This window comes from Gymnodraco acuticeps, unplaced genomic scaffold (assembly GCF_902827175.1).
Source record: "Gymnodraco acuticeps unplaced genomic scaffold, fGymAcu1.1, whole genome shotgun sequence".
Taxonomy (NCBI): domain Eukaryota; kingdom Metazoa; phylum Chordata; class Actinopteri; order Perciformes; family Bathydraconidae; genus Gymnodraco; species Gymnodraco acuticeps.
The window spans coordinates 4619-76707 of record NW_022989911.1 but is presented as its reverse complement, the minus strand read 5'-3'; the positions used below and the strand labels follow the sequence as shown (position 1 = coordinate 76707).

Here is a 72089-nt window from a genome sequence, read left to right as displayed (position 1 = left end):
ACATGAGAGCAGTTTCCCAGCGGAGTGAAGAAAACACATGAACCTCACGGGACTCACTCCTCAGTTTATACCGTGTTTTGTTTCAATTTATGTTTCATTTAGTTACAAATATGTGATATATCTGAACAACAAAGTGGGCAACAATCATTTTCTTCATTTATTGGAAACATTTTCATGATGCTTTTTTCGTTTATACATTTTAAGAATGGCGTTTATCTTTTTTGAGGATGAGTTCTTATTTTATTTATTGGGGTCTACAACAGATGATGCAAATGTTTGTCAGTAAATGTGTGCTAACAGAGGAGGGGGTGTTTGTGGAAATAACGGGGACAGAGCTGCTGTCAGACGATCAGCTGTGCAGCGTCACGTGACGCTCTGGAGGAAAGGACGTCCCATTGCTCTTGAAACTAATTTCCCTGCTTCTCGTGGTTCCTTGAAACGACGCAAGTGAGGGACGCAAGGATTCCATTTAATCGACCTGAGATGCAGCCTAGATATGGAGATGACAACCTGAAGTGCTCCTCCATCAGAGCAACATGAATATATATCTGACATAGAACAGATAAAACAGATGTTTGAGATGAGCAAGTTAGTGCAAATAAAATAGAGATAGTGCAAGAAGAGTCTATAGACACGTACATGGATTGATTAGATAAATGATTGATGCAACCAGATGAATGTTCTGGATGTTCTTCAGAGTTCAGGAGTTTAACAGTCTCATGGCCTGTGGGGTGAAAATGAATTATATTAAAACAGGTCCACTATAATTGCTTTATATTTCTCATTTTCTTTACATTTATATTCATTATTTACATGTAATTATAATTATTTTCCAAAGTCAGGAAGTGATTACGTCAAATAATCCTTTTCTTTTTACATTTTTAATTATTTTAATGTGCAGCAGAGTCTAACATCTGATGGTTTAACTTCTTCTTCTCTCACATGCAATCTGTTATTATTATTGTTTACTTGGTTTATTTGAACTTTATTAAAACAGGTGCCCTCTAACATAACTTTAATGTTTGTATTAAATTAAATTGTTTTTATTATATTTAGATATTATTTTCTTTGTATTTATATTAATTATTTACACATGATTTCTTTATGTGATTAAAAAACAACTATTATCATTATTTATTTGTTTTAATGATGTTTTCCAAAGTCAAGAGGTGATCACACAACACATGTTATTTAAATATATATATATATTAATAGTATTGTCTTAGTTTCAGAGGAGGCGGTTCGTGTGGAGGCCGGAGGAGGCGAAGCCCCCAAGGAAGAGGAGCAGACCGGTACACATATACATATATTTTTAAAAACATTATTATTCAATGGTTTTTAACCCTTTAATTTAGTTTATATATAAATCCTTGTATGCATTTATTTATTCTTAATATAACATCACATTTTAGTGATTCAACTTTAAATATTGATATTTTGGAAAATGTTTCCTAAAAATTAATGAATTGTCATAAAAATAAATAATCACATCACATTTCTGTTCATCATACAAAATCTACTAATATGCATATATACATTCAAGTCATTTCAATTAGCCCCCACTCACCCCCAGTTTCCACCGGGACTGTCTGCGCCGCGCTACGGCTGCGCCGCGGCGGTCGTAAGGATCGCGGCCACTCTAGTCAATGGGTGCTATTCCACCACACGCGCCGCGTTACGGCTCAGAAGTGTTACGGCTCAGACGTGTTACGGCTCAGAAGCGTCCCAGAAGCGGCTCGGCGCAGCGCTTCTCTAAAATTAGGATGAATCCTATTTTTGCCGCGGCGCAGCCATAACGTAAGGTCGGGCAGGCTGCCCCCCCTCGCAGGAAGTGGAAAGGTGAGCATCCGGGCCAGGCCCATCCCCCACATATACTCATTTAGCAGACCCCCCTCCTTCATCACAACACCTCCACTACGATACGCACAATGGACGACGAGGTTTTCATCATGGAAGTGGAAAAACACACTTTGATATGATGTAACCGATGCTTACAACAAGGACAACATCAACACCGTAGTCTTTCAAGTAGGAGAATAACTGCCAGCGTTCTCCTCCGGTTTACAGGCACTGTAAATTATATATATATAGAATAATTATGATGATGAATGCATTTGTTTACCACTAAAATACAGCAACACATTTGATTCATGTAGTTTATAACGGGACTATTACAATTATTATTAACTGTGTCTGTAGTCTACAACACAACAAAATAGGACATTTATAACAATAAACACAATTTAAACAGACACAGAAATAAAACATTTAACTACGTATAGCCTACTTTCTTGTAGAAGTACAAATGTCCAGGATGCCCGAATCAAGAACAAAACTGCGAGCCTGCACGCACGACGCTACGCTTCTGAAACGCTTCTGGGACGCGTCCGGTGGGTTATGGCGCGAGAGGAGGTCGGACCAAAACCGCGGCGAAGACGGACCCGGTGGAAACTGGGGGTTCGTTCCCCCCAGAGTTCATGCTGCATCAGTGTCTCTCGTGGTATCACCACTCACTGTCCCTGAGGCAGGAGGCAGGAGAGTATCAGTGCAGTTTGAAATAGAGGTTTGTGTATGGAAAGATGTGAGAAAGATAGTGTGTGTGTGTGAGCAGGGGATAAGGGGTAGGGCATTGGCTCTTTGAGCTCAGTTGGCTTCCAGGAGTAGACAGAGCTTGGGCCTTTGCAGGATGTTAGTCTTACGCAGCGTCCACACGGCGGCGTGCGTTGAAGCATGCCGGTAGGCGTGTCTGAAACTCGACCAACAACCAATCACGTGAATCTCCCGCCCCGGACACACAAGCACGCGGTTTGATTGGCTAGAGCTTGTACTGGCAGATGATTTCATTGGCTGACGCTTCCACCAAAGCTTCAAAAGTTGAACATTGCTCAACTTTTGAAGCGAGCAAAGCGAAGCAACGCTCCCACAATGCAGTTCGGCAAAGCGTGACGTCACCCCATTCAAAGTGAATGAGCAGAAGAGTTGAAGCTTCAACGCACGCCGCCGTGTGGACGGGCCGTTAGTCACACTTCTGACCAGACCTTTGGGTCCAGGCGGGGTTTTAACCCCACGCCCGAGGGGCCGTGAGTTCCTTGGTGCCGTTTCATCGACGATGACCACAATGTCATTGGGTTGAAGATTCCTTCTAGTGTTGACCCACTTTTGCCTTTGCTGCACGAGTGGCAGATGTCACCATGTAGAGGTCATCTTTGCAGAGCATCCACTCGCTCCTTTGAAATACGCTTTAGTTTTGTACCTGAATGTGAATAACTAAATTATATTAATTTATAATATATACAAAAACAATGTTAAATCACATTTTAATTAAAAAGTGTTCAGGTAGAAAATGTATTGGAGATAGTTTTTATTATTTATTTATTTATTTGCATGTAAAATAATGTTGAATTTTCTGTTGTTTTTAGACGTGGAGGACTCGGATCCCTTTGAGGAAGACGAGGATAAACAAGATGAAGAGGAGCCAGTCCTGGATCAGGGGAATCCTCAGACACCAGAACACAGGTTAACATATGATTTCATTTATAACACTTTAAAAGTCTTGAAAGGGAAAAACTTGCATCTGAAGGATTCTTAATTTTGCATTTTTACAGCGACTCAGTGAGGAAGAGGAGGAAGGCGGGGAGGAAGAGGAGTGATTTTGTGAAGCTGCGAGTGTGTCTCCTGCACAACGCCGACACCGACACGATCAGGAAAGGCTGTGAGTCACACCTTAAATATGCAAAATAAAGCATTTTCTAAAAAACTCCATTACTTTTAACTTAAAGGTCCCACGGCCATTTCTCCTGATCATAGCTCCATCGCTGAGGTCGACTAGAATAGATTCACTTTGTTCAATGTTCCAAACTCACATTGGTTTCTCACAGCATCTCTGTGTAGTCTGTGTATTCACTCTCTGTCCTACACGGCTTGTTGGAGCTCCTGCCCCCCCCTCCCTGTGAGCCCACTGTGCTCTGATTGGTCAAGCTGCTGCAGGAGCAGACAGGGCTTCCGTGTCGGCGGTACAGCAAGAACAAGCGAAACTCATCCTGAGCACACAAACACTCACAGCCGAAGTGAAAACAATAAGTGTGGCTTGATATTGAGAAAGAAAAAGGTTTCTAACGCTGTGGGTCTGCGGAGAGCATTCCTCCACCATCCCAACTTAGCAGTCCGAAACACGTTTACCCATTCAAACAGTCGTGGTAGATACCTTGTTTGTTTTAAACATAAATACACAAACAACAATGAATACTTGCAGGTTGTGTACCCGAATCTCCCGCTGGTCCAAACAAAGTAGGAACAGCATCGTTCTTCAGTGCCCTACGCTGAGCATATCCGGCATGAATGCTGAAAGGTTTGGGAAGCTTTTTATTGAAAGGCTGGCAGAGGGTGTGGCCTCTGGGTTAGGGTTAGCGATACCCAGGAAGTAAATGAGAAATCTCCAAGGAGGCGTTCTGGGGCAGCACAGACAGGTCTTTTCTGCGTTAGAGTTTTACTCCCTACAGGGTGCACTTTGAGGGTTTGTGACTCTGCAGACCGTTCACATGCAGAGAAACCTTCAGAACACAAGGGGACGGGTAAGAACCAGAAAAGCATGACATGGGACCTTTAAGAATTCAAATCCATTTAACTTTCAATTAATGTTAATTGCATTTTTTACATATAACTCCATTTAATGTCCTGATCCTTTAAACTGTGGGTTTTCTCCGGAAGTTTTTCCTTGTACGATGTGAGGGTCTAAGGACAGAGGGTCAAAGGACAGAGGGTCTAAGGATAGAGGGTCTAAGGACAGAGGGTCTAAGGACAGAGGGTGTTGTATTGTCATACTGATATTCTGTACACACTGTGAAGTCCACTGAGACAAATGTAACATTAGTGATATTGGGCTATAAATAAACATTGATTGATGAATTCAGTGTTTAAAAAATCAACTATCTTTTGCCAAAAACCTCCACAGGTTTTAAAATGAATCAATTCTAAAAATTAAAATAAATGATTTCAAGTTATTTAATTTTGTGTTATTTAATTAATTTAAAAGTAATTAAAGACAATTGATTAAAATAAATCTAAACAATAGAAATGTTAAAAAAACGTTATATACACAGGGGTGCACATAACTGGTACGCATGCGCGTCACATCTGAATTGCGTAACGTCCCTTGTGTCACTACGCGCCTTTGCGTTCCTCAAAACATCAAAAGAAAACATATATTTCGTCTACACGTGTTTCTTGTCAACACTCAATGGAGTAAACTACGAGACATGTCAAAAAAAACAAAGACATTAAGCAGCTACGTTGCCGTTTCGCTCCCTGCAAAAACTCTTCTGACTTTCTGTGACTGACTGAACTGGAGCCGGCCGAGCCGCGCAGGACATAACCAACGGACCTGTGAATCTTACAGGAGGCAGAGGCTTAGATCACCGGACGACAGAGTTGGTGCCGTGTGCACAGACAGGGTTAACGTCGGTAGGAACAACAGAATTGTGCCAAAACTCCGCTAACTGGCTGCAGAGGGAGACTCCCCTGAGCACACTCTGTGCCCCGCGCAGCACACTCTGTGCCCCGTGCACACTCTGTGCCCCGCGCACACTCTGTGCCCCGCGCACACTCTGTGCCCCGCGCACACTCTGTGCCCCGCGCACACTCTGTGCCCCGCGCACACACTGTGCCCCGCGCACACACTGTGCCCCGCGCACACTCTGTGCCCCGCGCACACTCTGTGCCCCGCGCACACTCTGTGCCCCGCGCACCCTCTGTGCCCCGCGCACACTCTGTGCCCCGCGCACACTCTGTGCCCCGCGCGCACACTCTGTGCCCCGCGCGCACACTCTGTGCCCCGCGCGCACACTCTGTGCCCCGCGCGCACACTCTGTGCCCCGCGCGCACACTCTGTGCCCCGCGCGCACACTCTGTGCCCCGCGCACACACTCTGTGCCCCGCGCACACACTCTGTGCCCCGCGCACACACTCTGTGCCCCGCGCACACACTCTGTGCCCCGCGCACACTGTGTGCCCCGCGCACACTCTGTGCCCCGCGCACACTCTGTGCCCCGCGCACACTCTGTGCCCCGCGCACACACTGGAGCACTGCGCAACATCAGCTGATCACAACGTTCACGCTCTGTGGTCAAGCTGCTGCAGTTTGATTTACAACAAAGTTCCTCAGGGTGTTATGGAAGAGTTTGAAATGAGACAGAGGTGGAAGAAGTACTCAGATCTTGTGTAGGAATACTGTGTTACAGTAAAAGTCCTGCATTCAAAATGTTACCCAAGTAAAATTAGAAAAGTATTATCAAAATATAGTTAAAGTACCAAAAGTAAAAGTTGTGCAGATTGGTCCATTTCAGAATAATATAAATGATATGTTTTATCATACATATTATTTATATTTATCAAGTCTGATTTAAGACTTGATTATATTTCACATCATTAATCCACATCTGTAAAGCAACTAAAGGTATTAAATACATGTAGTGGAGTAAAAGTACACCATTTACCTCTGAACTGTAGAGTAGAAGTAGCATCAAAGTAAAGTACAAATATCTCAAAATTGTACTTTAGAGTACTTGAAGAAGTGTACTTAGTAACTTCCCACATCTGAAATCAGATATGACTTCAAGTCATGTGATCATTTCTTAGTATTTGATCCTTCAACTTGGCCTCAGGAAATGTAAGGACTTCACAGTTTTGCCAACAAGTTTTGGAGAAAGCAAATCGGAGGCTTAAAAAGAGACAGGGAGGTTTATCTTCATCATCTTCATCATCTAGCATGCAAGAAGTGTGAATAGAGGACAGTGAAGGAGACACTGAGGAGGACCACGCTTCCAAACGCTGTCTCCTGGTACTCATCTGAGTAACTCACTAAAAAAGTTATGTGCACCCCTGAATATTACAATCTAGAACATTTACATTTCGTGAATTTTTTGAACTGAATTCAGTAACAAAATAAAATTCTGAGAAAAAAGGAAAAAAATCTGATAATAAATAAAATTCTGTGAAAAAGTACTTTCTGATTTAAAAACAGAAATCATAATTCTGAAAACAATTAAATTCTGAACAAAATCAGAATTCAGAAAAAGTATTAAATAATAAATGTCAGTGTGAATCTAAATTCATGGATTTTATTTGTTTTTAATTTCCCACCGCCTCAGTGTTGAAGTCAGGGGTGCGGGAGTTGCGTTGCCCCCCCGGTCTGTCGGAGGATGACTTCCTGCTTCTTCTCCGTTCCTCGTTTCCACGGTTACGCCTCCCGGTGGACGCCATGACGGCTGACCAGTCTCGATGTCTGCAGACACTGGAGCTGAAGAGTCTGACGCCCGAAGAAATCCAGAGGAGCGTCGGGGCGGTGGGAAGGGGGAGGTCAGCGCTCTACCTGAGAGAGAGGAGGGTAACAATATTTATTTTTATGTTTTATTTTGTATTATGTTTTTTATTTATATAATTAAGCAATAGCTCACGACAGGCTGTGGTATATGCTCAGTATATCACAGCTAGGGGGTTGAACCCCCTAGCTGTGATATAATGAGCATATACCACGGCCTGTCGTGATATATTGCTTTTATCAAACGGTTACCAAGTGTGGCAATATGAAAGAAAAATACACACTCCAATGTAAATAGTTTTTATTAGTAAATAATGATGTTCAAAATAAAATAGTCCCTCCGTTGCCTTCTGCACAAAACATAGTGCGAGGTGGTTGCTATGCAACAACACTAACATTTTTATAGAGCGCTTTTCTTGAAATTAAAAGACACTTATATTTATTTTGTATTTACTTTATTTCATTTATTTGATTATATTTTTTTTTTTTTTGACACACTGCATTTATTTTCATTTTTAGATATGTTTTTATTTAAATGTCTTCCTTATTTGAATACTTTATTATTATATTTCATTTTTACATTTTATTCAGAGAAAGTCTGAGGATATTCTCCATGTTTTAATTTCATTTTATGAGCAGCTTTGTCTCTTATAATTAAACATTAACAATAAACAATTCTCATATTAAAGAAACTGCCAAATTCGGCAAATAAATGTTTTAATTAATTGATTCTCCACTTGTAAAATGCATATATCAGGTTTTCAAGCACAAATCATGATTTCAAAGTGATTGTTTTTGTTTCCAGTCTGCAGATAACTCTCAGGACTTGGAGCAACTTCCTGTTCCGGGGAGGAAAGACGACGTAACACATGAAACAGGAAGTGATGAAAACAGGCCGAATACAAGGTAATTATTTAATTCAACCTTCTGTTGTATCTTCTAATCGTTAATATCATATATCATTCAAACATGGGTGTAAATTCAACTTTGCATTTTAGTATAAGACTACTTAACCTGTTAAGTCCAGCTTTTTTTCAACGAAACTGTCTCAGCGCTTCTTAACATTTAACTAACTATGAATGTGTCATACCCACTTAACGGGAAGAAACTCAGCTAACTGACGATACGAAAAAATGTTACCAAAACAAAACAGAAGTGTAACGCCGAGACTCTGAATTAGCACTTAGCGAAAAAATGCTAACGCACTTAGCACAGAACTTACGTTAGCGATCTTTTATACTTCATCGGATCTGCACAAACAAGATATCAGATTTAAGCTGAGATTCCACAGATTCTAGAGGTATAAGTACAGTGGCGATTCGTCAGGGCCCTCTAGGCTAAGATATTCTACAAAATAATATGTAAAAACATTAAAAAAAAAAATATATTTAATATCTTGTTTAAATATTTTTTTCATTAGTTTGACCAAAATAACTTGATTTAATTGTATTTAAAATAACATTTCCAAAGAAATAAATCCTTCGAATCTGCCTATTCAGTTTCTGTTGGAATGTGAAGGGTCTCTGTGAGGTGAAGACAGGAGCTGTTGGACGTCCAGCTGTGAATTCACAGAGGGCCAGCTATAGTAACTGAACGAGAGAGTAACGTCAAATGACAGTACAATTGACCAATCATATCTTCCCTCTAAATAGGTGGGTGTTATTATCGTGGACTTTATGACAAGTTCCGCCCGCTGTGAAACTTTTCTTGTTTCCATAGCAACAACAACTTCCTGTCAACAGCGTTAACTCGCCTTCAAAATAAAAGCATGCCAAATTACACTTAAGACATGCAACTGCAACGAAAGTAACAAACACAATGCAATATCCTTTTCAATTTCAAAGAACACAAATAGGGTTATTTACAGGTGTTGTTTTGTGTGGTAGAGGGTCGCTTTCCTTGATGCGTTTTGCACCCAGGGCCGTTGTTTTGATATTCCGCTGAAGTATACGCTGTGACGTAATAACTCAAGGGTGGGGGTCAGAGGGCCTAGGTATAAAAGTCACGGCTCGCCACTGTATAAGTATCATCACCGTGCGATCAAAACTCGCGGCAGTTCAAGCAAACCCAGACAACACACAGCGTAGCTTTACGGAGCCAAAACGGCAAATACGTCTTAGCTTTGCTGTTTTTCTGATGAAAAGTTATGTTTAATGGCATTAAAGAGATAAAAACGCTGCTGAAGGTTAATCCAATGTTTCTGTGTCAATTTGAAATGATTACTGATAATCCATCATCATATTTATGGCAATAAGCCTAATTTTCAGTTTTCAGAGCGTAACATAGCTTTCGGTTTGAGCAAGCTGCATGTGCATCACTCTCACTTCTCAATGGGAAAGTGTAGGTGGATTTAGGAACTTCTATTGGCTCTAACGGTTCAAAAGAGGTCAATCACCCAAATCGACCAATGGGTTCCAGAGATATGGCAAATCCACCCAAATGACCCCAGAAGTGTTTTTTTTCACTTGTTTTGCATCAATCTTGATACAGGGTACTTATTATATGTTGTAGTTTGGATTCCTAAAGCTTTTAGTCTACCTTACCATCATTCAAGGTTAGTTTTCACAATACGGTTTTTTTTTTTTTGGACGGAAACTATAATTTACATTTATTTACTATGTTCAATCTGAATTTACTTTAAAATAAAAACATCTATATTGATTCTGACTTTTCTACATCCAACTCACAGGTTTATCATTGCTTTGAGAAAAAAGATTATTAGTTTAACCCTTTTAGCAGGGAAGATATGGTCATTTGTTCTGGGAATGTCTTGACCTGAAAAACAGGCTCCAGGCTTAACAGGTTAATAAGTAATTTAAGACAACATTTAAGTTAACCATAAACTTAGCCACTTAGAGTGCATCCGGAAAGTATTCATACCCCTTCACTTTTTTCACATTTTGTTATGTTACAGCCTTATTTAAAAATGGATCACATTCATTTTGTTTCTCAATATTCCACACACCCCATAATGACAAAGTGAAAACGTTTTTAAAAATTGTTTTGCAAACATGTTAAACAATAATCAAATGAAATATCACATGTACATAAGTATTCACACCCTTTGCTATGACACTGAAAATTGAGCTCAAGTGCATCCCGTTTCCACTGATCATCCTTGAAATGTTTCTATAACTTGACTGGAGTCCACCTGTGGTCAATTAAATAGATTTGACATGACTTGGAAAGGAACACACCTGTCTATTACCTCATTCACACCAACGGTGTTTCGGGGCCGGTTCGGAGCTGGAGCTTGAAAAGCACCGGGTTTTCCTGTTCACACCGCAGCGGAGCAGCCTCTTAGCTCCGGAATCCGGTTCGTTTCGAGCACCAAAAAATTGTCCGGCCAGAGCAAAAGCACCCCATACGTCACGCTTACGTCGAGGCGGGGGCAGGGGCGGGATCAACTCCTGAACAACAACAAAAAGCCGGCGTTGTATCCAGTTTGTACACAACGATGGAGAAACTTAACAAGCAGCAGTGGTCCACTGAAGAGACCAGCTACCTACTGGGAATCTGGTCTTCCGAAGAGGTACAGAGGAAGCTGGAGCACAATCGGCCATTGTTGTTGTTGTCGGTGTGAGCTGTGAGGGGTTTCCGCGCGGTTTGGCTTTATGAAGCAGGCACGCAAACGGTTACGTCATGACGCAAACGATGACGCAATGACGCAGCACCAGATGGACTCTGGGAGGTGTGAAAAGAGCCGGAGCTGAACCGGTTCTGAACCTGAAAAGCTCTAGCACGGAGCTTGAACCGGAGTTGCGTTGGTGTGAATGAGGTATGAATAAGGTCCCACAGTTGACAGTGCACATTAGAGCACAAACCAAGTCATGAGGTCCAAGGAATTGTCTGTAGACCTCAGAGACAGGATTGTATCAAGGCACAGATCTGGGGAAGGGTACAGAAAAATGAATGCTAAGCATCATGTCTGGAGGAAACCAGGCACCGCTCATCACCTGGGGCCGCATGTATAACGCCGTGCGTAGGATTCACGTGGGAAGGTTGCTTATGTAGTAGAAATCCAAATAATAGGTCCATACATTTTCTGATTCACCGAACATTGCGTACCGGCAAGGAAAGTGCGTACAGCACTTCCTACGCCGGTTTCCCTTTATAATCACAATCGACTCGAAATGCGGTGCAGCTTTTGCGGGCTTCACGTAACACCCATATTTGCCTATAAATAGTCAAAGAAACGCCCATTCATTCATTCTGACTGACTGCATGAAGAAGATCGCAGGAAATGACGACAGAACAGCTAAAAAAGACGTCTCACACCGTGTCAGATTCTGGTTATTTTGGGGAGGTGGAGATAAATCATATTGTTTGGTGGATGCAGTTTGAACCAGAGTAGCAGCATGGAGGTCGGATCGTCACCAAAATAAATAAATAAGTGGTCCGAAAAAGGTTAATGACAAAAACAATACACATCCTTCCTCAGGCAGTGTGTTTGTACCGGGGACAGGAGACCCCCCCTTGATGAGAGACTGTAAGAAGTGAACGGGGAATCCCTCCGGAGTGGAGTCATGACGACTGGATCTGAATTATGTTTTTGTATTTGGTGGTTTGTGTTCCAGCTGTCGATCAGCTGTGCGCAGCGTCTCCACTGCAGCCTGTGCGTCTCAACCCCCCCCGCAGCAACCCTATGTCCACCAGTTAAAGGAAATACAACTAATGTGTTGTGTTATATCAGCTGTACAATTTACCACATATGGTGTTCTTAGCTTCCATACCTCCTGTGTTTTACGAGCCACTTATCAAGTCTTAGCAAATGGCATAAAACACGATTAAACCTGATAGTATATAAAACCATGCTCGTATCTACAACCTATAGACATGCAACACGGCGTCAGTTTAGACGTAATTCTGTCCTCCTGCTTACCGCATCATTTATGAGAAAACATTTCATAACATTAACACAACATATTCGAGGTGGTTTTAAATAAAATATCCGTATTTATTTATTTCTCCAGGTGATGTGTTTGTGTGCACTGAGGAGTCTCAAACAGGCGTTTGTTTAATCATTTTGAGATTGGCTTTAATCAATGTTTGAAAATGAATTCTTCATATGATAAATGAGAGGTAACGTTTTATTTTTGGTATTATTTCCACATATTTCTCTCCATTCTTCCTTCTGCCAACGCGGTGTCGCAGTTTCTCGTCTCTCCCGTTGTTGTGCTTAGTGCGTACGCATGGGTTAGAGTTTGCGTGGAGGACCGCACATTTTCCCGTCAAGTTAGTATTTTATAAATCGCAAACATTGTGTAGAAACTGGCGTACTCCATCTTTTGAGCGTATATCCCTTTATAAATGAGGCCCCTGGTCAACACCACTCCTACAGTGAGGCATGGTGGTTTTTCATTGGCAGGAACTGGGAGACTAGTCAGGATCAAGGGAAAGATGAGTGCAACAATGTACAGGGAGATCCTTGATGAAAACCGGCTCCAGAGCGCTCTGGACCTCAGACTGGGGCGAAGGTTCACCTTTCAACAGGACAACGACCCTAAGCACACAGCCAAGATAACAAAGGAGTGGCTTCGGGACAAGTCTGTGAATGTCCTTGAGTGGCCCAGCCAGAGTCCAGACTTTACCCCGATTGAACGTCTCTGGAGAGATCTGAAAATGGCTGTGCACCGACGCTCCCCATCCAACCTGATGGAGCTTGAGACGATCTGGAAAGAAGAATGGGAGAAACTGCCCAAAGATAGGTGTGCCAAGCGTGTAGCATCATACTCAAGAAGACTTGAGGCTGTAATGACTGCCAAAGGTGCTTCAACAACGTATTGAGTAAAGGGTGTGAATATGAATGTGATATTTGAGGTTTTTTTTTTAATTCATTTGCAAAAAGTGTTTGAAAACTTTTTTCACTTTGTCATTATGGGGTAATGTGTCTAGAATGTTGAGAAAATAAATACATTTAAACCATTTTGAAATATGGCTGTAACATAACTAGGGATGCTCCGATCGATCGGTCACCGATCGAGATCGGCCGATACTCACTCTCTCCCGATCGATCGGTGCTCTCTAAACATGCCGATAGCGAGAGCTGATCGCATGACGTAAAATACATGACACTTTTCTCTGTGCGCGGCAAAACAAGCTCGCCAACATGGCTTCACCGGTCTGGCATTATGTTAAGGTGTCCGAAAAAGACAGTAAAATAGCGGTATGCAACGTGTGTGAAGCAGAAATCCTGCAGCTCCGCCGGACCGGTGAGCGAAACACACAAGAGTTAGACCTAACACACTTAGCTATTTTATCTACCTCTGGAACAAGCTAAACTAGTCATTATAAATATATGTATTCTTCACTGTCGGGTCACTCATTACTGGATCAGTGAGCTGCATGAGATACTGACCGGTTGTCAGGAGAGAGGGAGAGAGGGAGAGAGGGAGAGAGAGGGGGGGAGAGAAAGAGGGAGAGAGGAAAAGAGAGCGCTTCCGCTCATTTCTCCCGTGTTATTCTCCAAAGTGAATGTCAACTTGAATAATGTACATCATTTGAATGTAATAATTAAGTTGATTGTTTGTGGAAGCTCCAGTGAATGAGCCCCATTAACTGAGTTTTAAACATCACTTTAAATGGAAGATTTAAAGTGATGTTTAAATCTTCCATTTAGGCCCCGCCCACTCGATCGGATCGGCGATCGGTATCGGCCGATACTGATTCCGGCGATCGGCCCTGAAATTGGCGATCAGAGCTAAACATAACAAAATGTGGAAAAATTGAAGGGGTATGAATACTTTCCGGATGCACTGTAATTTAACAAAAATCGTTGATATTTAATTATTTTATGGTTCTTTAATTCAATGGATGTTATCGCAACCAATATTTCTGGGACAAGGGTGGAAGGGAAATGGTAAAACTATATTTTAATTGTACTTTTTACCTGTGAAATAAATAGTTACGTTCTTTAAAAAAAAGTATGATCAGTTTTGGACAATTTTAGAATCAGATTATAAAATGTATTACGACAGGTCAACTTCAGTTTTTTGTCAAATTTAAAAACGTGTGTATTTTTGCCTCTTTAAAAAAAAAAAACCTGAAACGTTAAGCCCATTTTTATCTACAAGATAGATGTGGCCATATGTTCTCATATTTCATTTCATTTCATTTGTATTTGTCCCGCTCATGATACGCAAAACCAAATGTACAATAATTGCCACAAAACATGACTCTACCATTTAGCAAAAAGGAGCAGGGAGAAGAATATAATCTTATGTGTCCCGCCCCTTTCTAAAAAAAAACAAATAAATACAAATAGATGGTCTGCCCTTCATAATAATAATGTTTTTATTTATTTTTATTTACTCTTTAGGAGAGCTCCAGAGGCTCAAATGGTTCTGTGACCAGAGCCTCGACCACCAACGGCAGGTCCCATTGCGGGGAGGAGGAGTGCACTACTGGGCGCTGCCTCCTGACCCCCTGCAAAAAAACGCGACATAAGCGGCTGACTGAAGGCTGACCTGCTTCCAAAACCCTCATGGCAGGACGAAATGGCTGCTGCATACACTTTAACTGTGGATTGAGCCAGCCCCCTGTCCACCAGTATCTGTAAGTAGGATAGAATAGAGCCCAACGTACACGATAGCGGCTCTAGACTCCTTCCTTCACACCATCGCTGGAATCCCGCCCACTAACAGGCTGTGGTGGATCCTGCTCTTGCTGCCTGGATAGTCTGAATAACGTCAGACAGCCCCATCCGCCTCAGCCTGTCCCTCTCAGGAGCCAAGCCTGGAGAGGTTGGCCAAGAGTAGGTAACGCCCAGACCCGGCGCCAGAACAAATCTAAAGGGAGGGCATATGATTTTCATGGGAGGGCACAGAACACCGTCACGTGCTGCGGGCCTGCGGCACAATATATCAAACAGCAAGGCCAACAGCATTGCGCAAAGACGCACACTTATCGCAAATACATACACAAATAAAGGGCAACATGAAACCACTTTTGAAACATTGTGTGCGTGGCAGCACAGACACTAAATCACGAGCAAGGCACACTGGTTACGGATGGCAGCTTCCTCATCGCTGCACTCGGAGAGAAATAGTAGAGACGGAGACGATGAACTGCTGTTAGCTCTATTATGGCATTGTGCATGTCGTGAGAGGTGTGTGTTGCTGTGTGGGGAATGCTGTCCATTATTTTTTATAACAGCCATAATATCAACGACAGCTGACGTAATAACGGCTCCGTGCAGCTGATCTGCACCAAAGTACTCATTTCCTTATTTGTTTCCTCGCGTCTCTCTCTCTCTCTCTGTCTCTCTCTCTCTCCCTCTCTCTGTCTCTGTCTCTGTCTCTGTCTCTCTCTCTCTCTCTCTCTCTCTCTCTCTCTCTCTCTCTCTCTCTCTCTCTCTCTCTCTCTCTCTCTCTCTCTCTCTCTCTCTCTCTCTCTCATGAAATGTGTTCTTTTGATGCGGCATGCCTTAGCAGTCCTTTATCAGTCTGTAATGCGTGTTTCCAGTCGCAAAAACCTTTGACAGTAAAAGCCGCATCAGATGAAGACGTATTTACTTTAAACTGTCTACAGGGGAAACAAAAGGCTGCGTCTGCTTTTAACGAATATTCAAGCCGGTCTGTTGTTGTGCCATGCAGTGGCTAAAGTGGCTTCTTTCCTGAAAACAATCTCCCTGGAAAATCAATCAATCAATCAATCAATGTTTATTTATATAGCCCAATATCACAAATGTTACATTTGTCTCAGTGGACTTTACAGTTTGTACAAAATATCAGTATGACAATACGACACCCTCTGTCCTTAGACCCTCACATCGTACAAGGAAAAACTTCCGGAGAAAACCCACAGTTTAAAGGGAAAAATGGGAGAAACCTCAGGGAGAGCAACAGAGGAGGGATCCCTCTCCCAGGACGGACAGACGTGCAATAGATGCCGTGTGTAAATTGAAAAGATAATACATTTGCAACATAGGTAGTCCAAATGTTTGGAAATGCATGTGTGTATAATAGGAAGATGAATCCACGAGGATATCCATCCAGGACCTATGATCCAGGACCACAGCCACGACTCAAGATCCAGGGCTCGCGATGCAGGACACAGGAGCGCAGGATCATCCATGACTCCGGATCCCGGCGTATATAGACACCAAAAAGAAAGACATTTGGGGAAGCTGGGTTAATCGGAACATGAGAGTACACAGGTATAGACAGAGAGAAGGAAGAAGTAAGATGTCCCCCGACAAACTAAGCCTATATCAGCAAAACTAGGGGCTGAATCTAATCAGCCCTAACTATAAGCTTTATCAAAAAGGAAGGTCTTAAGCGCACTCTTAAAAACGGATAGGGTGTCTGCCGCCCGAACACAAACTGGAAGCTGATTCCACAAATGTGGAGCTTGATAAGAAAAGGCTCTGGCTCCCATTGTACTTTTAGAGACTCTAGGAACAACCAACAACCCTGCATTCTTGGAACGCAATGCCCTAGTAGGACAGTAGGGTATAATGAGTTCTTTAAGGTAAGATGGCGCCTGCCCATTAAGGGCTTTGTAGGCGAGAAGAAGAATTTTAAATTCTATCCTGTGTTCTATAGGGAGCCAGTGTAAGGCAGCCAGAACAGGAGTAATGTGGTCCCTTTTCCTAACTCTGGTTAGTACACGAGCCGCAGCATTTTGAATCAGCTGAAGCGACTTGACTGACTTCTTGGTACACCCTGATAATAAGGAGTTACAATAATCCAGCCTTGAAGTAACAAATGCATGGACTAGTTTCTCTGCATCGTTTTGAGGCAAGATATGCCTGATTTTTGCAATGTTACGTAGATGGAAGTAGGCGGTCCTTGAAATTGATTTTATGTGGGCGTTAAAGGATAAATCCTGATCAAATATAACACCAAGATTCCTTACAGTCTCACTGGAGGCCAAATTAATGCCATCCATAGTTAGTATATCCTTAGATAATTTGTTTCGTAGATTCTTCGGGCCAAGTACAATAACTTCAGTTTTGGTCGTGTTTAACATCAAAAAGTTTAAGGTCATCCACGTTTTTAAGTCCTTAAGGCAGTCTTGAATTTTATTTAGATGATTAATTTCATCAGGCTTGATTGATAAATATAGTTGAGTATCATCCGCATAACAATGAAAGTTTTCAAAAACGATCCAGTTTCACCTGCTTGGGTTTATTAACGCCAAGATCATCTGGGGCTGTTGGTCTTTGAGCGGTTGCTGGACCAATAGTACCTGTTGATGTGCTAGGAGGAGGAGCCCGAGCCCGAGCCCGAGCCCGAGCCCGAGCCCGAGCCCGAGCCCTGTATTAAGGGTTTGAAGTGCTGTAGGACCAGCATCACTGCCTGCAGCTCTAGGTCGATGGTTGTGAACCAATCGCCCGGCTGCACTAGCAGGCCCACAGTATATATGTTAACTATAAAAACAACTGTTTTATAGGATATAAACTTCTTTCAGACAATGTGCCAATTCAGGCTGCGAAGTTCCAGAATGGGCCTGAATTCTCCTGTCTTCTTGGGAACCAGTAAGTACATGGAATAGTGCCACTTCTCCCTGTCCTGAGAGTGCACAACAGACACCGCCTGTTTTTGCAACAGGACCTGAATCTCTGCTGAGAGGAAACCTGTCTCCTCTTGGGATGATAGACGTGCCTCTCGTATGCCTCTGAATGGAGGAGGGATGCTGCAAAACTGGAGTGAATAACCCAGTCTCAGTGTCCTGTCCATCCACTCTGTCAGTACACAGCTGAGCTTCCACTCACTGTAACACTGCGTTAGGGGACATGCAATCAGCTGTGGAGCCACAGCTATGCAGTGTCCACTCAGAGGGAAAAAAGCATTAATCAGAGTTGTTATGCTAGGTGTGGTGTGTCTCCTAACAACAACACATCGGTCATAATGCCCCTGCACTCGCATGATGCTTTGATAGCACTTCCTGCGGTTTATCACACTCACATGGCGATCGGCCTTACCGGAGTGCAATTGCGAGGGACGCCATTGGACCGAATCTTTAGGGAAAGAAAAATGAAATTTGATGGGAGGGGACACTTTGAGATCATTTACATATTGACAGAATGCAATGAGAATATTGGCTCCCTCGTGTGGTCGTAGTGTGATGTGAACACCTTGATGTTGTTGTCAATCAATCAGTTGATATACTAGGTCTATTTTTACCAAATGTATTAATAAGAGAGCACCTTGCATGTAATTGATAGCATCACTGTTTTCTGTCATTAATTGTATTATTATTAAAGTATATCATTGTTGTGATTTATTCCCATTACTGTCGTTTTCAATCAGATGTGAGAATTCTTTCTTCTCCCTAATGACATTTATTTACATGTCACTTCTATTTTTCTAAAGGCACAGACTTATTTTGTGTTATATGTATATTTGTACACACATAATTCATGATATTTATTCATGAATGTACTTATTGTTTCCATTGAAATAAAGCTTATTTCATTCAAATGTGTCTTTTCTTCAGTGAGATATCTTTATGGATGTCCTTATGACTTGAGAGTCTGATTAAAGTGGTTTCATATTTCTGAGTCTGACTCAAGCAACTTAAGTGTTTGCTTTTGGGCAAAGTCATCTGAACATTGTGTACTGTGCAAGTAATGTGGCACTCTACCTTTGTCCCTATATTTAGATGAACAAATGAATCCCCATTATTGCATTTAATAATTCATATTTCACGACTCACTGTTACTGTAGCACTGACCACTTTATTGTATAAAGTGCATTCAATTGAAAACACCATAGTGTTACAGTTACATGATGTACAATTATAAACACAATTATTTATTTACATACAATACATTCCTCTATGATATCAGATACATTAGAATGTAACAATTGCACTGATGGCCCTGTGTGTGTTTTTTGTCACCAATATTATATTCTAGTTAGCACTGCGTCCACGGCTATGATCATGGCATGATAAGAACTGCTCTGTATTCCTAAAGTTTGACCTTTCTGGCAACATATTTAATTGACTCAGTATAAATGATGGCAACAGCATAAACTAAGGTAAACACAGGTGAAAAAGCTCAAGTGGATACAAATCAGATGTACATTATGTACAGGGAGGCTGTGGCGTTGGTGTTGGGATCAGGGGTCACAGGTTCAAACCCCACTGCAGTCAGCATGTCGTTGTGTCCCTGAGACACTTCACCCCACAGTATTGAGCAGCAGGCCGGGCGGCGGCAGCAGTTTCAGGCTGGACAGACACATCAGGAAGGAGAGCAGCAGCTCCGGGCCCGACAGCACTGTGTCTCACTTGCCTTCTTCCACAGCCTGGCTCGCAGCTACCAGGTCAGCATCATCCCCTGGCCACGAGGATGAGTCCAGCGCGCTCGTCTGAGGTTAGTGAAAACAAATGTAATGATAATTTGATTCCAGTTTTTATGACCAAAATAAAACAACACATTTAGCAGGAGTGCTGATATTGATATGACAGTATGATGTGACCATGATTTGCAACTCTTCCTGTGTGCGATCCCCTGGAGCTTGGGGATTCAGGATGCGGAGAACTGGTGTCGCCATCTCCATGCTTCTCACTGTAATGCCCGACAGCATAGACAAAAACAACATCCATAACTTGTATACCAAAACATTTTAGTTAACAAGAGGTAATTGATACCCAACATTGCTTTACACCAGACAGATGGATACTTTAACTATCCCAAATGTGTTCAGGCATTCAAACGGTGGAATAAAGTATTGGCACAATTACATTTGAATAAAATAAACAGCAAATAATATAGCATATAAGTATAAACGTGCAGTATAAAACACATCAACAGTAGAGAAGACATATGTCACAAATAATACCTATTTTGTACTGTTGATGCGTTTATACTACACGTTTATACTTGCACTTTATATTGTTATGTAAAGTATAGGTATCAACGTGTATGTATTTGAGTAATAGTCTGTTTTTGAATGCAAAATAGAAAGTCGAGGGACATGCATAACGTCAAGTTAATATCATTAAAATGATTAATGTTAAGGCATGAGCTGGTTAACCCGAAATTAGATACAGAATGACAGAAAGTGTGGCTTAAAATGTAGTGGGTAAAGTCATTGAGCGATGCTAACCTTTAGCTAGCGTCAACGCTAACGGGGGACGCAGTGCCTGTCACTTTGAACAGTAATGATTTGATAGATATGTCACTGAAGGACGCTGTCCCCAAACTAGCGGCCGTCAGCAGTAACATGGCCGTGGCCCGTCGGCTCATTGCCCAGGTATATACAGTAATGAAAAACACAAGATGACAGAAATGTTGCTAATGTCGTGGAAAGTATACTTTAATAATAATAATAATAATAATAATAGCTTCGATTTCTATAGCGCCTTTCAGGGGACCCAAGGTCGCTTCACAAGTAATAGTGCAAAGACAAACATAACAAAACAAAAGACAGACAAACAGAACAACAGATCGATTTAGGGGCCGAAAGCCTTGGCAAACAGATGGGACTTGAGGGCCCTTTTGAAGGCTTCAAGTGTGGGGATGTTGCGTATCTCCGCAGGGAGAGCGTTCCAGAGGGTGGGGGCTGCCACACTGAAGGCTCTGTCCCCGTAGGTTCGCAGTTTGGTGCGGGGGGTGGTAAGCAGGCAAGAGTCTGAGGACCGCAGGTTCCGGGGTGGGGCATGTGGGTGAAGGATGTCCGATAGGTACTGGGGGGCAAGGGCATGGAGGGATTTGTAGGTAAGGAGGAGGATTTTGTAGGATATGCGGGACTTGACCGGCAACCAGTGTAGGTGGATGAGGGTGGGAGTGATGTGCTGCCACGGTTTTGTGTGCGTGAGTACCCTAGCAGCACAGTTTTGGACATACTGGAGCCTGTCCAGGGTTTTGTTGGGAACCCCGAACAGGACACCATTGCAGTAGTCCAAGCGGGTGGTTTACAGAAAAAGAAAAGTATAAAACGTACCTGTCAACCCAAGTCTTCGCTCCCGCTGTTTCTCTCGATGGAGATTTGCGTAGCGGAGAGCCCGCCCACTCCAAACACTCCATTGGACAGTACGACTGTAGACTTCCAATCACATGCGAGTACAGTGACTGTAGACAGTCAAGCCTTCTGATTTGCCAAAAGTCTACAGTCGGAGTCCCGCCTCCAAACTCCATTGGACAGTACGATCGTGGACTTCCAATCGGATGGGAATGACTGTAGACTTTTGTCGAATCAGAAGGCGTAACTGTCTACAGTGACTGTGGACATTGCACTCCCGTAGACTCGAGCTCTGCGATCGGCGCGCGCCCGCTGGTTGCCTCCTCTACTGGAGTAACTGGGGCGGCGAGGACGAATATTTGTTGACAAGTATTATTTACTCAAATGTAATTCATAAATTAATATAATATCAGAAAAAAACTGGAAACGTGCAGATTATATATTTTAAAATATTATATATATACAAATTGATGAATTAAAAAATCAAGTGCATTGAAAACTACATACTTATTTTGCACTTTTTATTTTGTATTTACTCCATAAATATATATATATTATTTTTCTCTTTTTTATAAGCTAACATTATAAAGTAAAACAACGTATAGAATAATTAGAATCGGAGGCATGAAACCCTCTTTAATGGTCACACTTGCAGAGCACACAGCACACAGTGACATGTGTTCTTTGCTTTTAACCCATCCTAGTACCAGGAGCAGTGGGCAGCTACTTACAGCCATGGGAGGGAAGGTCTGGTCGGGGACTTGAACCAGCAACCCTACAGCTCCCAGCCCGAGCCCCTACTGACTGAGCCCCTGCCGGACCAACATGCTGCATTAAGATTGATACCTGCATGTAGTTCATAATGCTGTATTTAAGGGATTTGTATTCAAATATTAAGGAGATTTCATAATGTGATTTTTGTATTGATTCTGTTTTATTTTGTATTAATTAAAAACAATATTATCTTAATTTAATTTGCCCAGAGGAGCAGCTTATCGTCGGAGCACCTGAAGAGAAACACTGATTCAAGTTGAATATGTAAATATAATATATATTATATTGAGAGTTTCAGCTGGTTTTCATTTCTGATTTTTTACACTTTAGTTTCATTAAGAGGGTTTATACATTTTCATTTGTCCCGCTCATGGTACGCAAAACCAAATGTACAATAATTGCCACAAAACATGACTCTACCAAAACACCATTGAGCGAAAAGGAGCAGGGAGAAGAATAAAATCTTATGTGATCTGCCCCTTTCTAAAGAAACAAAATAAATACAAATAGATGGTCTGCCCTTCATAAAGATACTTTCACAGCCAAACATAACAGTATCTTAGGACACTAAGAGAAACACACACAAAAAAACGTATTTCTCACTTGACGGTTAACGGAAAGAAACAAAACATCACATGTATAAGGCCTTACCTTTTTCTTTGAAGGATTTTTTCTAAAACTAAATTTAAATCCAGATTAAAATGTTATTATATGAAATGTTTACATAATTTAAGAATAGCATTTAAAGATGATGTAATTTCTTCTTTTTATTATTCATTTATTTTTGGATTTAAATACACTCGTGATAACTGATGTGGTTATTATGAATACTATTTTTAACCTCAGTGTAATGCTGCCATATTTGACTGAGGGAGTTGTGTGTTATTTTAAAAAGTTGATCAGTAGAAATCTGTGTTTCTAAACGCAGATATTATATAATTGGAATTATTATTAATGTCTCTTTGTTCAATTGGACCAATGAAAGAGTCTTGGAGGCAATATCCTCTAACTGAATTATAACTTAGAAAGCGTTTTGTTTCTACAGAATATTATTGAGGCGTGTGGCGCAGTGGAGCCTTCGTCTGGGGATCAGATGGTCACAGGTTCAAACCCCACTGCAGTCAGCATGTCGTTGTGTCCCTGAGACTCTTGCTCCTGTGGGGATTGCCCTCAGTATTGAGTATGTGAGTCGCTTTGGATAAAAGCGTCTAACATGTAATATTAAGATGTGTCCTGTTTTTGTATAAGTAATGTCTTTATTTTGATATTTAACAATTCATTTATTTTCTTATATGGTGCAACTTTCACAAATATAAACAAAGAATACAAAACATTTAAAGTAGAAAAATGAACTTAAAATAAAACATATTTTACTTTGTTTCTTCTTATATATTTAACTTTTCAGACTCGGAGGGTATTTCAAACTGTCTCTTGTGAGTCACACCATATCTTATCATCTCTATGTATCATTAAGTGTTGTTGGCGCTCAAATTGTCAGTTTCTCTCCGGAACCTTCCTCACGGAGTGAAATGACCCGGAAGTTCCTCAGTGATATGTCACCCTGACCCAGCCATGACGAGAGCTGATTCTCTAGATGATAGGAAAGGAGCTTTGAAACTTCGACTGCAGTCGAATAGTCCTATCGTCTATTCCTCTCCTCTGTGTGAAACGTGTGAAACCTCCTCTCCACCTGCAGCTGAGCAGACAGATGACCGCCCCCCCCTCTCCACCTGCAGCTGAGCAGACAGATAACCCCCACCCCTCTCTACCTGCAGCTGAGCAGACAGATAACCGCCCCCCCCTCTCCATCTGCAGCTGGACAGACAGATGACCCCCCCACCCCCTCCTCTCCACCTGCAGCTGGACAGACAGATGACCCCCCCCCTCCTCTCCACCTGGGCAGACAGATAAACCTCCCCACTCTCCACCTGCAGCTGGGCAGACAGATAACCCCCCCCCCCCCCCCCCCCCCCCTCCTCTCCACCTGCAGCTGGACAGACAGATGACCCCCGCCCCCTCCTCTCCACCTGCAACTGGACAGACAGATGACCCCCCCCCCCCCCCCCCACCCCCCCCCCCCCCCCTCTCCACCTGCAGCTGGACAGACAGATGACCCCCCCCCCCTCCTCTCCACCTGCAGCTGGACAGACAGATGACCCCCCCCCCCCCTCCTCTCCACCTGCAGCTGGACAGACAGATGACCCCCCCCCTCCTCTCCACCTGCAGCTGGACAGACAGATGACCCCCCCCCCCCCCCCCCTCCTCTCCACCTGCAGCTGGACAGACAGATGACCCCCCCCCCCCCCCTCCTCTCCACCTGCAGCTGGACAGACAGATGACCCCCCCCCCCCCCTCCTCTCCACCTGCAGCTGGACAGACAGATGACCCCCCCCCCCCCCCCCCCTCCTCTCCACCTGCAGCTGGACAGACAGATGACCCCCCCCCCCCCCTCCTCTCCCCCTGCAGCTGGACAGACAGATGACCCCCCCCCCCCCTCCTCTCCACCTGCAGCTGGACAGACAGATGACCCCCCCCCCCCTCCTCTCCACCTGCAGCTGGACAGACAGATGACCCCCCCCCCCCCTCCTCTCCACCTGCAGCTGGACAGACAGATACCCGACCTTCCAGGGTGGCTTGCTCTAAACACAGATCATTCAAAGAAAAAGTGTCAGCTAATGATGTTGCTAACAAGAAGACCCGTCAGTGTCATATACGGAATGAGCTCCAATACCATCGGCTCCATCAGATCCATTAGAGTTTGAAGTTAGACATTCTTCATATTTGCTCAATAACTACAAGATCAATCATATTATCCAAAGCATCAGATGTATTGTGTGTTATTGTTTATGCAAATAATCATGACTTGTGAAGTCTTGTTCAGCTGTCTGTTAATATGCAGTATAAGCACTCTCAATGAGGTTAGAAAACTAAGATGTTGGTTTTGTCTTATATACCGTGGGAATGATAAATACGTAAATAAACAAGAATACTGTTCTCTTAAGCATGATACTCCAAGCAAACCTCATTTATCCAAAGTCAAGTAATTGTACAGTATGTTGAGGAAAGAGGGTTGAAATGTGCACAGATTATTATTACTTCTATGATTACTATTCATATTTTAGTTCTACTTTAGTTAATTAGTGACTTCCCTAATAACCACTTCAGATTCATGTGGACAGTGGTTGGCTCAGTCATTTGTAAATACATTTAAAAGGTGCATTAGAGACATGGATCAAGAGAGGAAGGGGCCCACAGAGACAGCTTGTGTATAGGGCCCTGAGTTTTGCGCTACGCCCCTGCAGCTCAGTAAACACTGTGAAATGTTGACTTTTGTTCGTATATCTCCTTTTGATTATAATACTGATGAACGATCAAAACAAAGCACTTTGGCAACTTACCACATATGTTTTAAAATGCTGAATAAGCACCGTAACGTTCATGATATCATTCCTCGGTCATATCGGTTGATTCCGTGAACGTGTTTTCCTAAGCTAAAGGAGGGTAATGGTAGTTGCAAAGCTCCTTTCTTATCATCTAACGTCCTTTAGGAACCACTGGACTTCCTTTACGAAAGGAGAGGAGAAAATGCTGCCCCACAATGCATTGCAGCCGCAGCATTTGCCGTCACTCAACAGTCGGCCGTTCACGGAAACAACCGATTATGACCGAGAAATGATATCATGAAAGTTACGGTGCTCATTAAGCTAAACGTATGTGGTAAGTTGCCAAAGTGCTTTGTTCTGAACGTTCATCAGTATTATAATCAAAGAGAGAAATATGAACGTTAGTTTTTACTGAAATGATCAAATAAAGTCAACATCTCTCAGTCTTTACTGAGCTGTGGGGTTTGTTCAACTTTTAAAAGATGTTTGAATGGTGATATACACAGAGATAGATGTTAAGGACTAACGTTTATAATAAATACATCTGTATTGATTTAAGATCTTTTCATCAATCATACGTATTGGGATCATTTGTATTAACGTGGACCGGAGGGAGAGGGTGACGAGCAGAAGCTTCACTTTCCTTTTTATTTCAATTCCAGCTTTGGTCCTGAAGAATCTGTTTCTCTGTTGTCCACGTTCATAAAGCATAAAGCAACAGCATCAGAGCACAGAGTCTCTAGATGAGTTCACAGGAGTCCCTCGTTCTTATTGAACATCCATGTTGTAGTCCGCTGCAGTGCTGGAATTGGGCCGGTACTCACCGGTACGCAGTACAAAAATACGTACAAAATAAAAAGTGCAAAATAAGTATGTAGTTTTCAATGCACTTGATTTTTTAATTCATCAATTTGTATATATATAATATTTTAAAATATATAATCTGCACGTTTCCAGGTTTTTTCTGATATTATATTAATTTATGAATTACATTTGAGTAAATAATACTTGTCAACAAATATTCTCCGACAAGAACAAAAGTATATGCGTCCTCGCCGCCCCAGTTACTCCAGTAGAGGAGGCAACCAGCGGGCGCGCGCCGATCGCAGAGCTCGAGTCTACGGGAGTGCAATGTCCACAGTCACTGTAGACAGTTACGCCTTCTGATTCGACAAAAGTCTACAGTCATTCCCATCCGATTGGAAGTCCACGGTCGTACTGTCCAATGGAGTTTGGAGGCGGGACTCCGACTGTAGACTTTTGGCAAATCAGAAGGCTTGACTGTCTACAGTCACTGTACTCGCATGTGATTGGAAGTCTACAGTCGTACTGTCAGTGCTGGAATTGGGCCGGTACTCACCGGTACGCAGTACCGGCACTTCTGGTTCTGACCCATGGAGTACCGGCACTTCTTGCTCAGTACCGGCATGCTGGCGGTACTCCGGTACTCATGCACCGTGCCAGTACTCAACACTCTCCCGCCGTTCTTATTATACATCCATATATATATATACAGCCGCCCGGTACTCAGTAGATGCGTCATGAGGTGCCGAACGGACATTCTCATCGCTCTAACCGCTGGAGTTTCACAGCGGCTGTCAGCTGTTTACTCCTGTCATTCAAACAGAACGTGCTGGAGAGGGGGCGGGGCTTATCTTCTCCATGTAAATACTGTGGTGGAAACGACTATGTCAAAATTAACCTATTTGACCGTGATTTAATAGTAATACACGTTTCAAAATAATAATAATAATAATGCCGAAGTAACAACATACTGAAAACTGTTAGTAAAACCATGTTTTAATGCTTTACAATTTACATACCTAGATGCACGTGTGTTGTGTTTATGCAGTGCAACTCCCACCCAGTGGGTGGCTATGTAGAGTGATAGAACAGAGCAGGCACGCCCCCGAGAGAAGGAAAGCAAGTCACGTCACAAATTAGCATTTCTAAAATGTTAGCGTGGATTAATAAAAGTGCAAAAAGACAGCGGTTGTCGCCGGAAGAAACTTCAAATACAGAGAATGCTGTGCCTGTGTTGGAAATTGTGTCTGATGGGGAGCTTTCTTTGGTTGATCCTCCTGCTCCAAGTTCTAGTGCATTAGCATTAGCACTAGCTCCGCCGCCTCCTCCAGAGCCTCTAACGTTAGCTGCTGCTGGCGCAACTGCCACCACCAACACCGGGCAAAGCGATGCACCTGACTGCTGGACAACGGACCAGGTGCAATATTTTTGCAAGACCAATGCATGGCTCCTTCTTAAAGATAAGAAGCTAGGATGTCGGATATGCAGAGATGTCAAATCTTTGGGAATACACACTGGACAAGGACTGAAACTGTCAACTGAATGGGGTGAGTGTGCAGTGTCTCATTTCGGTGTTGACAAGGGCAAGCAACAAGCTAGCCTGAGAAAAAAAATCAAAGAACATAAAGAATCACAAGCCCATGTAAAAGCTGCTGACATCCTTACATCTGCTTCACGTGAAACTATTCAACATCAAGTGCAGTCTATGCATACATCTGAATTAGACACCACTATCAGAGTTTTTCGAACGGCATATAAAATTGGCTAACATAGCCGGCCATTCACAGACATGCCAATTGATTTGAATGTACAGAAACTGAATGGGCTGAACGTGGGCAGGGTTTTGCGCTCCAATAAAACCTGTGGCGAAATCATCGACCACATAGCTCATGAGCTGAAGAAAAAAATGGCAAAAGACATTACAGAAAACCAAAGAAAACTCTGTGTTTTGGTCGATGAATCTACCACTATTAGTGGTAAAACGGTGCTTGTTGTGTGTCTACGCTCAGCATTAGCTGATGCTGAGCCCGAAACGTTTTTTTGGGAGCTGATCGAGTTGGATGGAACAACGGCTGATGACATCACAAAGGCGTTAATGGAGTGTCTTGGAAGAGATTTTAACGAGGACTTTTTAGGTCAGTGTTTCGTTTCTTTTGCATGTGATGGGGCTTCAGTCATGCTAGGGAAGAGAACAGGCGTTGCTACCCAGTTGTGTAGTAAATTCCCAAGCCTGTTTGTGTGGCACTGCTACAATCATCGTCTAGAGCTGGCAGTTGGGGATGTGGTCAAGGAGGTCTCAGGGCTCAATCATTTCCAGATCTTTTTTGACAAACTCTATTCCTTGTTCCATGCCTCCCCCAAAAATCAGAGGCAGTTAGCGCAGTGTGCGCAAGCAGTCGGACAGCGTCTCCTGGTGATAGGGCGTGTTTTGTCCATCCGCTGGGTGGCTTCAAGTGAAAGGAGCGTCAGAGCAGTCTGGGAAAACTACCGAGTGCTTCATGATCACTTCACAAATGCTGCAAACGACACGAGCAGGGATTCCAGAGACAGAGCAAAGTACAAGGGCCTGGATGATGTGCTCACATCTGCAACGTTTGTCAGCAATCTGGGGACTGATGTACGATGCGCTCACAGAGCTCAGCGACCTCTCTCGGCAACTCCAAAAAAGAGAGATGACACTGCCTACAGCAGATAGGCTCTTAACTCGAGAAATACGAGTTTTTGAATCCATGGTCACCATGCCTGGCCCACACATGACTACAGTTCATACAGCTCTAGCTGAGAAGTCCTTCAAGGGTGTTGCCCTGCGTGAGAATGGCAGGCTTGTACAGATTCATGCAGGTCAGTTTTTCCGCAGTATGGTAGAGAATCTGAGACACAGAATGACTTCCACAACCTCCTCTCATGTCAGCACAAGAGAAATCCCATTACATGGCCGGGAGGCCCGGGACAATCAGCTAATCCAGGACATGAAAGTTATCCATCCTGGAAGTTGGCCTGAAGAGGAGTTAGACGTACAGTATGGGGACGTAGAGGTGCTACGTTTGTGCCAAGTGCTGAAAGTGGACAGAAGAGAGACTGTTCAGGGCTTTCGCGAATACAAGGAAACCAGGGCATCCCGTACACCTGCTGCCATGGAGCCTCTACTGAAAGCAGTCCGAACCATCGCTGTCTCCACTAGTGAGTGTGAGCGGGCATTCAGCTGCATGAACGATATCCTTACTGCAAAAAGGAATGCTCTCTCTGTCAGCCGACTGTCCAGCCTGGTTTTCATTAAATGTAATGGACCATCACTAGGACAGTTCAATCCGGAACAGTATGTGAGGTCCTGGCTGGCAAAGGGAAGGAGAAGTGCTGATGAAAGAGCCTGTCCAGCTCCAGCCCCTGATACTGATGTCCCCAAGGCCTTCTGGAGCCTTTTCTAACAATGTGAAGTATATTGCAAAGCAGCTCACCCAGTGAGAAGACTTTTGGCATAATGTGCCGATTTGTACAGATCCTGGAGATAGAAGGACTTCAGACCAACCAGGGAGTTATCTGATCAGCTTGGTGTTCAATGTAACTCTTTACCATGGCTCAGACTTTGTTACTTGCAGTTACAGTTTCTCATTTTAGATTGTGCAAATTTTGCATTTGTTTTTACATGTTCTTTGTTCATGCTCTTTATCATTTTTCTGAGTTGGAAAGTTAGATTGCATCATAGTTTACTTTATACATATTTGTATTCTTCAGTGGTGAAGTATATTGCAAAGCAGCTCAGCCATGTGAGAAGACTTTTGGCACTTTTTCGTTTTTCGTTTTCTGAGTTGGAAAGTTAGATTGCATTCAAAATGTACAGAAATACTTAATTTTGTTAAAGCTTTTTATAAAAAATGCTTCTGACCAGAGCTTTGTTTCCTTGTCATTAATGTTGAACACCACCAGAGGGGCTCTCACCTGAAAGGTCTCTGCTTCATGTGTCTTCAGCAGAAGATCTAGACTTTGATTGCTATATTTTCAGTTAATATTGACCTTACTGAGCTTTAGCCATATCCGCTGCCTATCATAAAAAATGTTAAGTCCAGTGAACCTTTCTAAAATATACAGTAGTAAAGAGACAAAGCCACCAGCATTATAGTAGCCAAATTCTTGTTTGTGGGCTGTATATATAAAATTGACTTGAAAAAGTTGCTGATTTTAGAGTACTGGCACCTTTTTCATTCCAATTCAAGCACAGGTCCGCTGTATAGAGAACTGTAGTTTCCATAGTTTCCCCACAGCAGCAGACGCTCATTCAGGACGTCCGCTGGCGCATCAGAAACACGTGGGATAGTGAAAGTGCAGTCGATTCTCTAAAGTACCACGGTCTCTTCTCCTAAGTCCTTTTGAAGTCTCCTATCCACTATCCCTTAACCCCGTGACCTTTCACTCAGAGGTCAAGGAATAGGAGATAGGGTTAGAATTGAGGAGCTGATTTTTGGATTATCGGAACGCAACCCCGCAGTCTCTTCTCCTAAGTCCTTTTGAATTCTCCTATCCACTATCCCTTAACCCCGTGACCTTTCACACAGAGGAGAGGAATAGACGATAGGAGAAGATTTTTGGACAATTCGACTGCAGCCGAGGGCTTTTATTTTGAAATTACTTCCGGGAACTCCACCGTTTTTAAGGTAAAAAAACAAAAGGTAAATAAACATTGCAGGCTCTCTTCCCTGGTTTAAGAAAGAAAGAAGATTGAAACGAATGCACACAAACTAAAAAGGCAATCAAAACTAATTGTGTATTAACGACAACAAAAATAAAAAAAACTTCTACAGGGAATTTGTCTGTGCTTTGTTTCTCATCGGACCCATTAAGTAGCCACACCGCTCCTCCACCTGGAAGCACACCACCACGTTTTGATGCGCGAAGTTTTCCTGCGTAAAATCGCCCCTTTGGAGACAAATGAAAGCATGTTTTACTGGAAGGACAGCTCCAAGAGTGTGGAGGAAATGTCTAAATGCGACATCCTGAGAGGCATCGTGACGGAGAAGCTGAGCACCGCGCTGCAGGAGATCCTCGCGGTGTTACAGAGAACTGTGTCCGGGTACGAGGAGGAGGCCTCGGGCCTGAGGAGGGAGATCAGCCAGCAGAACATCCAGCTGGAGCTCCTGAAGCCCCGGATCAATCTGCAGAGGAGAGGTGGAGCATGGAGGAACTTATACATTACATACAACCTTTGCATGCAGTAACAAAGCTCCTTTCAGGAAGTCCATTTAAAACGTGATCACTACACAACGGCAGCACACTGCTCCTAACACTAGGAAGGGTCAAAGGCAGAGACTCTTTCCTTTCTAGTACCTGTACTATGTAATCACAATACAGTTGAATCATCATCAATGCTCCTTTTAATTAGACGAAGTCCATTTAAAACGTGATCACTATGGCGGAGTGATATATTAAATACAACCTTTGTATGCAGGAAGAGTGAAAGTACAGGTTCACACAAGATGAATACAGTTACAGATAATATACCTGCAGAGGAGAGGTGGAGCCTGGAGGAAATTACAGTATAATTACATGCAGTAACAACGCTTCTTTATATATCACACACACGCGCGCACACACACACACACACACACACACACACAGTGCTATAACACCCCTTGTTGAGAAATAGAAACTGCACAATATGCGGTTAATAACTGCATATGTAGGATGTGTATTTTGTAAATCGTGTGTTTATTTGTTATCTTGCATCTTAGTTCACATTACGCTGTCTTTGGCTCTGCTGTAACAAATGTAAATGCTCTGTGGGACCAATAAAGGTATTCTGATTCAAAAATCTCGAATCAGGGAACTCCCGACTTCAGAGAGAATTAAATAAACACTAACACACCTTTTTTATTCTAGTATTGACAATTCGGCATAAAAAGTGACACTAAATGTGCCTGCTATTATAACTGCTAATAAAGGGGATTCACTGATTGTTGTTTTTGTGTTAAAGCCCTGGTTCCAGCCGCTGAAGACCACGTGGTGGTTTCCAGGGGAGAGGAGCAGCCAGGTGAATCTAAGAGTGTTCTGCATATTACAGGTGTATCACGTTTACTCAGAAGGATGTATTCAAAGTGTAATCTGCCTAGTAACTGGTTATTGAAATGCATCTGTTTGCAGCTGAGCAGGAGACGGGCAGCCTCGGCATGCTGTGGTACGACGATGATGATGAAGAGGAAGAGCAGCCGAAACCAGATCCCAAAGACCCCGATTTTCAAATAACACCCAGGTAAAAGAAAAGCGGTACTCGTGGGTTAACCGTCGCCACTTGGTTCGTGTTACTCAGACTCTCTGAATAACACGAGTTAATGTCTGTTTCCTGCAGGCTGGTTCCCCCCCGAGCGTCTGACCGGCCTCAGAGAGAAGTCACCCTCAGGGTCTGCATCCTGGAGGACGCCCGCAGCCTCGTGCTCTCCAACACCGGTGGGTCACACACTCACTCACACACACATACACTCACACACACACACACACACACACACACACACACACACACACTGGAATGGAACACTGTGGTTCATCAACTGTGGATAGAGTTTATTAAGGAGTGAAAATAGATAAACTTAGCCAATAAGAATCACACAATGATATTAATCCAGTATGAGAGTATAATATCTTTCTATTACAAATACAACTGTATTTTCTTCTGCAGTGTTTGACACACACACACACACACACACACAAACACACACACACACACACACACACACACACACACACACACACACACCTCCTCTCCCTCAGAACACGAACAAATCTGAAACTTCGCGCAACTCGCGGGCTCCTGTTCTCTCTCTCTGCCTCCTCCTCTCTCGCGCTCCTCCCTCTCCTTCTCTCTCTCCCCTTCTCTCTACTTCTCTCTCTCTGCATCTCTTTCTCTCTCCGCTCGCTCCGCTCTATCGGTCTGAACCGTCTCTCTCTCGCGCTCTCGTCTCGTTCGTCTCGTTCTCTTCGCTCCTCTACGTCTCTTTCTCTCTCGCCGCGTCTATCCGTCTCTTCTCTCTCTATCTACTCTCTCACTCTTTTCTCCTCACTCTCTCTCTCTCACTCTCTCACTGACTCACTCACACACACACACTCTCACTCACACACACACACTCTCACACACACACACACACCACACTCACTCACTCACTCACTCACACACACACACACACACACTCACACACTCACACTATAACTGTGTCCCCCCTGCAGTGTTTGACAGGTGCCCGGTGCAGGAGGTGTGTTTCCCGCGCGGTCTCTCGGAGGAACAGTTCCTGCTTCTTCTTCGCTCCTCGTTTCCTCGGCTGACGGACGACTTCGAGTTCTTCACCTCCGACCGCACGAAGACGCTGAAGCCGCTGCAGGTGGACTCTCTGACGGCGGAGAAGGTCAGCAGCAGAATCCGATCCTCCAACCTCTACATCCGCCTCAAGGTACACATACAGACATGAATACACCTTAATATGAGGTTGTTGTTCTCCAGGTGTGATAAAGGATTGGTCTGTCTTTATTTCACCAAATGTGGAGCAACCTGAAGACCTGCAGGATCCACTCAGAACAAAACACATACGTGTTATATAATGTTTAACTACAGAACTAAATAAATCAAAGATATTTGCAAGGATGTAAAATCACTAAAAGCAACAAAATGCTAAAACTACGAGTTCACTAAATCATGTTTTCACTATAACATCACAGAACAGAGAGGATTCTGGGAGCTGTGAATCTGTCGGTCCTCGTCAGAAAGGAGAGTCTCCGTCGGGCTCCGTCACCTCATCAGCTGACGAGACGGAAGCATACAGCAGGTAAACAACAACAACACACATCGCTCTCTGCGTGACTCCTGACACAAACCAGCTAATAATATTAAAATGGGAGAAACCTTTCCGTTAAACTGAAATGAAGATTATTGGAATAAGACGGTCTTTTTGGGAGTTTATTCTTGAAGAAGGTAAATCGTTACAGAGTCAAGCAGTCTGCATCAGGAGGTCTGCAGAGGGGCTGATGTTCACATGTTCGCAGAGAATAGAAGAGGAGGGGCCGAGACAGGAAAGATAAATGGTCTGTACTTACACAGCGCTTCATCCGGTCTTTAAGACCCCTCAAAGCTTTACATACATGTCGTTCACTCAGAGCAGTGTGCCTGACTCTAGGACCTGACACTCACACAGAGCAGTGTGCCTGACTCTAGGACCTAACATTCACACAGAGCAGTGTGCCTGACTCTAGGACCTAACACTCACACAGAGCAGTGTGCCTGACTCTAGGACCTAACATTCACACAGAGCAGTGTTCCTGACTCTAGGACCTCACATTCACACAGAGCAGTGTACCTGACTCTAGGACCTAACATTCACACAGAGCAGTGTTCCTGACTCTAGGACCTAACATTCACACAGAGCAGTGTTCCTGACTCTAGGACCTAACATTCACACAGAGCAGTGTTCCTGACTCTAGGACCTCACATTCACACAGAGCAGTGTTCCTGACTCTAGGACCTAACATTCACACAGAGCAGTGTGCCTGACTCTAGGACCTAACATTCACACAGAGCAGTGTTCCTGACTCTAGGACCTAACACTCACACAGAGCAGTGTGCCTGACTCTAGGACCTGACACTCACACAGAGCAGTGTGCCTGACTCTAGGACCTAACACTCACACAGAGCAGTGTGCCTGACTCTAGGACCTGACACTCACACAGAGCAGTGTTCCTGACTCTAGGACCTGACACTCACACAGAGCAGTGTGCCTGACTCTAGGACCTAACATTCACACAGAGCAGTGTTCCTGACTCTAGGACCTAACACTCACACAGAGCAGTGTGCCTGACTCTAGGACCTAACATTCACACAGAGCAGTGTGCCTGACTCTAGGACCTAACATTCACACAGAGCAGTGTGCCTGACTCTAGGACCTAACATTCACACAGAGCAGTGTGCCTGACTCTAGGACCTAACATTCACACAGAGCAGTGTTCCTGACTCTAGGACCTAACATTCACACAGAGCAGTGTTCCTGACTCTAGGACCTAACATTCACACAGAGCAGTGTACCTGACTCTAGGACCTGACATTCACACAGAGCAGTGTGCCTGACTCTAGGACCTAACATTCACACAGAGCAGTGTACCTGACTCTAGGACCTGACATTCACACAGAGCAGTGTACCTGACTCTAGGACCTGACATTCACACAGAGCAGTGTGCCTGACTCTAGGACCTGACATTCACACAGAGCAGTGTTCCTGACTCTAGGACCTAACATTCACACAGAGCAGTGTTCCTGACTCTAGGACCTAACATTCACACAGAGCAGTGTTCCTGACTCTAGGACCTAACATTCACACAGAGCAGTGTTCCTGACTCTAGGACCTAACATTCACACAGAGCAGTGTTCCTGACTCTAGGACCTGACATTCACACAGAGCAGTGTGCCTGACTCTAGGACCTAACATTCACACAGAGCAGTGTTCCTGACTCTAGGACCTAACATTCACACAGAGCAGTGTTCCTGACTCTAGGACCTGACACTCACACAGAGCAGTGTGCCTGACTCTAGGACCTGACACTCACACAGAGCAGTGTGCCTGACTCTAGGACCTAACACTCACACAGAGCAGTGTACCTGACTCTAGGACCTGACATTCACACAGAGCAGTGTTCCTGACTCTAGGACCTAACACTCACACAGAGCAGTGTACCTGACTCTAGGACCTGACATTCACACAGAGCAGTGTACCTGACTCTAGGACCTAACACTCACACAGAGCAGTGTTCCTGACTCTAGGACCTGACACTCACACAGAGCAGTGTTCCTGACTCTAGGACCTGACATTCACACAGAGCAGTGTACCTGACTCTAGGACCTGACATTCACACAGAGCAGTGTTCCTGACTCTAGGACCTAACACTCACACAGAGCAGTGTACCTGACTCTAGGACCTGACATTCACACAGAGCAGTGTACCTGACTCTAGGACCTGACATTCACACAGAGCAGTGTTCCTGACTCTAGGACCTAACATTCACACAGAGCAGTGTTCCTGACTCTAGGACCTAACATTCACACAGAGCAGTGTACCTGACTCTAGGACCTCACATTCACACAGAGCAGTGTGCCTGACTCTAGGACCTAACATTCACACAGAGCAGTGTGCCTGACTCTAGGACCTAACATTCACACAGAGCAGTGTACCTGACTCTAGGACCTAACATCACACAGAGCAGTGTTCCTGACTCTAGGACCTAACATTCACACAGAGCAGTGTTCCTGACTCTAGGACCTAACATTCACACAGAGCAGTGTTCCTGACTCTAGGACCTACACATTCACACAGAGCAGTGTTCCTGACTCTAGGACCTCACACTCACACAGAGCAGTGTGTCCTGACTCTAGGACCTGAACACTCACCACAGAGCAGTGTTCCTGACTCTAGGACCTGACACTCACACAGAGCAGTGTGCCTGACTCTAGACCCTGACACTTCACACAGAGCAGTGTTCCTGACTCTAGGACCTAACACTTACACCAGAGCAGTGTCTGACTCTAGGACCTAACATTCACACAGAGCAGTGTTCCTGACTCTAGGACCTAACATTCACACAGAGCAGTGTTCCTGACTCTAGAACCTAACATTCACACAGAGCAGTGTTCCTGACTCTAGGACCTAACATTCACACAGAGCAGTGTGCCTGACTCTAGGACCTAACATTCACACAGAGCAGTGTTCCTGACTCTAGGACCTAACATTCACACAGAGCAGTGTACCTGACTCTAGGACCTAACATTCACACAGCGCAGTGTTCCTGACTCTAGGACCTAACATTCACACAGAGCAGTGTTCCTGACTCTAGGACCTAACATTCACACAGAGCAGTGTTCCTGACTCTAGGACCTAACATTCACACAGAGCAGTGTTCCTGACTCTAGGACCTAACATTCACACAGAGCAGTGTTCCTGACTCTAGGACCTGACACTCACACAGAGCAGTGTTCCTGACTCTAGGACCTGACATTCACACAGAGCAGTGTGCCTGACTCTAGGACCTAACCTTCACACACACTCACACACCGTTGGCCATCGGGAGCATCTCAGGGTTCAGTATCTCGCCCAAGGATACATCGACATGTTGGCTGCACGGGCTGGGATCGAACCCACAACCTTCTGGGTGAAAGACGACCGCACTCCCTCGCAGCCGCAGTCGCCCTTAAACAGACTACATACAGGAGTCTTTAAAACACACCTGCTAGCAAATGGAGAAACATCAAGTCTACACTCCACAAAAGATAAGACCATTAACTAGGGGTGCACCGAATGGGAAACAGTTGGCCGAAACCGAATGCCGAAAGGCCGAAAATGATTAATAGAAATATATATATATATACATTGGTAAAAAATGTATACATTATATATATATATATATATATATATATATATAATGTATACATTTGTTACCAATGTTGTTCAGCTACCTGATTATGGAAATAGACATGATTATGGCAAAACGTAACTTAAATAATAATCACTATTATGGGTCCATAAAACATGTATTCAGCACTTTTGAATGCATACAGTACATTTATATATGTCATGTATTATTGCTAAAAACATGATATCGCAGTCTTAGTGTCGCCAACTCGTTTCTAATATGCAAAGACAACAAATGCGTCTATGATGTATTTTCGATCAGACGAGATCTCTCTCCCGTCTGTGTGCGAGGGGGCGGGGCAGTTTACACACACGCAGCTGCTACATGCAGCGGAGCACACTGCGGAGATGGCGGAGAGAACGCGCTCCGAGGTGTGGTTCAACTTTACCCGTCTCGATGTGGAGAATACTTGTTACCATAAGTGCAATAAGAGTTTAGCATGTAAGCACGAGCAATTTGTCTAAACATTTAGCAAAAGTGCACCGCATGCAGACGGAGGAATGTACCGGGTTCCACCGTCTTTCTAGCAGCTCTGTAGCTCCATCACGAGTAACGTTTCCACGTCAGGTGTTATGTATTCTAGCAGCAACACACGGAGTTAACTACATGATACAAACATGGGTTAATGATTAGAGGTAACTGAGTTATTTAGTTTGTTAACATTTCAGCTATTCTGTTTACAGTCTGTCATCAGATTATTTAATACGATTTGTTAAAGGCTCAGGGCAATCTCGATGACAAAGGTCAATGTCCCCCCCCCCCCCCTGTGAGCCAGCTGCGAGCATGGTCGCCGCGTCTTTATTACGTCATCACAACAACACGTTAGGTTACCAACGTAAGCCTGTTCTGACATTCGGTGATATTTTTTCGGTGCTAAAACCCTTTCGGCCGAAAGGGCCTTTTTAACCATTTTCGGCCGATAATTTTCGGTGGCCGAATATTCGGTGCATCCCTACCATTAACCTCACAACAATAAATAGCTTTATGACTCATTCATCAACCAACCAATCAATCAATCAACCAATCAATCAATCAGTGTTTATTTATCGCCCAATATCACAAATGTTACATTTGTCTCAGTGGACTTTACAGTTTGTACAGAATATCAGTATGACAATACGACACCCTCTGTCCTTAGACCCTCTGTCCTTAGACCCTCTGTCCTTAGACCCTCTGTCCTTAGACCCTCTGTCCTTTGACCCTCTGTCCTCAGACCCTCTGTCCTCAGACCCTCTGTCCTTAGACCCTCTGTCCTCAGACCCTCTGTCCTCAGACCTTCTGACCTCAGACCCTCTGTCCTCAGACCCTCTGTCCTTAGACCCTCTGTCCTTAGACCCTCTGTCCTTAGACCCTCACATCGTACAAGGAAAAACTTCCAGAGAAAACCCACAGTTTAAAGGGAACATGGGAGAAACCTCAGGGAGAGCAACAGAGGAGGGATCCCTCTCCCAGGACGGACAGACGTGCAATAGATGCCGTGTGTAAATCCAAGAGATAATACATTTACAGCATATAGTCCAAATGTTAGGAAATGCTTGTGTGTATAATAGGAAGATGAATCCACGAGGATCTCCATCCAGGACCTATGATCCAGGACCACAGCCACTTAGGTCATTGCTGCTACCTGTTGTCAGAAGTAGTAAAAGAAGAAGAGATGGTGAACTTGAAATGCTCCCTCAGTCTGATAATAATACTAATAATGCATTGGATTGTTATAGCGCTTTTCCTAGTGCTCAAAGACGCTTTACAAAAAAACATAAACAGGACAAAGAAAACAAAAACACATAAACATTAGTGCTAATTGTGAGTAAAGTGGTTGATCAGAGTTTGAAAGCTATTTATATTTAATTAGTCAATTTATTAACATGTTAGAAAAACAAAATCAATAATCATAACGGAGAGTTCTGCAGCTGGACAGACAGCGTACTGCCCCCCCCCCCCCCCCCCAGCGTACACTGTTCATGAAAATACAAGTTTATCTTCTGTTAACTTGGTTTATTCAATCAACGTGCATAACACCAATACAGAGCCATTAACGAACAGTGGACCTCATGCTCCAGGTCGACACAGACTGACTGCGCATGCGTTTCACAGCCTCCAGAGGGCAACCTAGACTACCGTAAGGCCAGTAGTATAGGCGCAAAGAGATTACATGTTAACAGGTCATCCGTGATATTGGATTCATTCTTTTAAACAAATCATTTCTTTGTACAAAACAACCAAAAAGAAATAACTTTTACAACGACAACAAATATCACGCCTGAGTTCAGCGGTCCTGCTCAGAACCATTCAGGCTTTGGTTTCTGAGTGATATGTTTAGATAACGTTGCACATCATCATTAGCCATTCCACAGATGAACGCCTTTTACAGGGAATACGTGAGCTTTGAGGTATTTGTTGAAGGGTTCCTTTCGGATGTGAGAGTATGATATAATGTTCCATGACTCTCCTCCTGCAGGTTATCGCCGCCCAGAGTTCAGACTGCCAGGCGCAGGAGAGGCAGACCCCCCCTGGAGAAGAAGCAAACCAACAACAACCTCCTCCTGAGAGTCTGCATGCTGGGAACCTGCCGCTCAGACGTGCTGTCAAACAAAGGTAAACAGGAAGTGACATCATCACATTCAAAACTTATTTAGAGGCCCAATTCCAAACCACCCCCTACACACTCTCCCTCAGCGATGGATTGAACTCGCAGCTAAACGAGGCTCCCTCCTGTCAGGTGGAGGGTGTAACCTTTTTTAGTTTTAAACCTGGTGTTTATAAGCGTCTTAGTTTTTGCAACAGTCTGTAAATATACACAGCTTTATAATAAAATGCACACATTTATCTTTTTCTAGACTAAACACAGGTTTGACCCTAAGTTAAAAACACATGGAGTTCTCATGGAGTTGATAACATCGCAGTTTATCAGTGGATGTTTGCTGGAACACAGCAGTGGTCAGGAAACACGCCGCTTCCCAACAGTTCCTACAAACATCACGATAGACCTTTGAAGGTGGGGAGGTCATTGCCTTCAGAGACACTCATATTCCGTGGAATGCGTTAATGTTGTGTTTAAATGTTGGATTATTTATTGAAGGAACCAAAAGACATTCGTTTTAAGTGAAAACAAACAAAAATGTCTATTTTTGATGTTTTAAATAACACTTCCTTTTTCTTTTCAGACTGTTGTCTGTAATATGTTCAGTGTATTGTGTTGCATTTCTTTCAATAGGTTATTATACAATACATTATTAGTTTCTCAATAAAGACAGTTCAAAACGGGTTTTAAATGATTTAGGAAGGGTTATACTATATTTTCAAAAATAGGACATGATCAGGGTTTTAGTTACTTATCAGGAAAAACAATAAGATGTGGGGTTGGGGGAAATCATCATAACATTTTTTTAACTACATTTCTGACTTTTTATTAACCACATTTTAATTTCATATAATATTGATGTTGTGAATATTATACCTACTTAGTTACATCATTTCATCTTAATAGGGGGATTATTTATTGTAAGCCCCAAAATACGTTCACTTTAAGCGAAAAACAAACAAATGTACTTTAATTCCGGTGTTTTCTCACTAAATAAAGTTACAACACGATTAAAATGTAACAGATCGACCAATTGATTAATCGGCGTGTATTTTTTAGCGTTAATGTTGTGTTTAAATGTTGGATTATTTATTGAAGGAACCAAAAGACATTCATTTTAAGTGAAAACAAACAAAAAATTGTCTCTAATTTTGACGTTTTTCTCACTAAATTAGGTACAAACACAATGTATGTTGAACAGATCGACAAATAGATTAATCGGCGTGTATTGTTAAGCGTTAAAGTTGTGTTTACACTTTAATTTAAAGTCCGGAAAGTTTAGATCGCGACAGGAAAACGTAAACAGGAACTGAGAAACTCACCTGTGTGCGTTGCTTTCTGCGTCTTTTCACTCCTCAAAGGGTCAAACCTGCTCCAAAGGTCTTTGTTTCGCCCCGAGGCAGAAAACTAACCGATGGATCGATTCAATTGCAGATTTCCAAGTCTTTAAGTCACTTTCTCGACTCCTGAAAAACTTCCCCTCCTCCTCCTCTCTCCTCTCTCCTCGTTCGACTGAGAAAACAAGCATGAGAGCTGCGAGTGTTTTAGAGGGATGCCCAAATATGGTGCGGCGACTTCCCCCGGAAAATGTCCCACCATATTTGGACATCCCTCGCCCTCCTGACGTAGCTCTGCTGTGACGTCAGAAGACTCACCTGAGCTCGGAAGAACTTTTCAGTAAAATTGGCAAAAATAAGAAAAGCCAAAAAAAGAGTGGAAAATTAATTACAAAAATAAACAATATATCGATATCATTATAATGTGTTTAATTATCAATATCCTCGTTTTAAGGTGTATTTCTGTGACTTTGAGTTGGAACCAATCCTTATGGTCTTTCAAGGTGGGGTAGGAACAGCCAAAAAAAGAGTGGAAAATTAATAAATCTATTTTAAAATATAATCTAGTGGAAGCCGTGGTGCTGTAGAAAGCTCGACCAATCATCTGAGCCGGCTAAAGTAACTGGATGGCCTACCTGCCTGTCAGCCTTCCATCTGGGCACAAACTTATCTCGTGCCCTCATTGGTCATGAGCGCGTTCGTGTGTGTTGGAGGCGGGGCTCTGTGAGGAAGTGGCTGATTTTCAAATTCTAGCGCACTCGAGCTGGTTTCTCCATTCTTACCCACCTTTAAAGGCAACGTACAGATTTTAACAACGTCATGGTTACCTCGTATTTCTTTTAAACTTCATTTACTCGTGTCTCGTCTAGAAACCGGTAAAAGTTGTGTTTATTTACACGGACTTTTGCAAAAACGAAGCAGCTTATAAACATCAGATTTTAAAACAAAAATATGTTTACAAGAAATATATGCCATTAAAGATTGTTAGAGTTTATTTGTGTTCTTTTTAATCCAAGAGACGCTGATTTGAAACCGTTGCTACGAAAAGTAGAAAGAATGAGTCTGAAGTTTAAAATGTAGTTTTTTAGAGTGTGTGGATGTGTTTTAATGACTGACTTGTGTATAGTTTAAAAAGAGTCAATGCAGTGGATTGTAATCCTCCTCCTCCTCCTCCTCCTCCTCCTCCTCCTCCTCCTCCTCCTCCTCCTCTCAGTGTTTAAGAAGTACCCGGTGAAGGAGGTGTGCTTCCCCCCCGGCCTCTCGGAGGAAGACTTCCTGCTGCTCCTTCGCTCCTCTTTCCCTCGGCTGACGGACAGCAGCAGACTCGAGTTCCTCCGAACGGACCGGAGCCGCCGGCTGCAGAGGATCCAGCTGGAGACACTGACTCCAGAGGACATATTAAGAACCAGGAGCAGCGGGGGGGAGAAGACGCTGCTCTACCTCCGTCTCAGGGTACAAGTCTTAGTGTCCCCTCTTCTTCATGTCTCTTCTACATCAACATGTGTCCCCTCTTCTTCATGTCTCTTCTACATCAACATGTGTCCCCTCTTCTTCATGTCTCTTCTACATCAACATGTGTCCCCTCTTCTCAACATGTGTCCCTCTTCTTCATGTCTCTTCTACATCAACATGTGTCCCCTCTTTCTTCATCCACATGTGTCCTCGTCATTCTACATGTCTCTTCTTCATCAACATGTGTCCCCTCTCTTCTATTGTCTCTTCTTACATCACCATGTGTCTCCCCTCTTCTTCATGTCTCTTCTACATCAAACATTTGTCCCCTCTTCTTCACTGTCTCTTCTACATCAACATGTGTCCCCTCTTCTTCAGGTCTCTTCTACATCAACCATGTGTCCCCTCTTCTTTCATGTCTCTTCTCATCAACATGTGGTCCCTCTTCTTCATGTCTCTTCTACATCACCATGTGTCCCCCTCTTCTCATGTCTCTTCTTACATCAACATGTGTCCCCTCTTCTTCATGTCTCTTCTACATCAACATGTGTCCCCTCTTCTTCATGTCTCTTCTACATCAACATGTGTCTCCTCTTCTTCATGTCTCTTCTACATCACAATGTTCCCCTCTTCTCATGTCTCTTCTTTACATCAACATGTGTCCCCTCTTCTTCATGTCTCTTCTACATCAACATGTGTCCCCTCTTCTTCATGTCTCTTCTACATCAACATGTGTCCCCTCTTCTTCATGTCTCTTCTACATCAACATGTGTCCCCTCTTCTTCATGTCTCTTCTACATCAACATGTGTCCCCTCTTCTTCATGTCTCTTCTTCATCAACATGTGTCCCCTCTTCTTCATGTCTCTTCTACATCAACATGTGTCCCCTCTTCTTCATGTCTCTTCTACATCAACATGTGTCCCCTCTTCTTCATGTCTCTTCTACATCAACATGTGTCCCCTCTTCTTCATGTCTCTTCTACATCAACATGTGTCTCCCTCTTCTTCATGTCTCTTCTCATCAACATGTGTCCCCTCTTCTTCATGTCTCTTCTACATCAACATGTGTCCCCTCTTCTTCATGTCTCTTCTACATCAACATGTGTCCCCTCTTCTTCATGTCTCTTCTACATCAACATGTGTCCCCTCTTCTTCATGTCTCTTCTACATCAACATGTGTCCCCTCTTCTTCATGTCTCTTCTACATCAACATGTGTCCCCTTATTCATGTCTCTTCTACATCAACATGTGTCTCCCTCTTCTCATGTCTCTTCTACATCAACATGTGTCCCCTCTTCTTCATGTCTCTTCTACATCAACATGTGTCCCCTCTTCTTCATGTCTCTTCTACATCAACATGTGTCCCCCTCTTCTTCATGTCTCTTCTACATCAACATGTGTCCCCTCTTCTTCATGTCTCTTCTACATCAACATGTGTCCCCTCTTCTTCATGTCTCTTCTACATCAACATGTGTCCCCTCTTCTTCATGTCTCTTCTACATCAACATGTGTCCCCTCTTCTTCATGTCTCTTCTACATCAACATGTGTCCCCTCTTCTTCATGTCTCTTCTACATCAACATGTGTCCCCTCTTCTTCATGTCTCTTCTACATCAACATGTGTCCCTCTCTTCATGTCTCTTCTACATCAACATGTGTCCCCTCTTCTTCATGTCTCTTCTACATCAACATGTGTCCCCTCTTCTTCATGTCTCTTCTACATCAACATGTGTCCCCTCTTCTTCATGTCTCTTCTACATCAACATGTGTCCCCTCTTCTTCATGTCTCTTCTACATCAACATGTGTCCCCTCTTCTTCACGTCTCTTCTACATCAACATGTGTCCCCTCTTCTTCATGTCTCTTCTGCATCAACATGTGTCCCCTCTTCTTCATGTCTCTTCTACATCAACATGTGTCCCCTCTTCTTCGTGTCTCTTCTTCATCAACATGTGTCCCCTCTTCTTCATGTCTCCTCTACATCAACATGTGTCCCCTCTTCTTCATGTCTCTTCTACATCAACATGTGTCCCCTCTTCTTCATGTCTCTTCTACATCAACATGTGTCCCCTCTTCTTCATGTCTCTTCTACATCAACATGTGTCCCCTCTGTGGAAAGAGACTCTGAAAGTTTCAGGAACAAAGATTTTCTCTCTTTTTGATCCATTTCTATAAAAACCTGTCTGAAAATTAGCTGATCAGATTTTGGCCACTTGATGATGTCATAACGATGTTTTGTCTTGTGTCACCATTAGCCAATCAGCAACCAAGGTAACCCCCCCCCCACCCTTATCACCTGGATCTCCTCTAGAGCACCATTGAGTTCTTTGTAACCAAATCTCTCTCAGAGGGGCGTGGGGAGGGGCTCCTTGTTTTCATCTAAAGTAACAGACAGAGAATCAGCACTTTGGAAACAGGGCTGAAACAGAGGGGATTATGGGTAATGCTGCAATGATCTGTTTGGTGTTTCAGCCAATCAGAGACAGGCTCTGGATATATCTGAGACCTGGGATATATTGATGAGTATAATAGGGGACCTTTAAAGATACAAAAATTATAATAAAATGAGATGACGTTGGCCCTATTTGTATTTGAAAAAGCATCGATTCTCTGAACCTCCCACTGTGTGGAATATCTATGTGAGAAAAACACAATGCATCTGCTGATACAGTAGGAATAGTTACTATTATTGTTTTTTATTTGTCTTGTTTTCTACGGCAGGCCGAGTGGACTCTGTTACTGGTACTGGACACGTCTCCAGGATTATATTGATACAGCTGGGAAAATTGAAAATGTGAATGAACGATATATTGTACTATATTATTGTTTGACTACAAATAAAAAAGCATCGATTCTTGCAGAAAGGAGCGGAGGATGAGGAGGAGGATGAGGAAGAGGAGGAGGATGAGGAAGAGGAGGAGGAGGAGGAAGAGGAGCGCCACCTTTCAAATGATGTGGTGATGAAACCTGACGAAACCGAGCTCAGTTCAAGGTAATTCAAAACGGTTTAATCTACAACTAAAAAAAACACCAGTACCAGAGTCTGCTCAAATGCAGGAACAGAGCTGCTTCATCAGAGGAGAGACACAGCTGTATAGTTGAGAGAATATCCAACTGGTCCCACCCTTCGATTCTCTGAGGCATGATCTAAACATCTCATCATTAAACCAGAAAACCCTCTCGTCATTAACCATTTGCAAATCCCCCTTTTACTTCCTTTACCTCCTGAAATGTAAACCCTTAGCATCTGTCTCTGTTAAACACATACCAGACTAACGATACACTTCAACAAAGTAAATCAGAGTATAAGACTATATGTTTTAACCTTTAACCTGCTCCAAAATGACATTCCCAGAACAAATGACCATATCTTCTAAAAGGGTTACATTAATAATCTTGTTTTCAAAGTAATTATAAACCTGTGAGTTGAATGTAGAAAAGTCAGAATCAATATAGAGGTTTTTATTTTAAAGAAAATTCAGATTGAACATGGTAAAAAAACTGTAAATTATTGTGTCCGTCCAAAATTTCTTTTTTACTTATAGTGAAAACTAACCTTGGATGATGGTAAGGTAGACTAAAAGCTTTAGGAATCCAAAGTACAACATATAATAAGTACCCTGTATCAAGATTGATGCAAAACAAGTGACATTTGACCTTTTTAGAGAGATTTAGCACAAAAAACCCACTTCTGGGGCCATTTGGGTGGATTTGACCTTTCTCTGGCCCCCCTTTGTCGATGTTGCTGATTGACACCTCTTTCTGACCGTTAGAGCCAATATAATCGAAGGGGGATTTCCCCACACACACACGGTAAAACAAAAAGGTGTGGGCTTCGCGTTCACAGTTTTTCTCCAGAGTGAAGCTGTCTCTAGCTCTGACATCTGGAAACGGAAAAGCAGGTTTATTGCTCATGGATTATCAGAAATCATTCAAAGGGACACAGACACATTGGATTAACATATGGATTAACTTCAGCAGCGTTTTTATCGTTGTAATGCCATTGAAGACCAGACTACGACACAGGTGAGCCATGTTAGCGTTTTTAGCTACCTAGGGCCACATGTTTTGATGTCTGTTTTTGTTTATAAAGTCGCAAGTTCGTATCATTGAGTGATAATGAGGGTACCCTTCGATTCTGTGTCATCTCACGATGTGAAACGATGTGTCGGATGTGCAGAATGGATAAATAATAAGGTTTTATGAGTGAGTTTCGGTGCAGTAAATCTGTTAGCATTTTTCGCTCGTTGCTAATTCAGACTATCAGCGTTAGCATTGTGGGGTTTTAAAAAATAAATAAATAATAAAATGATCAGTTAGATGAGTTTCTTCCCGTTACATGGATACAAAACATTCATAGTTTATTAAATGAACCCTCAGACACTGTTTCTTGCAAGATGTTGCGGGAGGGCCCCAGTACCGAGGTCTCTCGGGCTTAACAGGTTAAATGATTTTAGGATAATTTGACACGAATATCTACACCTGTGCATGCAGACATCCAACAAACTAAAGTTGTTTTTTTTATACTTTTCTTCTCCAGTCGTGTCCAGCATGCAGACCCGTGCAGCAGCAACACATCCCAGGAACAGGAAGTAGAGACCCAGGAAGTAGAGACCCAGGAAATAGAGACACAGGAATTAAAGATCCAGGAAGTAGAGACACAGGAATTAAAGATCCAGGAAGTAGAGACACAGGAAGTAGAGGCACAGGAATTAGAGGCACAGGAAGTAGAGACACAGGAAGCGGCAGAATCCAGCGATGACGAAATGGCAAACGAGGCGTCGGACGGAGACTGGAAACCCGACGCTGAGACGAGGCAAAGCGGCGCTAAGAGAGAGAAGTTTGGGGGTAAAAATCTGTGTAAAGTGTGCGGCATTTCATACATTCTCCTTGGAAGCCTCGTCAAACACGCCTGGAGTCACGTGGGCGAAGAAGAAGCGCCGTGCGTCTGTGGCGTCTGTGGCGACCTCTTCGAAACCTCAGAGGAATTAAAGTCTCATCTGAAAAACAAATACAAAAAGACCCACGAGTGCTCGTTCTGCAGGAAGTCCTTCCTCACCGTCACCGGGCTGAAGCGCCACGTCACGCTGCACACGGGCGACCGGCCATTTAAATGCGACGTCTGCGGAAAAGCCTTTGCACACGCCTCCAATTTAAGCATCCACAGATGGGTGCATCGAGAAGAGAAACCATACAAATGCGACGTGTGTCCGAAGGCGTTTGGATTAAAGGGGTCGTTTCAGGCTCACAGACGGCTTCACGGCAAGAGAGAGCGTTTCATCTGCAACGTTTGTGGGAAATCGTTATTAGACATGAGATCGTTAACCAGACACAAATCCACGCATTCTGGCGAACGTCGATACGGCTGTGAGATCTGCGGGAAGCGTTTCAAACTCCCGGGAACTCTGAGATCTCACAAGAAAACCCACACGGTGCGCGAGAAAACGTTCCTCTGCCACATCTGCTGTAAGACTTTCGTGACCAACGGCGGTTTGATGATGCACCTGAATATGCACTCAGGCGAGCGGCCGTTTCCGTGCTCCGTCTGCGGTAAAAGGTTCATGTCCAACGGCTATAGAAAATCGCACATGCGAACTCACACGAACGAGGCGCCGTACGAGTGTAAGGAGTGCGGACGCTTCTTTAAACGCAAGACGCATCTGAATAATCACGTGAGGGGCCACCTGGGCATCAAGCTGTTTGTGTGCAGTGTCTGCGGGAAGGCGTGTTCACGGCAGGAACACCTGACCGTTCACATGAGGACGCACAACGGAGAGAGACCCTACCAATGCACCGTCTGCGCGAAAGCCTTCACTCAGAGCCACTGCCTGAAGACGCACATGAAGAGCCACCACCAAGGAGACGAAGGGTTCCTGAACGCAACGTGCCCTTAACAACTGAGAACCAACGTCAATCTGAGCAGTTTTTGAAAAATGTCCGTCCCTCTTACAGAGTCCAAGCTGATGTGTTTAATGTTCCACTTTAAGATGATATCAAACAGAAAATATCCAAATCTCAAGATTAGAGACAAAAAAACATTTAAAGTGTTTAAATTTAAACAAACGTTCTTTTTAAAATCATGTAGCATTTAAACTGAAAACCAATTGAACTTGGAAAATAAATGCTTTGTAAAAGAAAACTCAAGATAAAGTGAGTAACGGTATTTTTTCTGTTAAAAAGATATTCGACAATAGCCAGCTTTTACAGAGAAAATAGGAATTTAGAAACACATTTTTCTGTCTACAAATGTTCTACTATTTTCTATAAACCAAAAAAATTAAATAAAGTTTTTAGTGTAGGAGTTTATTGCGAGTTTAATAATAAAGAAACGGGTTGCATTGTATAAACATTTTTAGTTTAAAGACTATTAAAGCTCTGTGTGTTTTTACAGCTCATGCAACGTTCACCGTAAACTCCTGTTAAAGTCGTCACATTTCTTACATGTTTACTTCTTGTAGCGTTAAATAAGTTAGTATAATATTCTCACCATGTGTGTTGCATTCAGGGCAAGTGGGAAATCGGATGTTGTATCAAAACAACAGTTTAAATAGGCATATATCCTTAATTCTATGCATGTTTAGTTAAAGTGATAAACGTCAATCAAAACTTCGAAATCCCACGTGTTCCTGAGTGCAGCATGGTGCCTTAAAGTGCATGTTTTGCATTTTAGATATTACTCAAATATTTACCGTACATATGTTACTTCTGTAGCTAGTTGTATTCTGTGTATGTGACCAAAATAAATAGAAGAAAATCTCCCACATTTGTAGTTCTCTTTTTTTTTCACGTGTTTCTGGTTTATTTTTGTCTGTCGTGGTGCGTTCAGGGCAGCTCGAGCATGTCGTGTTGGGCGAGGATTCGCTGCGTTTGCGTGTGTACGAGCTCCAGAGCGTTGATGATGATCTGCAGGACGGGCATGGCCTCCTGCTGGGTCTGAACACACACCAGCTGCAGGAAGTACTGTCGCTCCGGCAGGGCGAGGAACACGAACTCTGCCGCCTGACGCAGCACCCAGGGGTGGTGGGGGGCGAGGGCCACGATGTAGGCGTCTCTGAGGGGGGAATATATTGTGTTAGCATTAGCATGTTAGCATGACGCAGGGGTGGTGGGGGGCCAGGGCAACGATGTAGGGGGAGAGGGGAAGGAAACTTATTGTGTCAATAATCTTTTTTTAAATATAGCCTCTTGTAATCAAATGGTGAGCTATTAGCTTTAGCCTCTTTGAACTATACAACGAGCTGTTAGCTTTAGCCTGTTAGCATCACCTGCACAGCTCTCCAGGTGTTTTGAATTGTCCATCGGCGTCCGGTCCTTCGGCCAAACCCTCCAGCATGAGTTTCAGCCAGAGCAGCGATCGGTGAAGTCGAAGAAGCGTCCGGCAGCCAGAGTCTGAGCGGCGGGAAAAGTCGACCACGCCCTCTTTAAGCTCCGCCTCCACCATGGATCTGAGCGAACGATACGCCTGGAGAGCAAAAAAAACCCAAACAAAATCAGATAAAAACTTCATTTATTCCAGCTTTATTGTTGCAACACTCACCCCTGTTTTTAGTCCGAACGACGCTGGGGTTTGTGGACTACGTTTCCCATGATCCTTTGCGCTGTGTTTGAGTGACAGCTCCTGTATCACTACAACTTTCTCTGTCACTTTACCGGAGAATAAACTGACCATCGTCCCGAGGGATTTCATGAATCTGAAGAGAGACAAGAGTATTTGTATTGCTAATGTTAGCATGTCTAGCTAATTTGCTTACTACCTAGCAGCAATCGAGTGCAAATGTTGCTTTTCATGATTTTTTATTATCACAGAAAATAAGAAACATCTAATAAACATTTAATGACAAATATTTAAACTAAATTAGTTCCATCAGGATTAACACAATCCGAATGTATGATTTGTATTACTACATTAATAAGTTGTTGACTTTTTGATGAGTTACTCTGTTTCTTCACCCTATGCTAAGCTAAGCTAAACAGACATAAGATTTGCACCGAACAGAAATGTTGAAATATTCCTTTCATCCTCTTTTTTGATTATTTAAGGAGCCACTTTTGAATTAGATGTAAATTAAGTACTTTTATTTGAGTTTTTAATTGAATTTACTTTTTTTATGGACCTATCCAGGCTAGCTGTTTCCCCCTGTTTTTACTCTTTATGCTAAGATAAGCTAAACAGGTGCTGTGAGAGCATTTAACTAATTAAATGAATATATATTGAGTGTACTTGAGCAGCTGATCCCAGCTCTGCAGGTACGGCTCCAGCAGGACGTTGTCAGCGTCGCTCAGGCTGAGCTTTAAATACTGCAGCAGAAGCTTGGCCTGAAACGATTGGCCGGGACACTCCTTAATGAGGGACGGGGCTTCGGCAGCGACCAATGGGGGCGCAGCCTGAAAGAAAACCAGGTTTATACTGCATTTAGACATGTTCTTCTTTATTTCTGAATGAAATGGTATTTTTAAAAGTTAGAGTTAAAAAAATATGTTTTCTTTCATTCAGGTATATATATATTTTAATTTTTTATTTATGCTTATATCAAACAACATTTGTGTGTGTGGGTGTGTGTGTGTGTGTGTCTACCTTTTGCCGTACAGACTTCAAACATGGCTGCCCAGCGCTGCCACAGTCTCTGCCTCCACCCTGAGCTGAAGACAGAATTATAGAATAAAAACAGTTATTTAAAAGAAACCCACTATTGCATCATACAATAAAATTGTTAACAAGTACAAATTATTTTTAAAAAGTAAATACAATAGAAAATAAAATAAAAACAGTAAAATGTATCGGGAAAAAATGCTAAATTATGCTTATTGTGCCAAAAATGCATTGTTTTATTTAATTATATTTATTACTTGACATTATAATATCAAAAAAACAATAAAAAAAAGAGTCAAAAACATATTGTTATTTTACTGAATTTAAAGTTGAATTAATTTGTCATAAAATAAAAACATTTATTGTAAATTCTCAAGTAAAAGGAGTATTTGAGTGACTCTCCCTCCCCACTGTAAAGTAGAAACTGACAGAGGTGGAGCCAAAATGGCCGCCATGGAGACACTCACGGAGCCAGAAGGAGCTGAAGAAGAGGAGCAGAGCCAACATGGCCGCCAGCAGAAGGTGACGAGGCCTCACCGTCCGTCTTAGCAGAACCATGATGACACACACACTAGAATATATATACACACACGTCCCTTTGTAATCCAGCAGTCAGAACAGACACATTGTTTACACGCTCTCCTGCTCGCTGATGTTTTCGGGGGTTAAAGGCCGAATTCAGGAAAAACAGGAAGTTAACACACGACCTTTGCTCTTAACCTTCGATCTGTTTATCACAGTGCGTTTTATTACACACACACCCTCACACACACATCCTCACTAACACACACACTCACACACACACATCCTCACTAACACACACACACACACACACACACAAACACACACACGCACACAACAAACACAGCACGAACACACACACACAACCCACACACAAATCGCACTAACAACACACACAACCGATAGAAACACACACACAAAACAACTCACACACACACAGCCGCACAACACACAACACACCCGCACTAACACACACACATACCGCACTGAACACACACACACACCCTCACTAACACACACACACATCGCAATAAACAACACGCACACAACACACAACCACACAACACCACCCTACACACACCACACCACCAACACACACCACACACTCACACCACACTCCGCACGAAAACCACACTCATGACACACACAATCCCGAACACACCACACATCCTCACTAACACACACTCACACACACACATCCTCACTAACACACACACACACATCCTCACTAACACACACACACACACATCCTCACTAACACACACACACCCTCACACACACACACACACACATCCTCACTAACACACACACCCTCACACACACATCCTCACTAACACACACACACACACATCCTCACTAACACACACTCACACACATCCTCACTAACACACACACACCCTCACACACACATCCACTAACACACACACACCCTCACACACACATCCTCACTAACACACACACACACACACACACACAGCCGCACGAACACACACACACACCCGCACACACACATCCTCACTAACACACACACACACACACACATCCGCACGAACACACACAGCCGCACGAACACACACGCACACACACAATCTCACGAACACACACACACACATCCGCACGAACCACACACACACACAGCCGCACGACACACACACACCCGCACGAACACAACACACAGCCGCACGAAACACACCATCCGCACAACACACACACCACCCGCACGAACACACACACATCCTCGCACAAACACACACACACCCCTCAGACACACACACACCTCACGAACACCACACACACACACACAGCCTCACTACACACACACACACACAGCAGACACGAGACACACACACACAGCAGCACGAACACACACACCCGCACTAACAACACACATCCGACAACACCACACATCCACTAACACACACACACCACAATAACACTACCACAACCACACACCCTCACACACACATCCTCACTAACACACACTCACACACACACATCCTCACTAACACACACACCCACATCCTCACTAACACACACACACACATCCTCACTAACACACACACACCCTCACTAACACACACACATCCTCACTAACACACACATCCTCACTAACACACACACACACCCTCACTAACACACACACATCCTCACTAACACACACACACACCCTCACTAACACACACACATCCTCACTAACACACACACACACCCTCACTAACACACACACAGGCGAATGGGCACGAGTGACAAAGTGCCATGATAATAAAAGCATGTTGTAAAAAGTATAAGGGAAAACAAGGTGTTTATTTCTGAAAATGTATACGCAAAATAAATTAAATTAATATTCTTTTTTAATATTAAAATGGACAGAAACAAATCCTTAATTATAATTTTAGATTTTATTTTTCTTTATATTTTTTTTACATTCAAATCTTCTAAATGTACTTATTACTTTACTTTCACAAGTTCTACTTCTTGATTTAGTATTCTTTTTTAATGTTTTTATTTCCTTGTTTATTTATCTTGATTCCACACCTTCTTCCATTGTTCTTAATTTTCCAAATATATTTTTTTGAAGGCACTCCCATGACTCCATATAGTCTGTAATAGTAACAATCAGACGGCTCAATAACAACACACATATCTCAAGGTGGGAACAGAAACATTTATTATTTAGTTATTATTAAACGACACTTAGCAGCTTTAAATTACATAAAGATTTTAAAGGTCCCATGTCACGGCCATTTCTACTGATCATGATTCCATTGTTGAGGTCTATAGAATAGATTCACATTGTTCAATGTTCCAAACTCACATTGGTTTCTCACAGCATCTCTGTATAGTGTGTGTATTCACTCTCTGTCCTACACGCCTTGTTGGAGCTCCTGCCCCCCCCCCCCCCCTGTGAGCCCAGTGGCCGTCTGCGAGACAGCGAAACCCAGCCCGAACACACACCCGCAGCCTGGCTGGGAGTTTGTGTGTGTGCGCACACACCGACTCCCAGCCTCGCCGCGTCCCGCCGTCTCAGGGAGGAGAAATCGGCGGAGCTGCAGCTGAGAAAAGAGTGTGTGTGTGTGTGTGTGTGTGAGGAAGTGAGGATTGAGTGTGTGTGTCGCTTCCAATCCTCACACACAAACACTTAACGGCTCCGCGGACATAACGTAACGGCTCCAAGGATTGGTCCATTTGGGTTTGGGCACGTCACTGTACCCAGGAAGAAAAAGAGAAACGTCCAACGAGGCGTTCTGGGGCAGCACAGACAGGTCTTCTCTGTGTTAGAGTTTTACTCCCTACAGGGTGCACTTTGAGGGTTTGTGACTCTGCAGAGCGTTCACATGCAGAACAACCTTCATAACAACAAGGGGACAGGTAAGAACCGGAAAAACACACGACACAAAACATCTGAATGTCTTTGGTGCAAATATATCTGTGTTGTTGTGCATATATTGAGTGTAAAGCTACAGGATAAAGGTTAGAATACATCTTACGGTGAGAATAAAGGGTTTCTATGACTTCAGAACAGGGATTATGGCTTTCAGAAGTACTCATCGCTAGCATTGGTCTCTGGTATCTAATAACAAGAGGTTAATTAAAGGAGGAAGTTGTTATTTTAAAGGGGAATAAAGCTGATTAAGACGGGGAGATTCGGCTTTGTTGGTAAGAAAAATAGTTTAAGACTTAATTGTATTTCTTAGGATAGAATGAAGGCTTTACTATGGTTCAGGTTTTTGTCAAAAATAGAGTAAAAATGCAAGAGTTTTGTTTAAAAAAATGTTAATTGCTAAAGGAAGACTAAGGGCTGTTTTACTAGAGTGCAAAAAATACTTAGAAAAATTTGTTTTAATTGTGTGTGTGTGTGTGTGGCCTAGCATTACTATACTTGTGGGGACCTAAATCTGTTTACATAGTCACGTGTGGGGACTCGCCTCCCTTATGGGGACAAATTGGAGGTCCCCATAAGGGGAATCATTAATTTTAGGGTGAAGACTTGGTTAGGTTTAGGCATGTGATGGTTAAGGTTAGGATAAGTCTCCAGGAAATGCATGTAAGTCCATGTAATGTCCCCTGAAGGTAGGTATGTGTGTGTGTGTGTGTGTGTGTGTGTGTGTGTGTGTGTGTGTGTGTGTGTGTGTGTGTGTGTGTGTGTGTGTGTGTGTGTGTGTGTGTGTGTGTGTGTGTGTGTGTGTGTGTGTGTGTGTGTGTGTGTGTGTGTGTGTGTGTGTGTGTGTGTGTGTGTGTGTGTGTGTGTGTGTGTGTGTGTGTTCATCCAGTTTTAACTTGCAGGACGTCACACAGACCGGGACGTTTCTGGAGAACCTGTAGAAAGAAATATAAAAAACCACATTTAATTTATTTTCATTTATGTTTCCACTTATATATTTACCTATTTATTTCTATTTTTATTTCACTAATTATTTATATAATTATAATGTTTTCACTCCCTCTCACCTTCAGTGTGTTCAATATTTCCCAGAACAGATGCTGAGCTTCCTGAGAGTCGGGCTCCTCAAAGTAATCCGACACTGAGACCTCCACACCCATGGACCTGATGTTCTCACACACACCTACACACACACACACACACACACACACACACACACACACACACACACACACACACACACACACACACACACACACACACACACACACACACACACACACACACAAAGAATAACAATACATGTGGATTAATCAACCGCTGAAAATAGTCCCCCAAAGAATGCACTATTTCCAGCTCTTTTAACCCCTTTGTATGGGGATAATTGTGTGTGTGTGTGTGTGTGTGTGTGTGTCTCACTGTGGAAGTGCAGAAGGGCCTGGCCGCTGACAGGAGTGTGTGTGAGGATCAGTGTGTGTACGCTCTTCAGTCCGGCCTCACACAGCGCCGTCGCCGCCTGAAGGCCGAGGTCAGAAACACGCTCCAACTCCAACACCTGGAGCTGAGCACAGCTACGCACTGCACACACACACACACACACACACACACACACACACACACACACACACACACACACTCAAATAGTATTTTCTCTGTAAAGAAATACCCTAACTGACCAAAAAGAACATAAATGCATAAAATGTCTCAATAGTGCTGTCTTACCTAAGGCGACCAATCCCTGCGTCCCACAGCCAGCTCCGCCCACACTGAGGGATTGGAGGCGGGGCCAGCATCGACCAATCGTCTGCAGGCAGCGGTTTCCGAAGCGAGTGGGCTGTTGGCTAAAGAAAAACAAATATGTTTTATTGTACTGAGCCTGTGTGTGTGTGTGTGTGTGTGTGTGTGTGTGTGTGTGTGTGTGTGTGTGTGTGTGTGTGTGTGTGTGTGTGCTGACCAGGGGTGAGCTGGCGCCACCTGCAGGCTGCTGATGTTCCTGCAGCCTGCACCCAGGGCCCAGAGAACCTCGTGACCAAGAGGATCTGAAGAGCTCCTGCACACAGGTAAAAAAAGAATTATACAATTAGAATAATTTATAATAAAATGTTGGCCATAATTGACATATTTTCCAAAAATAATACACTTACCAATGAATAAAGAAAAATAAAACAATTTATATTACTCTGAATAGGAGGCAAATTATCTATAAAGATAAGATAAGAGATAACTTTATTATCCCAATGTTGGGAAACAGACGGGTGAACAGACGGGTGAACAGCCGGGTGAACAGACGGGTGAACAGCCGGGTGAACAGACGGGTGAACAGCCGGGTGAACAGACGGGTGAACAGCCGGGTGAACAGACGGGTGAACAGCCGGGTGAACAGACGGGTGAACAGCCGGGTGAACAGACGGGTGAACAGCCGGGTGAACAGACGGGTGAACAGCCGGGTGAACAGACGGGTGAACAGACGGGTGAACAGCCGGGTGAACAGACGGGTGAACAGCCGGGTGAACAGACGGGTGAACAGCCGGGTGAACAGCCGGGTGAACAGCCGGGTGAACAGACGGGTGAACAGCCGGGTGAACAGACGGGTGAACAGCCGGGTGTGAACAGCCGGTGAACAGCCGGGTGAACAGAAGACGGGTGAACAGACGGGTGAACAGCCGGGTGAACAGACGGGTGAACAGCCGGGTGAACAGCCGGGTGAACAGACGGGTGAACAGCCGGGTGAACAGACGGGTGAACAGACGGGTGAACAGACGGGTGAACAGACGGGTGAACAGACGGGTGAACAGACGGGTGAACAGACGGGTGAACAGACGGGTAAACAGACGGGTAAACAGACGGGTGAACAGCCGGGTGAACAGCCGGGTGAACAGACGGGTGAACAGACGGGTGAACAGCCGGGTGAACAGCCGGGTGAACAGACGGGTGAACAGACGGGTGAACAGCCGGGTGAACAGCCGGGTGAACAGCCGGGTGAACAGCCGGGTGAACAGACGGGTGAACAGACGGGTGAACAGACGGGTGAACAGACAGGTGAACAGTGCGACAGGTTAACTCACCTGTATGTGAGTGTGTTCAGGTTCCTGCTGTAGCAGCTGGCGAGCCACAGCGTTCTGTCTGTGAGGATGTGAGGACACTGAGAGACAGACAGGTGAAGCAGACTCCCCCCCGCCGACCGGAGCAGGACCTCCACCCCGGGCTCCACTACGCCCCTAACACAGAACACACACACAGGTAAACTACAACACCCACAATGCACTTTGGGAGCACTTTGCTTCCCTTGTCACTCCCCAAACACATCTGTGACTACCCCGATCTCACCATGTTCAAATCACAAATCGAAACGCACCTCTTCAGAACTGCTTTTAATCTGTAGTTCATGTTGTGTTTTATATAGTTTAAGTGTGTCGTTTCAATTATGATTTTATGATTTTTTGCTCTGTAAAGTGTCTTTGAGTTTCTAGGAAAGCGCTCTATGAATAAAATGCATTATTATTATTATTATAATATCCTTTCTGCTTATTTTCGTGCTAACATGAAAAATGTAGCTTAATAAAAATAAATTCTAATAATACATTTAATGTATAAACACTTTTTTTAATATTCAAAGACATTTCAGAAAATATTCCATACAACAAACATGCATAGGCCTAAACAAGTGAAAAAACAAGAAGCAATGAAATTAATTTTGAGAAAACATAAGACACCTTAGAACAGAGAGCAGTCAATTTGGCAGAATTATGACGAGTGTGTGTACGCTTGTATTGGATGCTTTGTGAGGACAAGTGGAGGGCACTCCTGCATTGTGAGGACACTTAGTCCTTTTTTAAGGTTAAAAATTAGATTTTAAGTGAAATGTAAAGACACAGGTTAATGGGAGTCAGTGGGTAGGTTTCAAAAGATTTTCCTGAGTATGACGCATGATATTTTGTGTTTTATTACCGTGTGTTTTTGTGGTAATCCTCCCGCGTCTCGTCGGCTCGTCTGCTCCGAGGCTTAAGGTTGTGCAGAACCACGGACTGAGTCTGAGTGCACCACTGAGACAGTGTCGTCAGGAACTACACACACACACACACACACACACACACACACACACACACACACACACACACACACACACACACACACACACACACACACACACACACACAATAGTCCCTGATGAATGCACTTTTTACAGCTCTTTTATGGAGTAACTGAGGGTTTTTTTTTAAATAAAAAAAACACATCTGTGAGGTGACACATGCCAAAACTACCTGTACAAATAAATTACAGCTTTCAATATATAATAAATATATATAAAATGAATATATAAATATAAATTATAAATATAATACATTTATCAGAATGAATTTGGAGTTTAAATATAATACCAAAATAGTTCTAAATCAAAAACTAAGAATTCTGTTCTCTATAGTATCAGACCAATAATATGTTTTAGTTATGTATAATATTTGACCGATATTTCAACAAAGATGGCCGCCCTACCTCAGCGGACACCCTGGCGTTTTCCAGCCGGAGGCGTGTCCATACGGCCGGGTGCCTAGCAACGAACAGCCAATCAGAGCAGACCTCGGCGGCGTGCAGCAGCGAGCGCACGTCCAAATATGGAAACACGCAGAAAAGACCCGCCCTCAAACGCAAGATGTCCGCCAGGTGAGGACGGGCTGGTGAAAGGGAGGCATCTGGAGGAAGAGGAGAGGCTTTTATTCTGAAGGGGCCACAGGAAGTGATGCAATAACATGAACAAATAAAACAGTTTACGTGAGCCAGGTGTGTTTTTCTGGGCGAAAACGAGCCTCCTGATCTCAGCGCTGCACCAGAATTCTTCCTCTTCCTCCTCTTGTTCTTCTATTTCTTCATCCTCCTCTTCCTCTTCTTCTTCGGTGCTGTATTGGCGAAGGTTTCTTTTGCTCCACGTCCTCTGACAGCCTCCCTCCTGCTCCCTGGAAACAGAAGAGGAAGATCCTTTTTACTTTACTTTATGCACATGTATCTTAAACACATAATTGTTGTACCCATGCAGAAGAAGAAGAAAAACAACAAAGATGTATATTAGCTGCTACTAGCACAAACCACTGCTGCATTGTGGGTAATATAGGCACCATGGCCAATGTTATATAAATTATCTTTAAAGACCATTGCACATTTTATTTTCTTGCAAAAATACTTAACCTATAAATCCTTCAAAACTAGCAGCTTTAGACTGCACTACGGGAATTAGCTTAGCATGCTAACTGCCACTATAAGTCGGCGTATTTTTGTCTAAATCTGCTAAATGTGCACTTTTTTTTACGTACCTCGGTCTCTCTCTTTACCTTGACTTCTTATATTTATATAAAAAATTATATTTATTTTAACTTATATTATGTTATTATTTCTGATTCTATTATAAATTTGTCTGCAGCCTTGCTAGCATCTTGCATGAGACTGTTCTACGGGAATTAGCTTAGCATGCTAACTTCCACTATAAATTGGCGTATTTTAGTCTAAATCTGCTAAATGTACACTTTTTTGTACGTACCTCGGTCTCTCTCTTCTGGTCCAGGGTGGAACATGTTGTTGGAGCCCCCCCTCTTCATCCCATCCTCCAGATCCCAGGGAGGAAGTCCGCATCAGACCAGAAACACCACTGCAACATGGAGAGGAACATTAAACCTAGATAATGTAATGTAAAGCGTCTTTGAGCACTAGCGCTATAAAAATCCAATGTATTATTATTATTATTATTGCATTATCAGAATCAGAAACAGGTTTATTGGCAGGTGGGTTTACGCGTACGAGGTATTTGACTTGATGTCATGAAAAATAACATAAAATAATATCAGAAATATTTACGAATATAGTAAAATATTGCAGTATTTACATAGAAATAGAATGGAATAAAAAGGAATAAGGAGTTATTAGGGGAAAGTGCAAAATTACGAGAACATTTTTCAAATTATTCTTAAAAAATGAACAATATCATTTCTATTATGGTGCAAACGTGATACTCGTGATGCGTTCAGGTACCTGTAGGGATGTTGGCTGTACAGCTGCTCCCCCAGTCTGCAGGAACCCGACACGCTGTAACTCCTCTGCAGGAATCAGGGAGAGGACGTGTCAAGAAATACTTTATGTATTAAATATTTGAATACCGTAATATACAGTATATTAATATTTCTGTGTTTCTCACCCTGTTTCCGATGCTGCCCTGCATCTTGTCTGCCAGGACGTCCTCAGTGCTGGCGTCCAGACTGCGCCCCCCCCACCCGACTGCAGGTGTGTGTCCATGTGTCTGTGTGTATGGGTGTGTGTAAGGTTCAGTGTGTGTGTACAGATGTGTGTGTGAGCTGGCCAGCAGTAACTGTCTCTCTGCACGGTCAGCACGCACCAACAGCGTCTCGATGAACACCTGAAGACAACAGAAAGGGGTTTAAATTCAGGGTTTAGGACTCATAATGCTGACTCATTTCAGGGATTAGGACTCATAATGCTGACTCATTTCAGGGATTAGGACTCATAATGCTGACTCGTTTCAGGGTTCAGGACTCATAATGCTGACTCATTTCAGGGATTAGGACTCATAATGCTGACTCATAATGCTGACTCATTTCAGGGATTAGGACTCATAATGCTGACTCATTTCAGGGTTTAGGACTCATAATGCTGACTCATTTCAGGGATTAGGACTCATAATGCTGACTCGTTTCAGGGTTAGGACTCATAATGCTGACTCGTTTCAGGGATTAGGACTCATAATGCTGACTCGTTTCAGGGATTAGGACTCATAATGCTGACTCGTTTCAGGATTAGGACTCATAATGCTGACTCGTTTCAGGGTTCAGGACTCATAAAGCTGACTCGTTTCAGGGATTAGGACTCATAATGCTGACTCGTTTCAGGGATTAGGACTCATAATGCTGACTCGTTTCAGGGTTTAGGACTCATAATGCTGACTCGTTTCAGGGTTTAGGACTCATAATGCTGACTCATTTCAGGGTTTAGGACTCATAATGCTGACTCGTTTCAGGGTTTAGGACTCATAATGCTGACTCATTTCAGGGTTTAGGACTCATAATGCTGACTCGTTTCAGGGTTAGGACTCATAATGCTGACTCGTTTCAGGGTTCAGGACTCATAATGCTGACTCGTTTCAGGGATTAGGACTCATAATGCTGACTGATTTCAGGCTTTAGGACTCATAATGCTGACTCGTTTCAGGGTTTAGGACTCATAATGCTGACTCGTTTCAGGGATTAGGACTCATAATGCTGACTCGTTTCAGGATTAGGACTCATAATGCTGACTCGTTTCAGGGTTCAGGACTCATAAGGCTGACTCGTTTCAGGGTTCAGGACTCATAATGCTGACTCGTTTCAGGGTTTAGGACTCATAATGCTGACTCATTTCAGGGTTTAGGACTCATAATGCTGACTCGTTTCAGGGTTTAGGACTCATAATGCTGACTCGTTTCAGGGTTCAGGACTCATAATGCTGACTCGTTTCAGGGTTTAGGACTCATAATGCTGACTGATTTCAGGCTTTAGGACTCATAATGCTGACTCGGTTCAGGACTCATAATGCTGACTCGTTTCAGGGTTCAGGACTCATAATGCTGACTCGTTTCAGGGTTCAGGACTCATAATGCTGACTCGTTTCAGGGTTCAGGACTCATAATGCTGACTCGTTTCAGGGTTTAGGACTCATAATGCTGACTCGTTTCAGGGTTTAGGACTCATAATGCTGACTCGTTTCAGGGTTCAGGACTCATAATGCTGACTCGTTTCAGGGTTCAGGACTCATAATGCTGACTCGTTTCAGGGATTAGGACTCATAATGCTGACTCGTTTCAGGGATTAGGACTCATAATGCTGACTCGTTTCAGGATTAGGACTCATAATGCTGACTGATTTCAGGCTTTAGGACTCATAATGCTGACTCGTTTCAGGGTTCAGGACTCATAATGCTGACTCGTTTCAGGGTTTAGGACTCATAATGCTGACTCATTTCAGGGTTTAGGACTCATAATGCTGACTCGTTTCAGGGTTTAGGACTCATAATGCTGACTCGTTTCAGGGTTCAGGACTCATAATGCTGACTCGTTTCAGGGTTTAGGACTCATAATGCTGACTCGTTTCAGGGTTTAGGACTCATAATGCTGACTGATTTCAGGCTTTAGGACTCATAATGCTGACTCGGTTCAGGACTCATAATGCTGACTCGTTTCAGGGTTCAGGACTCATAATGCTGACTCGTTTCAGGGTTCAGGACTCATAATGCTGACTCGTTTCAGGGTTCAGGACTCATAATGCTGACTCGTTTCAGGGTTCAGGACTCATAATGCTGACTCGTTTCAGGGTTTAGGACTCATAATGCTGACTCGTTTCAGGGTTCAGGACTCATAATGCTGACTCGTTTCAGGGTTCAGGACTCATAATGCTGACTCGTTTCAGGGTTTAGGACTCATAGTGCTGACTCGTTTCAGGGTTTAGGACTCATAATGCTGACTCGTTTCAGGGATTAGGACTCATAATGCTGACTCGTTTCAGAGTTTAGGACTCATAATGCTGACTCGGTTCAGGACTCATAATGCTGACTCGTTTCAGGGTTCAGGACTCATAATGCTGACTCGTTTCAGGGTTCAGGACTCATAATGCTGACTCATTTCAGGGATTAGGACTCATAATGCTGACTCGTTTCAGGGATTAGGACTCATAATGCTGACTCGTTTCAGGGATTAGGACTCATAATGCTGACTCGTTTCAGGGTTTAGGACTCATAATGCTGACTCGTTTCAGGGTTTAGGACTCATAATGCTGACTCATTTCAGGGTTTAGGACTCATAATGCTGACTCGTTTCAGGGTTCAGGACTCATAATGCTGACTCGTTTCAGGGTTCAGGACTCATAATGCTGACTCGTTTCAGGGTTCAGGACTCATAATGCTGACTCGTTTCAGGGTTCAGGACTCATAATGCTGACTCGTTTCAGGGATTAGGACTCATAATGCTGACTCGTTTCAGGGTTTAGGACTCATAATGCTGACTCGTTTCAGGGATTAGGACTCATAATGCTGACTCGTTTCAGGGTTTAGGACTCATAATGCTGACTCATTTCAGGGATTAGGACTCATAATGCTGACTCGTTTCAGGGTTTAGGACTCATAATGCTGACTCGTTTCAGGGATTAGGACTCATAATGCTGACTTGTTTCAGGGTTCAGGACTCATAATGCTGACTCGTTTCAGGGTTCATAATGCTGACTCATTTCAGGGATTAGGACTCATAATGCTGACTCGTTTCAGGGATTAGGACTCATTCCTGCAGCTCCCTATAGAAGATATTTGATCACCTGTAGTCTGGATTTTGCCTCTGCCTCTTTCTCAGCAGTTTCCCTCAGAAAAGACTCAATGTCCACCATCTCCCTGAAAACACACACACACACACACACACCCTCAGGCCTGCACTGTCATCTTACATTTAGTGTGTGTGTGTGTGTGTGTGTGTGTGTGTGTGTGTGTGTGTGTGTGTGTGTGTGTGTGTGTGTGTGTGTGTGTGTGTGTGTGTGGTGTGTGTGTGTGTGTGTGTGTGTGTGTGTGTGTGTGTGTGTGTGTGTGTGTGTGTGTGTGTGTGTGTGTGTGTGTGTGTGTGTGTGTGTGTGTGTGAGATGCAGATTAAACATGACGTGTCCTGTCTGTGCATCACGTCCTGTTTCTCTGTTCAGCTCATTATAAACAGACAGAAGATAGATTATTTTTGGTATTCATTATTTTTAGATCGAAGTTTAAATGCTAAAAATAACATGTTACAGATAAAGAAACGCGAAGTATTTTATTTTTTATTATTTATTTAGTGTAAATGTAATAATGAAAGTGGGCAGGTACTGACTGTTGTCGCTCGTTCAGCTCTTTGTCTTTTCCTTCCAGATCTTTCTTCAGGCGCTCCATCATCTCCACCGCAGCACAGACCTGGAGTCAAAATCAATCACTTTTAAAAACATACTTTTTAGTAACAGTTTAATATTTATTTTGTATATATATATATATATATCACATATTTTTTCAACTACTTTTCTTATTTTCTTTACATAGTTTTTTATATATTATTGTGTGTATTTTCCACCCATTCTACATATATTTTTTGGACATATTATTTAAATGTATGTTTTACCTACTTTTCAGATATTTCATATATTTTTGTGGGATTTTTTACATATTTTTCCGATATTTAAAATGAATATTTTTCCTCTACTTTTCTGATATTTTTCAGATACCCTTTAGAGCAGGGGTGGGGAACCTCCGGCCTCCGGGCCGTATACGGCCCGCGAGACCATTTGGTACGGCCCTCGAGGTAATTTATAAACACGCAAAAAAGAAAAAAATGTAAGAAATCTAGACCGCAAACAAATTAAACAAGCGAGTGCCTGTTTTTCCTGGCCAAGGTCAGGGTCCTTGAACACAACACGAGCCTAACGTGTCATCACGTGGTATATGTCTCGACTGACAGGGGTGCAGTTCTGACGGAGAGCACCAGAACGCCGCTCCGGCACTTCAGAAACTGCAGTACCCATAAGGAGCCGTACACATGCTGCAGTTTCTGCATGGCTGTGTCTTTAGTTGAAAGCCCAGTGATCTGTTCATCTGTCATTCTGATCATACAGTCAATCACTTTGTTGTTATTAGCATCTGGTTAGCTAGCTATGCTAACGAATATAAGACGCTTTTTCTACAACCAGTGAGGTGAAGGCACATCTTTATATGATCATTATAAAAAAATAAGAGCATAAAGTAAACGGGTATAAAATACTATATGACAGTAAAAAAAAGTTGTTATTAATAAACAAGAATACAGTTTGAAAGTGATTTGTCAAATATTCATAAAGAAAAATAAATCTGCTTCCAGTTCTGTTTCATACGGAGCCCCTAAAGGGACATGGAAAAAAAAAAAAAAAGAGAGAAAAAAAATAAAGTCAGGAAAACGGATTTGTTTCTCGTGCGCACGAGAAACAAATCCGTTTTCCTGACTTTATTTTTTTTTTTAGAAAGTTACCGATGCACCAAGGAGGAAGTGGAACACGAGACAACCCATTTCATTGCAGACTGTTATGTTTACGTGGGGAAATGACAGTGCATACATTATTTGAGATATATTTTGAAGTCAGACTTAATTTTATGGACATTTCGGCCAGGGGTGTAGAGCTATTGGTTTAAGCACCGGATTGGCCAAACACTGGCGAGTCTGTAAACCAGTCTGCTTTGATCTATGAATTAATGTCCGTGACTCTCAGAGTACCTGCTGCCCGCAGCTCTTTTATAGGGAAACACACACACACACACACACACACACACACACACACACACACACACACACACACACACACACACACACACACACAGAGCCAGTGGCGGACTGGCCATCGGGACGTTCGGGACGAATCCCATTGGGCCGGTACCAAAGTGGGCCGCCCGTCACTAGCCGTCTAAGTACGATATATATCTCAAATAATGTATGCACTGTCATTTCCCCACGTAAACATAACAGTCTGCAATGAAATGGTTGTCTCCTGTGCGCTTCACTTCCTCCTTGGCGCACCGGTAACTTTCTCAACAAAAAAAAGTGCGCACGAGTTAGTAAAAAAAAAAGTCAGGATAACGAGTTAGTAACTAACTCGTTATCCTGACTTTTTTTTTTTTCTCTCTGCTTTTTTTTTTTTTTTACATGTCCCTTTAGGGGCTCCGTAGTTTCATCTGGGTGTTGAGAGATGTATCCATAGATCTCCAAATGTTGCTCTCAAAGTGCACCAGATTGATGCTTTTAACTTCAACATTTAAAAAAAAAATCTTCCCGGGGGAGCATGCCCCCGGACCCCTAGAGGAGGTTAGGTCCCCCCCCCCACTTAAATCATGTTCACATGGATAGGAAACTAAATACATGTGCACACATCTTGTGTCCATATCTTTCTGTTTTGGTGGTCACGCCACACCGTGCACGTGCATGCGCGAGTCATGGTGAGATATCTGGATTGAGAGGTTGCTTTTTCTTTGCACAGAATGAAATGAATGGGCTGTGATTTTAGTTTGTTTAAGCAGAGGTCAATAATTTGTACGGCCCTCTGAGGATATTGTAAAAATTGAAATGGCCCTTGAGAGGAAAAAGGTTCCCCGCCCCTGCTTTAGAGATGAATCACCTAAAATGTTTAGCACATACTTTCTGGACCCTTTTTGACATTTATACTGTTTAGTGATCAAATAATCTGCATATTGATGAAATAAACACGTTTTTAATTTCATCTCCAGTAATCTGTAATCCCCCAGCAGCACTCACCTGTCTGGACAGGTACGACGCCCGCTCCTCCACTTCCTGTTTCTGGCTCTTCAGCCTCTCTCGGCCCCGCCTCTCTTTCTCTAGCTCCGCCTCCCTCTTCCGAAGCTCCGCCTTCAGTCGAAACACTCGTCGGTTCACCCTCTCCTCGACCTCCGCAAACATCCGTCCGATTTTAAGATCCACTCCGAGTCCTAGACGCTCTTCCAGCCCGATGTCAATGACCTCCAGGTTCAGGACCCCCACTTCACATAGCTTCGTATCCAGGAAAGGCTGCACAGACTGGGGGAGAGCCAGAGCTTTGGAGAGGTCCTCTGGAGGATCCCCGAAGGAGGCCAGGTCCATCTGGAGGGAGAGGCCCAGAGAGGAGCTCTGTCTCTGGGGTAAAACGGGACCAGGGAGGGGGAGCAGAACGCTGGAGCTCCGGACACGACCCTGAGAGGAGAGAACTCTTTAAAGTAGAGACACTACATACTGATATACACCTGAACATCAGCAGGAGAGGACTCTTTAAAGTAGAGACACTACATACTGATATACACCTGAACATCAGCAGGAGAGGACTCTTTAAAGTAGAGACACTACATACTGATATACACCTGAACATCAGCAGGAGAGGACTCTTTAAAGTAGAGACACTACATACTGAAATACACCTGAACATCAGCAGGAGAGGACTCTTTAAAGTAGAGACACTACATACTGATATACACCTGAACATCAGCAGGAGAGGACTCTTTAAAGTAGAGACACTACATACTGATATACACCTGAACATCAGCAGGAGAGGACTCTTTAAAGTAGAGACACTACATACTGAAATACACCTGAACATCAGCAGGAGAGGACTCTTTAAAGTAGAGACACTACATACTGAAATACACCTGAACATCAGCAGGAGAGGACTCTTTAAAGTAGAGACACTACATACTGATATACACCTGAACATCAGCAGGAGAGGACTCTTTAAAGTAGAGACACTACACACTGATATACACCTGAACATCAGCAGGAGAGGACTCTTTAAAGTACAGACACTACACAGTGATATACACCTGAACATCAGCAGGAGAGGACTCTTTAAAGTAGAGACACTACATACTGATATACACCTGAACATCAGCAGGAGAGGACTCTTTAAAGTAGAGACACTACATACTGATATACACCTGAACATCAGCAGGAGAGGACTCTTTAAAGTAGAGACACTACATACTGATATACACCTGAACATCAGCAGGAGAGGACTCTTTAAAGTAGAGACACTACATACTGATATACACCTGAACATCAGCAGGAGAGGACTCTTTAAAGTAGAGACACTACATACTGATATACACCTGAACATCAGCAGGAGAGGACTCTTTAAAGTAGAGACACTACATACTGATATACACCTGAACATCAGCTGGAGAAGACTCTTTAAAGTAGAGACACTACATACTGATATACACCTGAACATCAGCAGGAGAGGACTCTTTAAAGTAGAGACACTACATACTGATATACACCTGAACATCAGCAGGAGAGGACTCTTTAAAGTAGAGACACTACATACTGATATACACCTGAACATCAGCAGGAGAGGACTCTTTAAAGTAGAGACACTACATACTGATATACACCTGAACATCAGCAGGAGAGGACTCTTTAAAGTAGGGTTGATGTTACCTGTGACAGCACCAGCAGGGTCTCGTAGGTGTGTCGGCTGACCAGGTGAACACGGAGCTCAGGTACGGACGAGAAACGAAAACCGTCTCCACAGCGAGGACAGAAGTAGGGCAGCGAGGAGGAAGAGGGACAAGAAGAGGAAGAGGAAGAAGAAGACATTCTTCAGCAGGAAGCTGCACCTGCAAGACAAAACCAGAGCGAGGCAGAAAGATATGAAAATATCATAAAAGCACCCAAGAATAAAAAACTGGGTCAGAGAGAGAGAGAGAGAGAGTGTGTGTGTGTGTGTGTGTGTGTGTGTGTGTGTGTGTGTGTGTGTGTGTGTGTGTGTGTGTGTGTGTGTGTGTGTGTGTGTGTGTGTGTGTGTGTGTGTGTGTGTGTGTGTGTGTGTGTGTGTGTGTGTGTGTGTGTGTGTGTGTGTGTGTGTGTGTGTGTGTGTGTTGCATAATTGATTTTGTACGGATTAAGATGTAATGAGAGTGAAGTCTGTAGAATAAAAACATTAATAACATCTTCTGCAAAAGTGTGTGTGTTTATATGATATTGTTTCATGTAGGAACTCGTTATGTTGATACATGTTAGCACACACACACACACATGCTTGTTGGATTTGACGTTTGTAGGCCGTGTGTGTAATCGTTCAGTGAAGCATGCGTCTTCCACCCTACTGACTGCGTGTGTGTGTGTGTGTGTGTCCATGCAGAGGAATTATCACGGATGGATGCGCAGGAAGAAAGAAATGTATTTTTCTACGTTTGCGTCTTTTATTCTTCAGTTTATTTCCTGTTTTTAATCATCTCACTTTTCTGTGATATTCTTAGCTATCTTAAATATATCAACAACAACAACAATTGGATGTAAATGAATTACACAAATAAGTAAACCTCATAACTCCTGTGTTCTGGCTTTCTGATCAATCATTTCTGGAGGACTTTGTCGTTTTTTGGGTAAATAAAAATGTGTCAAATTTGTCATATTTTTCTTCTATTTTATTTGTACTTTATATTAAATAGATATGTTATATACATATATCTGTATACTGTTGCTATGTATAATTGTAGTTATTAATCTTTACATTGTTCCTACCCAATGCCTGATGCAGCAGTAACACATCAATCAGATCTAATTATTGTGTGTGTGTGTGTGTGTGTGTGTGTGTGTGTGTGTGTGTGTGTCTGTGTGTGTGTGTGTGTGTGTGTGTGTGTGTGTGTGTGTGTGTGTGTGTGTGTGTGTGTGTGTGTGTGTGTGTGTGTGTGTGTGCCTGAACTCTCACCTGTGCAGGAAACGGAGATCTGTCTCGTGCGTCGATCAATCAGCTCTACGGTAAGATCCCCTCCCGGTTGCCATGGTTTCCTGCTCCTCTTTTTACACTCCGAGCGTTTGAACGAGACATCCCATAATCATGAACACCAACCTCCCGTCCGGCTGCGAAAACACTCTGAACTCTGCAGCGACGATCTGTGTGTGTGTGTGTGTGTGTGTGTTTGCGTGTAGCTGGTGACGTCAAACCGCGTCACGAGGTCCTGATGTGCAGATGATGGCGGAGCAAAAGAGGGAGGGGCTACAAATACATTCTTTTTTTAAATACGTTTTTTATTTTATTTTTTATTTGTATTATTATTATTTCATAGTGAATCATTATTAATGTTATTTTTTATTATTATTATTTTCTATTTTATTTTGTATTGTTTTATTTTCATTGTATTTGTATAATTAATTTTATTATTATCGTTTTTTAAACGAACAAACAATAACATTTTCAAGCATCAAATAATTGCTTTAAACAAATAGCAATATTTCAACAGAAGTAGCAAAAGAAATAGTCTTAATTTAAATGTATTTGAAATGAAATATACTTATATAAAAACACATCCGATTATTTCCTGAGTTTTAAACAGATTATAAATCACAAAGTGGATTATGTTGGTGTAGCTAACATGCTAACAGCGAATCATGCTAACAGTGGATCCTGCAAGAGTCTCTTTATTGTAGTTTTGACTCTTTAAAGTGTGTTAGATCAGTTGGAGGACTTCAGGTGAGCAGGACTCAGAATGACGTCACTCAGGTGAGTACCGGGCCCTTTCTCATTTCATCAAATCCCCCTCCTCGACTCCTCGGTCCTCCGGTAGTGACCCGAAAATGAATTTCAGGGTGCCATGTTGAAGGACATCTAATTTCTCTAAATGCACTTCGAGGACCGAGGATCGAGCGTCGAGGAGGCTCTCTGGAGGAACTCTAACCGAGGATACACTGATGGGTCCTCCACGGTCCTTCACGGATGCATTTCCGGCAACAGAGATGTTTCAAAGAGGCGTGACGCACGGCCGGACTTAGCTCAGCCAATCACAGCTCTGCATGCATCCTCTGGATATTATTTTAGAAACTGCTTTCATCGCGACGCGATGTTTCAGAGAGAACAGCTGAGAGGTCCGTGCAGAAAGCAGAGCAGTGTATCATAGATATCACTCAGTAGAACAGCTGAGAGGTCCGTGCAGAAAGCAGAGCAGTGTGTATCATAGATATCACTCAGTAGAACAGCTGAGAGGTCCGTGCAGAAAGCAGAGCAGTGTGTATCATAGATATCACTCAGTAGAACAGGCCGACTCTCTTTGCTTTAGTTTAGTAGATATCTACAAACAAAGAGTCCAGATGTTTCTAAAACCATTTAGTGCTTCACAAAATAAAATACACAACGGCTGTTAGATGTAGGTGTGTGTGTGTGGTGTGTGTGTGTGTGTTGGTGTGTCGTGTGTGTGTGTGTGTGTGTGTGTGTGTGTGTGTGTGTGTGTGTGTGTGTGTTGTGTGTGTGTGTGTGTGTGTTGTGTGTGTGTGTGTGTGGTACAGTGTGTGCGTAGATGCAGCGGACAGACAGACAGGTCTCAGTTGGTTTGGTGTCCTCTGCTTACTTTTAATACTTGTAAATAAAACTTTTGGCCCGTAATTTATTTCCCTCATTGTAGCGACCAGAGAGGGGGGGGGGGGAGAGGGGGGATATCCAGTCTCTGATTGTGTTATGAGAGTGCTCTGTTTGATTCTGAAATTGTATATATGTATATACATGTGTGTGTGTGTGTGTGTGTGTGTGTGTGTGTGTGTGTGTGTGTGTGTGTGTGTGTGTGTGTGTGTGTGTGTGT

General features: G+C 43.2%; 4 protein-coding genes across 7 annotated transcripts in view; 2 read left to right on the top strand and 2 right to left on the bottom strand.

Moving 5' to 3' along the window:
- LOC117540980 overlaps window positions 1–8659 on the top strand; it is a 9356-nt gene extending 697 nt beyond the window's left edge. The window contains exons 2-6 of one of the 2 annotated variants that reach the window (XM_034207990.1): window positions 1227–1292; window positions 3420–3516; window positions 3606–3712; window positions 7146–7381; window positions 8121–8654. In XM_034207990.1, coding sequence (XP_034063881.1) covers window positions 1227–1292; window positions 3420–3516; window positions 3606–3712; window positions 7146–7381; window positions 8121–8225 — 611 coding nt within the window. In that variant the 3' untranslated portion in view covers window positions 8226–8654. Of the gene's footprint in view, window positions 1–1226; window positions 1293–3419; window positions 3517–3605; window positions 3713–7145; window positions 7382–8120 lie in introns of both variants that reach the window. The other variant, XM_034207997.1, reaches the window with a different exon arrangement.
- Window positions 8660–30880: 22221 nt separating this feature from the next.
- LOC117540959 (zinc finger protein 37-like) lies at window positions 30881–49747 on the top strand. The gene is made up of 10 exons (XM_034207953.1): window positions 30881–31349; window positions 32155–32211; window positions 32322–32430; window positions 32527–32624; window positions 33399–33619; window positions 33885–33991; window positions 40075–40211; window positions 42748–42986; window positions 45846–45976; window positions 47525–49747. Exons 1-10 carry the CDS (start codon window positions 31070–31072, stop codon window positions 48876–48878), a joined length of 2733 nt encoding a protein of 910 aa, XP_034063844.1. The 5' UTR covers window positions 30881–31069; the 3' UTR covers window positions 48879–49747.
- Window positions 49741–52284, bottom strand: si:ch73-269m23.5 (ceramide-1-phosphate transfer protein). Its single transcript, XM_034207983.1, has 6 exons — window positions 52042–52284; window positions 51560–51624; window positions 51206–51369; window positions 50522–50675; window positions 50250–50446; window positions 49741–50035 (listed from the first exon to the last, which is right to left on the bottom strand). The coding sequence occupies exons 1-6, from the start codon at window positions 52130–52132 to the stop codon at window positions 49807–49809; spliced, it is 900 nt and encodes a 299-aa protein (XP_034063874.1). The 5' UTR covers window positions 52133–52284; the 3' UTR covers window positions 49741–49806.
- A 3485-nt stretch (window positions 52285–55769) lies between these two features.
- LOC117540952 (F-box only protein 41-like) lies at window positions 55770–70430 on the bottom strand. Of its 3 annotated transcripts, none has more exons than XM_034207923.1 (17): window positions 70229–70430; window positions 68956–69134; window positions 67288–67719; window positions 64852–64931; window positions 64316–64388; window positions 61159–61377; window positions 60996–61060; window positions 60508–60615; window positions 59748–59929; window positions 59472–59668; window positions 58926–59041; window positions 58043–58195; window positions 56932–57027; window positions 56700–56818; window positions 56397–56555; window positions 56045–56160; window positions 55770–55912 (listed from the first exon to the last, which is right to left on the bottom strand). In XM_034207923.1, the coding sequence occupies exons 2-17, from the start codon at window positions 69112–69114 to the stop codon at window positions 55859–55861; spliced, it is 2328 nt and encodes a 775-aa protein (XP_034063814.1). In that variant the 5' UTR covers window positions 69115–69134; window positions 70229–70430; the 3' UTR covers window positions 55770–55858. The 3 variants fall into 3 exon arrangements, with proteins under 3 accessions (XP_034063814.1, XP_034063835.1, XP_034063824.1); XM_034207944.1 differs by having other exon boundaries at window positions 56932–57024; XM_034207933.1 differs by having other exon boundaries at window positions 68956–69128.
- Between the last annotated feature and the right edge of the window lie 1659 nt (window positions 70431–72089).

Coding starts and splice junctions, on each gene's coding strand:
- LOC117540959 (XM_034207953.1), top strand. CDS start 31,070: ATGCGCGAAGTTTTCCTGCGTAAAATCGCCCCTTTGGAGACAAATGAA. Junction 31,350..32,154: donor GATCAATCTGCAGAGGAGAG/GTGGAGCATGGA, acceptor TTTGTGTTAAAG/CCCTGGTTCCAGCCGCTGAA. Junction 32,212..32,321: donor CAGGGGAGAGGAGCAGCCAG/GTGAATCTAAGA, acceptor ATCTGTTTGCAG/CTGAGCAGGAGACGGGCAGC.
- si:ch73-269m23.5 (XM_034207983.1), bottom strand. CDS start 52,132: ATGGTTCTGCTAAGACGGACGGTGAGGCCTCGTCACCTTCTGCTGGCG. Junction 50,676..51,205: donor AGCTGGGATCAGCTGCTCAA/GTACACTCAATA, acceptor GTCTCTCTTCAG/ATTCATGAAATCCCTCGGGA. Junction 50,447..50,521: donor CGTTCGGACTAAAAACAGGG/GTGAGTGTTGCA, acceptor TTTGCTCTCCAG/GCGTATCGTTCGCTCAGATC.
- LOC117540952 (XM_034207923.1), bottom strand. CDS start 69,114: ATGTCTTCTTCTTCCTCTTCCTCTTCTTGTCCCTCTTCCTCCTCGCTG. Junction 57,028..58,042: donor CTGAACACACTCACATACAG/GTGAGTTAACCT, acceptor ACCTGTGTGCAG/GAGCTCTTCAGATCCTCTTG. Junction 56,819..56,931: donor GTGGCGCCAGCTCACCCCTG/GTCAGCACACAC, acceptor GTTTTTCTTTAG/CCAACAGCCCACTCGCTTCG.